General features: G+C 35.3%; 2 protein-coding genes and 1 pseudogene across 7 annotated transcripts; 2 read left to right on the forward strand and 1 right to left on the reverse strand.

Annotated features, from left to right (window-relative positions):
• The first annotated feature begins 23788 nt into the window (after window positions 1–23788).
• On the forward strand, window positions 23789–27411 carry LOC109805516 (uncharacterized; annotated as a pseudogene).
• A 2107-nt stretch (window positions 27412–29518) lies between these two features.
• Window positions 29519–33483, forward strand: LOC109805409 (P-loop containing nucleoside triphosphate hydrolases superfamily protein). The gene is made up of 2 exons (XM_020367465.3): window positions 29519–29754; window positions 29840–33483. Exon 2 carries the CDS (start codon window positions 30270–30272, stop codon window positions 33240–33242), a length of 2973 nt encoding a protein of 990 aa, XP_020223054.1. The 5' UTR covers window positions 29519–29754; window positions 29840–30269; the 3' UTR covers window positions 33243–33483.
• A 12453-nt stretch (window positions 33484–45936) lies between these two features.
• LOC109805845 (uncharacterized protein At4g26450) lies at window positions 45937–59878 on the reverse strand. Of its 6 annotated transcripts, XR_014430301.1 has the most exons (6): window positions 57671–59878; window positions 57261–57450; window positions 57029–57077; window positions 55211–55353; window positions 46333–46428; window positions 45937–46171 (listed from the first exon to the last, which is right to left on the reverse strand). XR_014430301.1 is itself a non-coding variant. In XM_083065830.1 (5 exons), exons 1-4 carry the CDS (start codon window positions 59440–59442, stop codon window positions 55211–55213), a joined length of 2154 nt encoding a protein of 717 aa, XP_082921956.1. In that variant the 5' UTR covers window positions 59443–59878; the 3' UTR covers window positions 45937–46428. The 6 variants fall into 6 exon arrangements, 4 of the variants coding, with proteins under 4 accessions (XP_082921956.1, XP_020223680.2, XP_020223679.2 ...); XR_002240354.3 differs by lacking the exon at window positions 55211–55353 and having other exon boundaries at window positions 57007–57077; window positions 57671–59877; XM_083065830.1 differs by having other exon boundaries at window positions 45937–46428.
• Between the last annotated feature and the right edge of the window lie 11819 nt (window positions 59879–71697).

The following is a 71697-nucleotide window of genomic DNA, read 5'->3' on the forward strand; positions in this document are numbered from 1 at the left end:
ATCTTCATCCAAAATCTTAATATCTCCTTCCATCATACCCTTTCCTACATACAATAAGTAGTTAGATACAAACTAGTACACACCAGACATGTTTCTGCAAACCGCAGAAAATTCAATCTATCAACATACATAAATGTTTGCAATTTATTCACTACTAAAACTAAATCAGTGGAAACAATTTCATCCAAACCATCTTTGGTGCTAAAAATATTAAAATGAAAATATCTTAATCTTATATATATATATATAAGGAGGGATTCATTTACTCTGAGAGTAAGTTTACCTAGACTTATTCTGTTCAATAACTCATGTTTTACATCAAATTTTAATGATCCAACCGTTGAATTTAAAATTCTTAATACATAGATGAAATATGAAAATTTTTATAAAAAAAATTGAAAACCATTTGATACTTCATTTCATTAATTCAAATCAATGTATAAAATAATTTTATAATTATTCATCAATTTGAATTAATAAAATGAAGTATCAAATAATTTTTAAATTTTTTAAAAATTTGCATACTTGATCTATGCATTAAGAACTTTAAATGTAATGGTTAGATCATTAAAATTTGATGTAAAACATAAATTATTGAACAGAATAAATCTTAATAAACTTATTAGTAAACGAATCTCATATATATATATATATATATATATAACTTATGGGCTAAAATGGTTACACCAGAGTTGCTGGTGCAAAACATTTGATAACTCCATGAAAATCGAATTCATTCCATACAAAGCAAATAAATAAATAAATGATAGTGAAAAATTACGATTTATGAGCAAAAGAACAAATGTTGTCCAGACTCCAGAATAATAATTTGCAGAACCTGAACCCACTTTTGAAGCTAGCTGATATAATTTGGACTTGAATAAAGGGTGACCCAGTGCATAGTTTCCAGAATTTGAATATCCGTGACTTCTAGTTCTGAGTAACAAAGTAGCAACTTGATGGTTGTGTCGAGGTTAATCCCTTATGAATGGAGTTAAAATGTGAAATTTGTATGATTAAGGCTCATATATGTTTATCTTTCCAACAAGCCAAATGGTGCATAATTTCCAACTCCCTAGCCTAAGCTATGCATCAAACACTGTTGTCAAACAATCACAGCATGAAGAATTAGACCATTATTAAAAAATGGTAATGGATGGAGAATATCAGTAAATTTTATGAAGGATAGCCCATGTTAGGTTTCCAGAGTAATTAAAATCGATGCAATCCCAATTTTTGTAGCCCAGGTTAAGTGTAAAATAATAAGTGCTGCTAGAAACATGAACTATGCATAAATAGCACCAGTTTTGACAAAAATATAGTATCTATATGCCAAGAACTAAATCTGGGACTTTCACCGTTGAAAATCTTGACACCCAAATCTCAGTCACAGAACTCAAAATAATATAACAAGAATGCTAATCAAAACTCTAACAATGAGACAACTTCACAAAATTGATGCATGAAAGCCCCAAACACTTTACACTAAACTTGCACTTCAACCCTGAAAATCTGTTTGCATGTTATCATCCCCATATTCAGCTTTAATGAATTAAACAAAGAAAGGAAAATTCATTTGGTGAATTGGAATACGATGATTACCACATCTTTGCTAGGAAAACTTATTTGGGATATTATGCATAACCCAATATGATGTGGGTTCAGGTCCTCCATAGGAAAACTTATGCCTCAACCCTACTCCTATTATAACAGCTATTTAATTAGACAAAGATTTTCACAAATATAACCGTTTCCCATTTCTCTCCCAAGATAATTGAATCATGCAGCAAAACAAAATCAACAGATCATTCAGCCGCAAGATGATTCGATTCCAATCAATATGCTACCAAGATCACAATTATCATGTTGCAGCAAACCACTACCAAAAAATTAACCTTTTGAACGAAAACCATTAACTAGAAAGATGTTGAATTTGTTCAATTCATATCCACAACAATTGGTTGTGTGAAATTCAATTTGTGTGCTGAATTAAGATAAGATGTGGTATGGGCTTTTGGGAAATAGTAGAGATAGAAATTTATGAAAGAAATTTGGGACTCAGTACCGATTCAAAATGCGCAAATTTGTTGACAGTGTAAGTAATCATTTCTTTGGCTAATGTTATATTAGCTATTTATTTATTAATGTTGTAATAATAGGAATCCTACACTTAAAGAATACTTAGTGAATATATGTTTATTAATGGTGTAATAATAGGAATCCTACACTTAAAGTATTATAAGAAGGTTACGGTTATAATATATTGAATCATTAAAAATTTATACTCTTTCCAATCCTAGTACCTATATTTATAAATTAGTTTGGTTATTTTTTAAGACATAATTTATTATGTCTTTAGCATTAATTTTTAAATATAAATAATTTCTTAAAATACTTATTTAATGTATGTTTTTAAAAATAAAAGGTACTCATTTTTATTTTTGAAATGTAAAAACTTTGGAAACATATATTAAGTATCTCATTAATTTAGGGATAAATTTATAAATAAGTTTTATGTTAGAACTGGAAGTAGTCCAACAAATTATAGAAAAGGTAAGGATAATTCAGAAAGGATGAGAATAATTCAAAGTAGGAAAAAAAGATACTATGTGAAGAGGAGGAAGGATCTTAAAGTTTAAAGAGGAAAATCATGTATTTTTTAAAGTAACTTCTTGAACTGGTGTTGGTAGAGTATTAAAGTCTCTCAAGCTTACTTCCTGTTTCATTAGTTCTTACAAAATCCTCAAGATGATTGAAGTAGTCATTGTAGACCCCTAAAATTGTCCGGGTCGGAAATAAGACTCAAAGACTCTCGAAGACCGAAGGAAAGTCAGTCGGAAGGACTCCTGGAAGACCCTAGGATGATTCTTTGTAGGTCTAGAAGTCTTAGAGTAGCTTAGAATAAGGGTGTGTGAGGATTGGAGCTCAATACGCCCTCCTAGAGGTTCAGTACGGCCGTACTGAGCCATTTGAACTACAATACGGCCATAATGAAATCAATACGGCCGTACTGAAGTTTTTGAACTTCAGTACGGCCGTACTAAATTCAGTACGGCCGTACTGTAGTTCAAAAACTCAGTACGGGCCGTATTGACTCCTTAGGCCGTACTGCGCCTCAATCCTATAAATAGGACGTCATTGGCTCGTCCTTCCACACATTTGGAGCATTTCTCCACCCTCTGGCTGAGTATTCTTGGGTTTTTGAGCTATTCTCTGCCCTAGAAATCTCTCCGAGAGCTGATCCGACTAAGTTCTTGAGTTCACGAGCCTTTAGCTTGAGACTCGAACAAGTCGAAGGGAAATCTCTTTGATTTCCATAGTTAATATTTTTTTTTAGGGAAAGGAGCGAGCGAACGTGTAGTGGGAAGGAGCGCCAAAAAGCCTCCTAACTCCTTTTTGAATATATAAAAGCCCGCTTCGAAGGTTTCTTTCCAAATCCTTTCTTTTACCGCTTTCATTTATCGCTTTTTGATTGTTGCATTGCACGTTTAAAGCTTTCATCATGTAGATAGTTTACTTATAATCGTTCTAATAAATAGGGGTAGTTTAGTAATTTTACGCTATTATTTATGAAATAATCCGTCATAGGGAACCCGAAAGGGGCGTTGTGGGGTGCTAACACCTTCTCCACACGTAATCGACTCCCTTACCCAACTCTGGTTGTAATGGCCAAAGTTGATTTGCGAAAATCAATTGCCTTATGTCTTTTTCCAATGTTTTGAGTAAAACATTGGTGGCGACTCCAAGAACCCCTTTTTGCGAAAACCACTAATCCATGGAGGGTCCCGTTTGGGATTAACACGGATTGGTGAGAATCATTTAACAAAATTGTTAGTTCGATGAGGTCTCAGTTTGAGAATAAGTCGTTCTAACAATCCATCATTTTTCAAAACTAAAAAGAGTCCAACCATCGTCGCGAATGCCAATGTCCGTTTCGGCGGGTGGCGACAGATGGCGACTCCACTGGGGAAGCCTCGAGAGTCAGTCCCATTTAGTGATGGATTATTTCTAAAATGATAGTTTAAAATTACTTCATTACCCCTCGCTTGTATGATAATATGTTTTACCTAATTGGCTTTAATAACTGTTGGGTGTTTAAATTTTCGCAATTTTTTGAAATATAAACTGCACACGAACCTTTGCACACAACAGTTCCCTCTATACCCGGGGGCATGAGTGGAAAGCCATAGGGAGTGGATGTTAGTACGGCCGGTTGTCGAATGGGTCTATAGGTGCCCATAGACCGTTGTCGGAAAGCATCACTCAAGGTGAAAACCATGAACTCAAGTTCGACAGTGCGTTGGAGCTTTCCATCGACTTACGACGAAAGGGATTGGGTCCCTATAATGGGGGCACCTTGGGGGCCTTAGACCGGTGAGAACAGTTAGAACCTCCTTGAATATGCACTTGTCTGCAGGATACCCCTACCTCGTGATTCGCTCGTGACTGTTCGTGGATGAGTGAATTGTTTGTGCATTGTTTATGTGACATTGTTTGAGCATACATTGCATTCTTTAAACATACAACATTCCCCTTTTAGAATAAGAATAAATAGGAATAAGAATCTTCCATTACATGGTGTTAACATCTACCCTCATCACATTCATGTAGGTAGTTTCCCTTTTCACCCAAAAAATACAAAAAACAAAATACCCAAAAAAAAAAAAGTTATTTATCCAAACCAAGCAATATCATGCATCATCTTAGGAGCATCCTGAAAACATGATAATGCTTAGTTGAATAAACACAATGCATGCATATTCAACGCCATCATCTCATATCATGCATTCTTATCGAAGATCATGGAGGGATCTAGGGGAGTGCAAGGGCAGTTGAAGAAAGTGGACTTCTTGCTATACCGTGCCGAGAGGTTGGACCACCTCTGTTCTTTGATGCCACATGAGGCTCGTGTTGAGTTCGAGAAATCATATGGACGAGTCCTCGATTTGATGAAGATATGTGTGGATCCGGCCTTTCTGAGAGCATTGGTTCACTTTTGGAGTCTCGATCTGCATTGCTTCGAGTTCCCCCAGTTTGACTTAGTTCCTACTCTCGAGGAGTACGAGCTCATGCTGCGATGGCCCAAATCAGCAGGAGTCTATGTTTTTCATGGTAATTATGTGGCCGTGGAGAGGGTCGCTACTCAAGTCAAACTACCATCACGATCATCTGCCTTAGTGGGGAACGGCAGTATCAAAGGTTGGAAGCTCGCTATGATTGAGGATCACCTTTCTTCCTTAGCTGGTGAGGGAGATTGGTTAGCTTTCAACAAGACTCTAGCGTTAGCCATGTTTGGGACAGTCCTATTCCCCTTTCACGCTAACACAGTGGACCATGTCGCTATGGATGCTTTCTTCGCATGGGACGTGCACATGAAGAGTCCCGTGCCTGCCATTCTTGCCGACACCTTGCTTTCTGTCAACATATCTCAGCAGAAGCAAGGGAAGATTATCCGATGTTGCACCTCCTTGTTATATGTGTGGAGCATCACACACTTCTACGCCTCTAGTCACATGGGGACTTTCCCCGATCCGTTGAGGAGCTTTTCGAAGATCCCCGTATGCCGTCGTTATGCTTCCGAATGGAAGGAAGAGATGGAACAGTGGAGCATCGAGCACTTCACATGGGTTTGTCCTTGGTTCCGTCCGAGCAACGTATTGATGAGATGCGGCAGTTACCCAAGCGTACCTTTGATGGGCCTTAGAGGTTGCATAGCTTATTCACTTAGATTGGCTATGAGGCAACTTATGAGGACTCAGATTGTTCCTACTAAAGAGGAGCTTGGAGGATTGTGTTTCTCCTTTGATTCCGAGCATCAAAGGGACATGCACGCTGTCGTTAGAACATGGGAGAGACCAATCTACGAGGGAGATCGAGAGCTTGGAAAGCCTCGGGTATCCGTCTCCACCGACTACGAGACTTGGAGGAGCGAGAGGGGAGTGCCCCAACCATCCACCTCTTGCGCAACCGCAGTCACGAGGAGGTTGCTGCAAGAACAAGTCGATGCCTTGACCAAGAAGCTGGAAATCATGGGAGCTCAAATGAGAGTTCTTGAGGAGAAAAGCGAAGAATCCAGTTTCGCCATTGACGGTCTACAAAGGCAGTGCAAGAAAAAAGACCATGAGATAGAGCGACTCAAGGACGAGTGTGCTAACCTTAATGAGAAGGCTATTCGGGCATCCAAAATGCCAAAGGTCGAACCGAGTAGTCAACTCCGAGATGTCGACGCAAAGATAGCACACCTTGAAGCCGAGTACGCAAGGCAGGCACAGTTGATCAAGGATATGCAAGATGATCTACTCTTGACTCGATCCGATGCGCAGCAATGGCGGGAAGTTGCTCAACAACAAACCGCAAGCCTTTCCGATTTTCGCAAGAAGGAAAGGGAAGGATTAGCACATATGGCTAAGCTCCGAGAGGAGAAGGATCGAGCCGAAGACGAGCTTAATGAGCTGCAAGCCATGATCAACTACTATATTCAAAAGGCGAAGGACGCTCAAAAGATTAGTGATAATATGAGCCAAGCGATCCATACGCAAGCCGAAGCAATGGCCCGTCATGTAGAGGAAGCCGAAGTTGAATGGAGAAGAAACATGAACCCGCCTGTGGGTTTCTATCGGCTTTTCTCATTTTGTAAAAATTTGCTTCGAAGCATTGTATAATGAGTTGTACACTTTCTTTGATTAATAAATCGAATTTTTGAGATCTATGAAATCTTTCAATTGCCTTTGCATTTCATAGTCATTCATTTGCATACATCTCTCCTAGTAATTCATTAATAACATTAATAAAAAGAAAGGATTAATCGATGCGTATGTTCAGAATGGATCGCACGCCGTTTGTTATTAAGTGTAAGCCAACAACCGCGCCAAGCGAACGCACATCAACTCCGTTATTGGTAATCAAGACGAGTAAAGGGGAAGGTCTGACACCGTTGAAGATCACTTCTCCAAGACCTTTTCCCTACGAATCGAATAAAGCTGTGCCATGGATATACGACATCCATTCTTCTGCCGACAGCGATATCTCTAACATCGCTGGACTTAGGGGCATGACTAGGAGTGGCAGGATCTACACTCCCGAAGATCTTCATGATAAAGCTCCCAAGAATAAAGGAAAGGAAAAAGAAAAAGAGAAAACCGAGGAAAATAAAGAATCCGAGGAGGAGACTGACGAGCTGTTAAAATATATCCGACAGAGCGAGTACTCCATCGTGGATCAACTTCATAGGACGCCAACAAAGATTACTCTGTTGTCGTTGATCCTAAGCTCCGAACCGCATCGGCAAGCTTTGTTGAAAGTCTTGAACGAGGCGTACGTGTCGCACACTATCTCCCAAGACAAGTTTGAGGGGATTGTTAGTCACATCACGACTAATGATCACCTCACTTTCACCGATGAAGAAATCCCCGCTGAGGGACCGAATCACAACAAGCCCTTGCACATCTCTGTAAAGTGCAAGGAATATCACATCGCTAAAGTCTTGGTGGATAATGGATCTTCCTTGAATGTGATGCCAAAAAGAACGTTTGATCAAGTGGCAATCAAGGGAATCCAAATGCGCCCGAGCAACATGATCGTCCGAGCTTTCGACGGTTCTAAAAGAGAAGTGGTGGGAGAAATCAATCTTCCAATCCAAATTGGACCCACCATCTTTAATGTCGAATTTCAAGTGATGGACATTACTCCCGCGTACAGCTGTCTCCTCGGCCGACCTTGGATTCATGATGCGAAAGCTGTTCCCTCTACGCTCCACCAGAAAGTCAAATTCATAGTGGGTGACAAGCTGGTGACCGTACAAGCCGAAGATGACATACTCATCAACAAGCCATCTGCCATACCTTACGTGGATGCAACAGAGGAAGCTCTAGAGACCGCCTTCCAAGCATTGGAGATTGCCAATGTCGAAACGTTTCCCCGAGAAATGAAGAAGGTAGCCTACATGCTCACCAAGAACGGATACTTGCCTGCACAAGGACTTGGCAAGGATTCCCAAGGAATTCCCGAGCTACCCATTATTAAGGATAATCCGGGGAAACAAGGGTTAGGATACAACCCTAATAAAGATCAAAGGACGAAGAGGAACCAAGATCCTTCTCGACGTTCTTTAAGCCAGATCTTTAGGAAGGTCGGTTCACAAGCGTCAAGGCCGGTCGTCGTCATCAAGTGCTCTTCTTCTTCCGATAGGGATGTATAGACCTGATGACTGTTAGAGATCACTCCTCGGGGACAGCCCGACCCCCGAGCCTCGATAGGGCACATGTTTCCGCTAGAATTATAATAAAATCGTTCTTTATTAGTTCTTATTGCTTCTTTTCTTGCTTGCAATAAATTTCTAGACCACATTATTTTTAACCCTGTTTGAATAAGCATGAATGAGGTTAAAATCGTCTTAATAACAATAAACCCGCATCATTTTTATGTGGAAGTGTGTGTGACAACTTGGAGCACCTTTCCTTGGCCTCGACAAGTGCCATCATGGATAAAAAAGAAATCCTTTAAGGACAAAATCCTAAAAACAAAAAAAGCTCGGCAGGAAACCCAAAAAGGGGGCTGCGCAAAAATAAGAGCAAAGAACCCGCTAGGAATCCCACGAAAGGGTGACCTAGGCAAAAATTAGGGTTGCAAAAATGAACAAAAACAAAGGTCCGTTGAGACGCCACAAAGGGGTGTTTTAGGCAAAAATAAGGACAATCAAAAAGCAAAAGAAATCCATGATGGTACCATGAGCTGAATTCAAAAAGAAAGGTTCAAGGGAAACTATCTAAGTTGTCGAATCACAACGTCAATAACAAGACTTTCTTAACTTCATAAGTGTTTAATCAAACAAGCCTAAACACATGAGCCTACCTTGGCCAGCCATTCTTACAAAAACCGTTTTCAAAACAATAATAATCCCCTCTAAAAGACAAACTTTTGAACAAAAATATCTTTCCTTTCTTTTCTCTTGTCCCAAACGATTTTAGAATAATCTAGTGGAAACATGGAGATATAGTGGTCAATAGGAAGGTTGATACGTCTTCTAAAGGAAGGGAAGGATCACTGGGTTGATGACACCAATCTCGATATAACACGCATCATTCCTCGGTTACAGAAATCGGCAGCGCACAGCCCGTCTAGAGGAATGGCAAAAATCCAAGCAAAGAAACACATCGGTTAATTCTTTTGAATAATAAATCAAATAGAATTAGGTGCATCATACCGCATACATGCATACAGATGATAGGTGTACTGGAAGATCACTTATTCTCTGTTTATTGAAAAAAAAAATGAACTTCAGAAAAAACAATGCGTCCGTACCATGTTCAGTACGCCCGTACTAAAATTAGGGTTATGAACAAATTTTCAACTCAATACGGGCGTACTGAAATGAATACGGCCGTATTGGCCATAACGTCCACACCAATACGGGCGTATTGAATTCAATACGGCTCGTATTGGCCCATTCTTTTGTACATCAACAGTAAGATCAGTACGGCCGTACTGAATTCAGTACGGGCCGTACTGACCTAATTTTTTCTATAAATACGTCCCTCCTCCTCTCATTCATCACAACATCTTCATTCCTCTGCATACTTTATCTGTGAGTGTGTTTGAGATCCCTCCGATTCCGAAAAAATGGCCGAGTCTTCAAGGAAGAGGCAGAGGGTCCCTGCGCAACTTGAAATGACCGCGCGGCACCAAGAGAGGTTGGATTTCCTCGAGTCATTCGTCTTCCAGCCGTCGAGGGTGCTCGACTTCAGCATCCTTCGGGCAATGGAATGGGAAGATGAGGTCAGAGGCTACATCGATGCCATAGGATGGGGGTTCCTCCTTGATCCCCACCCTAAGATCTATCCGACCGCGACAAAGGAATTTCTGGCTACCGTCGGTGTCACAGAGTCGACGAACAGCTACGGTGCAACGGTCTACTCTGTAGACTTCTGGATGAAGGGAGGATACCGCTCCCTGACACTGGATGAATTCAACGTCCAGGCTGGTTTCTTTCGGCGAGCCGATCAGTTGGAATATCGGGACGCCGTCTGTGAGTGCCCTAATAATCTGACCCCGACCGAGATGTGGAGAGAGGTCACGGGTCAGATGGATTATCACGCTGGAGTAAAGGGTACCCGGCTCCCGACTGCGCTCCGGATTTGCCACAAGCTGATCACCGGCTCCATCCACGCCAGACTGAAGAGTCCAGAGTCAGTAACGCGGCAGGATCTGCTAGCTCTTTACTGCATGGCCCCCAGGCAGAAGGCCAACCCCGGATTCTTTTTTCTCGAGCATATAAAGAATCTGGGGACAAGAGAGGGCAGCGACGCTCGGCGAGGATACATTTGGTCTCTATGTTTCTTTCACGACTCGCCGAGACTTGGGGGTGCCCTGATGGCGTAGATGCGGGGGAGTTGGCGCCCAAGCCTATCAATGTTGCCACCCTGCTCAATATGAAGATCATTGCTAAGGTAGGGAGGCAATATGTACGTGCGACCACCCACGACACCTTCAGTGAGCTTTTCGAGAACATCGAGCTCCCGGGTGAAGGGGACCCGCAGACAGAGGCCGACACCTCGCAGCAAGACAGGGCCTACTTTGATGCTCGTTTCGACGCGTTGCAGCAGAGCATCGACGCCCGATTCGACAATGCGCAGCATAGCATTGACGCCCTGAGACAGGATTTTGACAACCTGTCAGTCTGGCTGCATCGTCGCTTCCCAGACCCTCCACAGGATCCGCCGGCAGAGGAATGAAGACCGGCCATTTGCTGTGTTTTCCTGCTTTTTGTTTATTTTGATTGATCGGGCTGTGCCCCACTCTTTTTATCATCATTGTACAAATTTCATTACGTTTGATTAATGAAATTTTCCACTTTCGAGTTCAAAATTCTTTAGCACTTTAATTTCTGTACAGAAAAAGCCGAAAAAGCCGAAATCGACAAAAAAGGCAAAAAAATTCAGAAAATCCAACAATCGTACAGAATAACTGAGCCTGGAGAGGCTTGCCGAAATAATACTCCCCAGAGACATCTCAGCTTGCACTCTTGGGCCGAATTCCCAGTGAAAGCTATCAGAGCAAGATCAGTAAGATTCCCCAATGGAAGCATGATCATCCAAACAAAATATCCGAGTCAAAGGACTTAGACTTCCTCAGTGGAAGATAGCTTTCCAACTCGAGCGACGAGTGAAGCTAAGCCTGAAGAGGCTTTCTAAATAATACTCTGGGATACATAAGATCCTCAATCCCCATTCGCCTACTCAGAGGCACTCCTTCAAAAAGAGAAAATCTGAAAAGATCAATAACCATTCCCCAAGCGGAATTCGGTATTCAGCTAAACACCGAACGTCAAGATAATCTGCCTAACAGAAGAGGCCAATCAAGATCAATACGACAGAATCCCCCAGCGGATAACAGCCTACACAGAGGCAACAAAACCAGAAAATAAAAAAAGTCACCCGAATAAGGATAACCGAGATACTCCACCAACGTCGAAAGGACGTCAGCCAATCATAAGGCATCGCTCACCTCAGAAAGAGCATCTTTGTGTCTGCATCCCCAAGGAATCAGAATTTCCCCAGTGGGCACCAACTACGCAATGGAAAGTTGGGACACAAGAACCTATGAGTAACTGCATATCCCCTAGACGGATCCCTACGTTATCCAGCCCTCAGCGGCACCAAAATCAAAAACAACCGTCGAAGCAGCATCGTGGACTGTGGAGACAAAATCATCACAAATCCCTGGAGAGGGCAAACTCACGCTACCAAAGTGACCAGAAGCACGGAGGTATGCAACCCTGGGGAGGGCAAACCGCAGACCCTGGAGAGGGCAAACTCACGCTACCGAGGTCGTCAAAAACACCGAGGTATGCACGAGCCTGGAGAGGCGATGACTAATACTCAGCTACCGACGTCGTCAGAAACTCGGAGGTATGCAACTGCCAACGTCGTCAGAAACACGGAGGCATGCAGACCCTGGAGAGGGCAAACTCACGCTACCGAGGTCGTCAGAAACACCGAGGTATGCACGAGCCTGGAGAGGCGACGACTAATACTCAGCTACCGACGTCGTCAGAAACACGGAGGTATGCAGCTGCCAACGTCGTCAGAAACACGGAGGCATGTAGACCCTGGAGAGGGCAAACTCACGCTACCGAGGTCGTCAGAAACACCGAGGTATGCACGAGCCTGGAGAGGCGACGACTAATACTCAGCTACCGACGTCGTCAGAAACACGGAGGTATGCAGCTGCCAACGTCGTCAGAAACACGGAGGCATGCAGACCCTGGAGAGGGCAAACTCACGCTACCGAGGTCGTCAGAAACACCGAGGTATGCACGAGCCTGGAGAGGCGACGACTAATACTCAGCTACCGACGTCGTCAGAAACACGGAGGTATGCAGCTGCCAACGTCGTCAGAAACACGGAGGCATGTAGACCCTGGAGAGGGCAAACTCACGCTACCGAGGTCGTCAGAAACACCGAGGTATGCACGAGCCTGGAGAGGCGACGACTAATACTCAGCTACCGATGTCGTCAGAAACACGGAGGTATGCAGCTGCCAACGTCGTCAGAAACACGGAGGCATGCAGACCCTGGAGAGGGCAAACTCACGCTACCGAGGTCGTCAGAAACACCGAGGTATGCACGAGCCTGGAGAGGCGACGACTAATACTCACCCTGGAGAGGGCAAACTCAACCTGGAGAGGCTACTCAACAATTTTCCCACCTGAAGACACTACAAGTCGGAAGGATGGCTTACTCCCCGGACAATTGGGTCAACTCCTTTACTTGTCAACCGGTACACCAAAAAAAAGCCGTTCGACTAAGTAAAGGGGGGGCAGCTGTAGACCCCTAAAATTGTCCGGGTCAGAAATAAGACTCAAAGACTCTCGAAGACCGAAGGAAAGTCAGCCGGAAGGACTCCTGGAAGACCCTAGGATGATTCTTTGTAGGTCTAGAAGTCTTAGAGTAGCTTAGAATAAGGGTGTGTGAGGATTGGAGCTCAATACGCCCTCCTAGAGGTTCAGTACGGCCGTACTGAGCCATTTGAACTACAATACGGCCATAATGAAATCAATACGGCCGTACTGAAGTTTTTGAACTTCAGTACGGCCGTACTAAATTCAGTACGGCCGTACTGTAGTTCAAAAACTCAGTACGGGCCGTATTGACTCCTTAGGCCGTACTGCGCCTCAATCCTATAAATAGGACGTCATTGGCTCGTCCTTCCACACATTTGGAGCATTTCTCCACCCTCTGGCTGAGTATTCTTGGGTTTTTGAGCTATTCTCTGCCCTAGAAATCTCTCCGAGAGCTGATCCGACTAAGTTCTTGAGTTCACGAGCCTTTAGCTTGAGACTCGAACAAGTCGAAGGGAAATCTCTTTGATTTCCATAGTTAATATTTTTTTTTAGGGAAAGGAGCGAGCGAACGTGTAGTGGGAAGGAGCGCCAAAAAGCCTCCTAACTCCTTTTTGAATATATAAAAGCCCGCTTCGAAGGTTTCTTTCCAAATCCTTTCTTTTACCGCTTTCATTTATCGCTTTTTGATTGTTGCATTGCACGTTTAAAGCTTTCATCATGTAGATAGTTTACTTATAATCGTTCTAATAAATAGGGGTAGTTTAGTAATTTTACGCTATTATTTATGAAATAATCCGTCATAGGGAACCCGAAAGGGGCGTTGTGGGGTGCTAACACCTTCCCCACACATAATCGACTCCCTTACCCAACTCTGGTTGTAATGGCCAAAGTTGATTTGCGAAAATCAATTGCCTTATGTCTTTTTCCAATGTTTTGAGTAAAACATTGGTGGCGACTCCAAGAACCCCTTTTTGCGAAAACCACTAATCCATGGAGGGTCCCGTTTGGGATTAACACGGATTGGTGAGAATCATTTAACAAAATTGTTAGTTCGATGAGGTCTCAGTTTGAGAATAAGTCGTTCTAACAATCCATCATTTTTCAAAACTAAAAAGAGTCCAACCATCGTCGCGAATGCCAATGTCCGTTTCGGCGGGTGGCGACAGTCATCCAAATAGTCTTACCTCCATCTCTTTCATATTTGCATACCGTCTTGCATGTTTCCCACCTCAAAATATTTGCATGATCCTTCTCATACTTGAGTCTGAAAACATTCAATTAAGGGATAATCTTACTTATAAAACTATTTCTTTGAGAATTGATGATAATAGGGTGAAACAATTAAGAAAAAAGGACATTCTTTAGTTAAGATTGTTAAGGAGCGGGAACACAGAGGAGAGTGCTACTTAGGAGCTGGAGAGTCAAATGTGAAAGTCATAATCATTCTTGTTTACAATAGGTAAATTTATGGACGAAATTTAAAAAATGAGAGAAAGTTGTAACACCCCCATGTTTTTACCTAAATAATTAGTAAAAGGTTTTAATTAATTGAGGGAATTATCTAAGGAATAATGCAGTTAATTTATTTAATTATATATGTATTTTAAATAAGTATCTAATTAAGTGTATTGGGAGAGATATGATTCAGGTTGTAGGTTAATTGATAATATTTTACTTTTTATCTAAAAAATGATAAAGGTAGGAACAATTTTATAAATTAGAGTTGCAAGCCTATTAGAGTTACACTTTTTAATTAAAATGGGTATGCTCTACCTTTGTACTATAAAGAAACAAAGGAACTATTGAGAGATCTAGAAGTCAACCACCTAAAGGTGTGCATTTATTTACATCTGCTCATCGAGGTAATGGAGAGTAAGTAATCTCGTTTTGTTGTATATATTGTGATAAGGGGAAACCCCAAATTTTGCATGTAGTTTGTGTTTTTGTGTTCCATATGATTCTCTTATGCTCTTATGCTTATTGAACGTTGCTATCGATTGGAATTTGTAAAATTGTATGTTGGATTATCATGTGCAAGTTCAAATTTTCTACAAGAGCATCCATTTTTTACACGACACTAGGCACCATGAACGGCTATTAGGCATGGAAGTGACAAAGAGCAAGGATTGCTCTCTGTTACCTTTCCATGTCAGGTGTGAAGGGGTCAGGCCTAGCATGAGAGCTCTAGGTTCTCTTTGCTACAAATTTGTTGGACGCAAAGGGAATCACGTTAGGTGAGCTCCTTCTAAAAAGCAACGTGTCTTCTCTATTAAGAGCAGGGTACCCTATTTCAAGCATCACCGAATTCCTACACAATTATTAATAGGAATCCTACACTTAAAGAATACTTAGTGAATATATGTTTATTAATGGTGTAATAATAGGAATCCTACACTTAAAGTATTATAGGAAGGTTACGGTTATAATATATTGAATTCCTACATAATTGTATGGATGCAAATCATAAATGTTGTATACAAAGAGTTGTGTAATACTTTATTTACAATTGCATATCTATTGATCAATATAAGTATTGTATATATGTACTACTTTGTTGTATGGCTACTCAACCATATCTTACATTGATAGCAATAGTAAGATGTTTCTCACCCTCCTTTCTCTTTGTTGGTGTTTTGATGTATGTTCGTAGGTGAAGTCCATCACGAGGATGATGAGGTTGGAGATGAGGATTAGGCCTTATGTTGAGTTGTGCTCTAATAGGATGTGACATCAGGCGATAGTTAGGATTATAGTTTTGTTGGCTGATTCTTTTCATATTAGAACTTGATGTTAGATTTCGCTTTGTAATTACTTTATTAGATCTTAATTTTGTTTATTGTTTATTTCGTTCATATATAATACTTTTACCTAAGAAATTTGCATTACTTAGTAAAGTTATTTTTGAAATTATTTTCTACAATTATTATTTTATATGCTTATGCTACTCTATGGGATAGAGGATGTCAAAAAATACTTAAACAAAACATATATAGAATTTAGCAAATAACTCCATGATTAATAATAAATTATTACAACTCTAATATAAATTATATGATCCATAAACATAACCAAAACTCTAAACAAATAAACATCCTAATTTAAGAATCTTGATGTCACATCCTATCAAAGCTCAACCCACAGCACATTACATGGCTTAACTCATGCCTCATCACCAACATCATCATCATCATCATCATGACTCTACTTGCAGAAACACACATAGAGACATGACAATAACAACAACAATAACAATAACAAAGAAAAGTGAGAAATATCTCACTTTGGCTATCGATGTGAGATATATAGTCAGGCAGTAACACACATCGACCATAACATAAGTATGCATACATGTAATACGAGTATTAAAATATAAATAAAACAATATAACTTCAATTAATAGTAACATCATAGCATAAACATACACATTCACATCTCATACACTCAATGTAGTGGGCATGAACTCATCTAAACCTATATGCATGTGGTACCAAGGATCTCATAACTAATGACCTGAAGATGATTACTCATGACCAAAAGGTGAATATTCATGGCTCGAAGATGAATACTCATGTTCATAAGGCATGCTTAACAACCAAAACTTTATGTAGCACTGTGTTACATAGATTCACCTCATACTTGTCTCATTCACTTAAATATATCATCATATTAGTTTTATTGACGTTCAACATAACAACTCAACTCATCAACATAATCTTAAATAAGCAATTATAACATAGTGAGATTCTCATCATGTTCATATTGATTTCATGGTCAAATTCTTAGGCAAAACATCATTAATCTACTTTTCAACCAGATAACACAACCTTAATTAGCCTTGAAATAGTGCCCAATGGAACTTGCCTCGCACCTGACACCAAAACCACAAAGAACAGAAGCTTCTCTCACAAAGAACACAAGCTTCTCTTTAAAAGTCCCATACGCAGTGTGACTCAGCTCATGCTCAACGAATTAATGACAAGGAGCCTCTAGAGCTCTTGCACCTAGTATGAACTACCCTAAGCTTAGAGCACAAACCACAAAGAGCAACTCATACTCTCTGTCACTATCATGCCCAACGCTACACCACTTGTGCCCGATGTGATACCAGTTTGTCACAACCTACAAAAATGTGCAAAAATTGTACAAGTAGAACCAACTCCAAAACTCTCAAGCCAATCAGTGGAAACACTAATTTTAATCCTATTGCCACTTGTTTTACCATTATTTACTCAATTCATATATCAATATCACATACATTATCAAAATAACATCAAGTTTTATACTCCTTTATAAATAGGGTTTCCTACATGAACTACGAGGTCTCAAAGATTCATAATTTACACCAATTAATCCACACTTTACAATATTCACAACACACTTATCACACTCAAAGCATAGAAGAATCATATATAGCATAAATTCTCAACATACAAATTAAAACTCAAGACTTCCCCTGCATAGCAATTAAAAACAATAATATGATTGAGGATCAACTCCATTGCCCAACAAATAACTTATACCCCAAAGAGAACTCTTACTTTCCCTTATCTCAATAAACGTTTGATGTGGGACGGATATCTCCAAGGTGCACTCCTAATGCTTCTACATTCTCTTCTTGGAGTTCTTGAGAGAAAGAAATAGTGCATGGTAGGAGCACAAAAAAAAATTGAATTTTGAACCCCTCTCAATTAACTCCTAACCCAACGTTAACTCCTCTGATTGAAAGATTTAACTCTAGTTACACTTCCATTCCCTTACATTTTGTTAAAACAATTACAAATGAAACAATTTGCATTAAACCATGTAATAAAACACTTATTTTTATTTAATAAGCACTTTGATTATTTTCAAAGACTCCATTAATTAATTTAAAACTCTTTTATTAATTTTAAAAAAACTCAAGATGTTACAATTAGGTCGATCAGGGCAATCCAAGTTAACCCGTTTTAAAATTATGTAAACTTATAAAATAAAACAATGTTGAACCAAGTAGGATTGGTAAGTTTTGACTGACATTTAAAATAGGAGTTAAGTTGACTCAATTTTTTTGGGTTTTAAATTTTAGAGCCCAATCTAACCCTTTTTTTTTGGCTTGCCCATTAGACCAAATCCATTTTGCCACATCTAGAATTATTCTCATGCATAGTTATATGTTTTTATATTTTTTAATTTTTTTATATATGCTTGACAGTAAAAAAAAAACAAAAAAAAAGATAGTAACATACACTTTACTATTAGTTAAAATTTATTAATAGTTACAAAATCAATAGTGATAAACATTAATTGTGAAGTGAGACTTACAAAATAAAAAAGTTATAATTTTCAATAAATAGTTGATAATGTATTCAAAGAGTATGTTAGGATGTATTATTAACATTTCTCTTAAGGGTTTAATGGTAATGTCTCATTATTACACAATCTTTTACATTATTAATATATTTTTTTTATAACTATGGTATAAATATGAAATATTCACAATCTACCATTGAAAATATTGATTAATACCAATCGAAAACTATGAATACACACAAAGTATTAAGTGAGTATTTTCCTCTTTACAGAATTTGAATACTAAATAACTCAATTATTGATTTTTACATTATCATTTAATAAAAAATTATTATTAATATGACGTTTAAATAAATGATATATATGATTTATAAATGAATGGAAGTACAAAATTTTGCACCCATACATAATTAATATGAAAAAAAAAGTTTGTTAAATTGGATAATAAAATTTTAAAATCTATAATATAAACAATTAAAAGAATCACAAACGGAAAAAATAAACACGTGTCACTAGTAGAGTAAACCACTAGAGGAAAGGGAGTTCAAAAATTAACTATAAAAGGAAAAAAGGAAACAAATACGAAATTGAAGTCCAAAAATTCAACCATGGACAAAATCATGAAGTCCACTTCGTATAGCCATAAGCCCAACTCATTCCTTTCTTATGCCATATCTTGAAATTTCATTCTCCAGCTCATTCATTTCTTATTTGCAAAAAGTGAGCTGACACGTATTTGGAAAATGGACACATATTTGATAATTACGAAACACGTATTTGGCATCGTCAACGTGGTTTGCTTACTTTTGGTCCTAAATAAGGTAAATACCAAGCCTATCGAAGTCTTCCTATACTACACATCAACCATCTAAGCATGGAAGAAGAAAGATTATGCTTTCCCTACTTTTCTTTCATTGAACAATTTTAAAGCTTTATGACTGTCCCCAGATTTTGGTTTTGTCATCAGGATTTGAATAAACACCAGAAATGCAATTATTTGGGCTCTCGACGAGGTCGTAGCTTGCAGGTGAATGACAAAAAGCTTGAATAAGTAAGTTTAGGGTTTCATTACAAATTTTATATTTCAAAATGAATCATTTTAATATTTTGATTTTGAAATTTGAATGTTTGTTCTGCCTCATTAGGGTTTTGATAAACACAGAAATGAGAATGTTTTGTGTTGTCAAGGACGTAGTATAGTCCATGTTTATGACAATAAGCTTCATTAATTAATTGGTTTGCTATATTTCAATTCTCACATTTCAAATTTGAATTCCGTAGATTTTTTATTATAAATTTTGAATGCATGACTTTTCTACTAACCTACTTTCTGGGCTATATAAACTGTGTTGTCCTAAGGAGAGTTGTGCAAGCAACATTTTGTCATTTGAAACCATGGCCAACCAATTCAACACAGTTTCTAAGTTGTGTCTTGATAAGGAAAATTGGAAAATCAGGGTAAGGGTAATTCATGCATGGACAGTTTCTGATTTCAACAAGCAAGCTATCCCTTTCTCTATGGAGTTGGTTTTGATGGATTGTAAGGTAAATATTGCATTAGCTCACTTTGTTGTATGCAATTATTATAACTTCTTGATGCTATGATTTCAATTTTTGTATGCAGGGAGACATAATACATACTTTTATCCGGAAGACACTAATCTACAAGTTTCAGAAAGACATAAAAGAAGGATCTGTATACTCCATTCAGTGCTTTGAGTTGTCTCTAAACAAAGGTTCTTTTTAAGACCTCGAATCATGCCTACAAGATTAATTTCCAATATTGTACGAAGGTCACAATCTTGGACAATGGTGTAGTACCCTCAAATATTTTCCAATTTATTCCTATTAGTCAGATTAAGAGTGGTGATTGAGATTTTGACTATTTAGTCGATAAGTATTTTTACAATTGTGATCGATTATTTTATAAAAAATGTAATAATAGATATGTGATTTATGCAATACTTTAAATTAGTACTAACAATATCTATTTTTGCTAGATTTGATGGGTTTGATCACTAGTGTTGGTACAGAGACAACATGAAAAAAATGGTACCAAAACAAAGATGAATGTGATATGTCTAGAGGCTAATGGGTAAACTTTGTTATATCTGTAATATATAATATGTGGCATTTAATATGTGAATAAAATATCTGATACTCCTATATTCATTTGATGTTATCAATAGTGATCGTATCAAATATACTCTTTTTGGTAATTATGTTGATGAACTAAATGTTTTTCTTGCATCTAGAAAAGTACAAAATGTTGTAATTATAGTACAATTAGCAAAAGTGAAAAGCTGGAAAGGTATAAAGTTATTCTTTTGCATTTTTAATTGAACAAAATTGAATAATGTATAAACTAATGTTATTTATTGTAGACCAAATACAGTTGCAAAACTGTATAAATTGTACAAAGCTGATTTTCAGGCAAATAAAATTTAATTAAAATATATCAAACAAAAAATAATACATAACTCGAATGGTTTCAATTTTTTTAAATAAATTATTTATTCAATATAAAGTTTATGTTGCAATGAATATGAAGATTGAATATTATTTTTGCAATTTAGTCCTCTTTATAAATAAAATACCTGTCGTAATTATTAAAAATTGGGCCATTAATTAAATTGTATGCCAAAAAGTCCAATAATGATTTTCACAAACAAAATAATATTTAAATTTAGCCCAAATGTGAATTGTTTATTCTTTTTTACTTCCAGTATTTCAATAAATTAAAGTAATAATAATTGTTGAACACCTTCATATCGAGGTCATAATCGTACTTTGTTTGAAGTATATTGGGGAACGGAACCATGGCCCGTTGAATGTCCATAATGCAGAGAGAAAAAATTGATTTCCTCATCACAGTTCATAGAAAGGACAAGGTACAAGCCTTAAATTTGTATTTTTAATTTAACTTTCATTGATTTATTATATTGAAACAGCCATTTGGGATCGTCGCACAAGATTTTTGGAAGGAATATAAACATCGTCTAGGAAAATGGTGGACCTTGATGGACCAAGACGAAAATTGTCACCGTGTTCAAGTTGAAGGGGTTGGAGACATAGCCCTCATTACTGATAAGTGGCAAGAACTACGACAATTTTATGGACTTACAGAGAACCATTTCATCATTTTCTATTACGTAGGCCTAAGTGATTTTCAAATAACAGTTTAGAAAAAATCATGCAGATCTGCAGTGTCTTCAACTAAGAAAGAAATTCCACCTGATATGTTCAACTCATAGATTAGGAAAAAAAAATATTCTAATCTTCTTGAAGATTCAAAATGGGTAAGTAAGAATTTGGTGCATGAATAATCGAATCGGCGCTTTAGGTTTGATAACTATTCTGGACAGAAGTTATGTTACAAAGTCATCCTCACCCAGTACAAAGCCATAGGCAGTCAGTGGGTGTGTATTTCTCATCTAATTTTTCTTAAATAAATAAATATTAGTTATGCATTTTAGTTCCTTAAAAACACAGGTCTAACCAAAAAAAATTTCATTAATGAAATAGAGTTTGTTTTTGGAATTTTCTCATCATTTAGGAGTGCATCGGTGGAATTTTTTCATCTTTTTGGGTTGCTACTCTATGAATGTCAATGTCAAATTATGTAATGTTTATTATTTTATATTTCTCATATTGATATATTACATTTGGATCTTATGTTTAATGTAATATTTTATTTTTATTTTTCAAGTTAGTATATTTTTTTATATGGGTTGACATTATATGAGAATGACTTCATACCTGAAAAGGTTAATGGCTATTTTTAGCTTATAAAAATATATATCCAGTAGTGTTAGAAAGTTTATACCTTTTGATGATTTGAAAATAAATTTTTTCTGAGTCAATACACATGCTTAAAGATAATCTATAAAAGTTGGACACTACTACCTAAGCATGGACCCTTACAAATAGTTTACTTCATCCCTACTACCCAAAATCTTCCCAGCTACATAGATGGATGCAAAAGACTTCACAAGTGCAAGACTACAAAGGAAGATGATAATAAGGTCAAAGAAAAATAACCAAGTTGTTAACATAACAGGTACTTTCAATCTTTTACCCAAAAGAACTTGGTGACATAGTCCTTAAATTTGTCATTTTATTTGCCTTCTAGGAGTCAAATGCTCCAACAATGTAAAATAAACAGTATTGCAGAATATTGCAATGTTAAAATATATTTAGTAACTAATATGAAATGAAATAGTACTCAATATCAACCAATAATGCATACATGGATAATATATAAGGTTAATGTTTGAATGATATGTAGTTAACTTTATTTTTTAATATCATATTTATCAGTATGAAAGATTGGTCGGTCAAGGATAGTAAGCAAACAAGACTGTGTTTTAGAACTTTTTGGCCAACCAAGACTGTGTTTTATGTCATCTATATGCATATAACCTTAAATGAGTTACAAAATGCTCAAGAATGTTTTGTTGCAGATGAAAATACAAGTCTAATAGGAAGCTATCAATTTGTGGATGATGAATAAAGAAATAATACAACCAAAACATCATTATCATCCATATCTAATCGTATATACTGATTTCAAAACTTTTATTCTACGTTGTTTAGGGTTTTAAATTTACTAATCAAAATTTATTCTCATTTAACTGTGGTTTCTTGGTTTTCATAGGCAATGTCGATACCGTGAACAACTGTGAAACAAGCAATCACAAATACAAAAGATCAAAGACAACAAATGTTGATTCTGGTGTTGATGTACCATATTCTATCTCTTCTTTAAATAGTGTTATCATTCAAAATTGTAATCAAAATTCAGCTAACTTTAGTCATTCCGGTAAGCACAAAACATAAGTTGACATTGGAATGAATATTAAAATTATATATTCTTTTGTTACTTATTTTGTTTGTAAATGTGGTTATGTTTAATGCAGTTAGATCAGAGGTAATCAATTTATGCAGTGGTAATATTGTGCCAAATCTTATAGCCAACCTCTTGAAGTTCTTCAATCTATACAAAAAAGGTTATTGAATTTTGATGAAGAGTTGCATACAGAGGGTTAGTATATTATAATGAATTTAAGTCGTGTAATTTGAAAAATGTGTAACACATGATTGTTAGTAACATTTACTGTAAAAATCTGAACCATGTTTCATATACTATTTTTGTTTAACTACACATTATTCTATATTGACAGATAACTTCTCAGAACCAAACAAGAATGATTGCTTCTTATCAAAGTTATATGCAGAAGTTGAAATTCTAGGTGATTTTTTTTATTACATTAACTATGTACTTTTTTAAATTTCACTTTCCTTATTATATATATATATATATATATATATATATATATATGATTTCACTCTTTGTATCAGAATTTTTAAATTTTGGGGAACCATATATAGAGTGCTGCTATTGCAATTTGTATTGAGCGAGCAAAATTACCATAGAATGGGTAGTTTGTTACCACAAGAGTCATGTCAACCCAAATTTGCACAACTATATATATATATGATACATAAAATGAAGTTAATAACAGAATCAACCATTTTGGGTACGTATGTTGGACCTTCACTTATTTAATAGTCAATATTTGTATGCTTTCACTTTCCTGACATTAAATTTACTACAACAGCAAAAGAGATGAACAAGGGTTTGATACATCATTGGTAAGAGATCTAACCATTATGATTGATGACTACAATTATCTTGCAAAGAGATTTAGATTGGTTAGAGATTTTGTATCATAACATGGTACAACAAATTGCTACTTACAGTTGTTTAGACATCGAAGTAAAGATCCAAGGATCTATAATATACCTGATGCAAATGAGGTGGCAGTTTTGATAGTAAGAGACTTTGAGAGTATGGATGTAGGAAGAGATATTATTGTGAAAACAATAACAAGTGAGCTACAAAGGCTTCATGAAACACATACTTCATTCATCCCATTACAATATCCACTACTTTTCCCATATGGGGAAGATGGTTTTAAAGAAGACATTCCAATTAGAGATTCAACATTTGGTGGTCAAAGTAGGACAAGAGTTCGTGTCACCTTAAGAGAATGGGTTGCATTTAGAATTCAAGAAAGACAATTGAATCTGGAAACATCTTAAATGCAAGAAGACTATTTCAACAATTTGTGGTGGACGCTTATACTATGGTGGAGTCCCAAAGATTGTCATTCATAAGAAATAATCAAAAAACAATTAGATCAGATGTGCTTAATGGGTTACAAGAAGCAGTGGGTAGAGGTGAAATTGATCCTTCTTCTATTAGAAAACGTGTCATATTACCACCATCTTTTAGCGGTGGTATGAGATACATGTTTAATAGCTGTCAAGATGCAATGACAATATGTAAGAGGTTTGGATATCTTGATCTTTTCATCACTATTACATGCAATGCAAATTGGAGTGAGATTTGTGATTTTGTTATTGAAAGAGGTTTAACCGCTTCGGATAGACCTAATATTGTATGTAGAGTTTTTAAAATAAAGTTGGATGAATTGATGAATGAATTTTAAAAAAAAAAATTTGGCAAAGTTAATGCAGATATATCATGCTATTAAAATATTTGAATTCATTATTTTGTCCGTATTGTTAGTTAGATTATAAATTTGATTATTTTGTATTATAACAAGTATGTACATAGTAGAATTTCAGAAAAAAGGACTTTCACATGCCCATGTAATGTTGTGGTTAGATAGTGAAAACAAAATCACGACTGCAAAAGATATTGATAAAGTCATCTCTGTAGAGCTCCCAAATTCATCTTTGTACCCAAAATTAGCTGAGGCAGTTTCTACTTACATGATACACGGACCATGTGGAGCTGCTAATTACAAGTCACCTTGCATGAAAGAAGGTCAATGTTCCAAATATTATCCAAAAAAATTTCAAGATGTAACTACAATTGATGATGAAGGGTACCCATCTTACAAACGAAGAGATTCAGGTCTATTTATCCACAAAAATGGTGTCAAGCTTGATAATACGAGTGTGGTTCCATACAGTCTCATTCTTTTGATGAGGTACAAAGGCCATATCAATACTGAGTATTGCAACAAATCTAATTCCATAAAATATTTATTCAAGTATGTCAACAAAGGTCCTGATAAAGCTACAATTGAAATTAGCAACAACACTGGAAATGAGGATCAGTCACCTATAATTGATGAGATTAAAAGATATTATGATTGCAAATATCTCTCACCATGTGAGGCTGTTTGAAGACTCTTTGCTTTTGATATTCATGAAAGATGGCCACCTGTGCAAAGGTTAAATTTTCATCTATCAAATGAACAATTAGTGTTCTTTAGAGATGACGAGAAGATTGATGATGTTGTTGACCATAATCAACAACTAAATACCATGTTTTTGGCTTGGTTTGAGGCCAACAAAACATTCCTTGAGGGAAAAAATTGACTTATGCAGAGTATCCTACTAAATTTGTATATTTAAGTCAGCAAAAAGTGTGGAGACCAAGGAAACAAGGGTATTCCATTAGTAGACTTGGCTATATTCCTCCTGGAATAGGTGAACTATACTACATGAGGATTTTGTTAACTACGCAAAAGGGTTGTATTGATTATGAAAGTATCAGAATAGTTGATGGTAAGACTTATGAAACATTCCAAGATGCATGTTATGCTTTGAGTTTATTAATGGATGATAGGGAGTATATTGATGCAATAAATGAGGCTAGCCAATTGGCTTCGAGTATATAAATGAGAAGGTTGTTTGTTTCATTATTATTTATGAATACAATATCCAAACCAGATGTTGTTTGGACATCCACTTGGAGGTTGCTAGCTGATGATATTTAGTACCAAAAACGGAAAGAACTTAATTTCCAGGTAAATTTATAATTTATGTCTATTTTTTAAAAATTGTGAATGAATAGACAAATCTAAAATGCTAATTAATTTCATGCAGGCCTTCAACTTGATGACAGTGAGCTGCAAAATCTTTGTCTTATTAAGTTGGAAAAGTTACTTATGTCAAATGGGAGATCTTTAAAAGATTACAATTGCTTTCCAGATGTCAATATGTCATATTTATTTTCTTTTGAGAATAAGTTTATTGTTGATCAACTTGACTATGACAGAATACAGTTAGCTAAAGTACATGATTCTCTTATCAATATGTTGACAGAAGAACAACTAGCTGTGTACAATGAGATAGTACAATCTATTTTTTCTGAAACAGGAGGTTTCTTCTTTTTATATGGTTATGGTGGAACTGGAAAAAACTTTTTGTGGAAAACATTATCTGCATGTCTTAGGTCCAAAGGAATGATTGTACTCAATGTTGCATCCAACGGTATTGCTTCTTTGCTTCTCCCAGGTGATAATATGGAGCTTCAAGCAAAATTGTGGCAAAGTTGCAAAGTTCTAAAGCTTACTCAAAACATGAGACTCAATACTACAAAGACTGATGCAACAACTTTTGACATAAAAAAATTTGCTAATTGGATCCTTCAAATTGGAGATGGAGATATGCTGATGGATTAGAATGGGGAAGCTGAAATATCTATCCCTAAAGAGTTGTTGATTCAACCAGTTGAGAACCCATTAATGTCATTGGTTCAGTTTGTGTATCCAAGTATACTTCATAACATGAAGGATGTTAACTTCTTTCAAGAAAGAGCAATTTTAGCTCCAACGATAGAATATTTTGAGCAAGTAAATAATTTCATGTTGTCTCTCATACCAGGAGAAGAAAAAAAATTGAGTTCTGACACACCTTGCCCATCAGACGAAGAAACTGAAATTCAAGGTGAATGGTTTACATCTGAATTTCTAAATGATGTTAAATGTTCTGGAATTCCAAATCATAAGTTGACCTTAAAGGTTGGAGTACCTGTTATGTTGCTAAGAAACCTTGATCAATCAAATGGTTTGTGTAATGGTACACGGTTACAAGTAACGGATTTGGGTACAAATGTTATAAGTGTTACAGTTATCACCGGCACCAACATTGGGGACAACATTCTTATTCCAAGAATGAATTTAGTACCTTCAGATCCTGGATTCCCGTTCAAATTTCAACGAAGACAATTCCCTCTTTGTCTTTGCTTTGCAATGACTATCAACAAAAGTCAAGGACAATCACTATCTAAGGTTGGGTTATTTCTACCAAACCCAGTATTTACCCATGGTCAACTTTATGTTGCTATCTCAAGAGTCAAATCCATGCAAGGATTGAAAATTCTTATACTAGATGAAGATGGTCAAGTATGTAATTCTACAAAGAATGTAGTCTACAAAGAAGTGTTTGAAAATTTGTAGCATACAGTATATCAAAGGTGATTTTATTACCTCTTTTAATTTGGTCCTAAAAATAAGTTAATTTATTATTATTGACAATTTCTGCATCTTTTGGCATGAATATAGGGTGTCCTTGGATCACAAACCAACTCCAATGACATCAATTGACTTATACCAGTCATGATACAAGATTTTAATTAATAAATTTCTTATGTTGTCTATTATAATATCATTATATCTAGATTACTTTAGGGTTCATGATTTAGAGTTTATATTGAATAAAACTAAATTCATTAGATGCGTCATTTAATATTATAAAATGTTTGTTTACTAATGCACAAAAATTATCTTTAATGTAGCACATTATTTTATTATTGTGATTTTTCTCAAAAGTCATAGTACTAATATTCTATACTTACATTCATTGTTAAATTATTATACTACTTTTAACTATCTTACATAACAATTTGTTAAATAAATATATTAACATTTTGTGAAATTAATCATATTAACACAACAATATATTAGTGTAAATAACTTATTTAAATTTTATCTTGCAAAATTACAAAAACTAAATAAGCCAAGTGTAGAACTTTGTTAGAAAATATTGTTCATCTATCATATCTTTAACATTAATATGATTGCAAAAATTTTAATTAAAAAATATATTAATTTATTATAATTATTATAATATATATTTTATCAATATACTTTTTATTTATTATAAAATGTATATAAATTAAATATAAAATATTTTTTATAAGATAAAGAAATTAAATTATCATGAAATATAATTTGTTATATAAAAAATTATAATAATCTCGTGCACGGGTATTGAACCTAGTTAAAATTTACGAGAAATATTATTATTTATTTATTTTTCTAGAAGGAAATAAATAGGTGGATAGAAGTAGAAAAAAAGTATTTTGAATATTTAATTTGAATAAAAAGAAAGAAATAAAAAATTCATAAGATAATCAATTGTTAAAGTAACAATAGGTTTTTAGAAATTGAGAATCGAATTTTTTTTCTTTCATTATATACGTGTCTAGTGTTTTAGGTTGACCAGTCGTTGGTCCAATTTTCAATACTAATGGTTTAAATTTGTGTCAGATGATATATATAGATGCCCCTCTCAACTTAACATTATTATATCAAGTACAGTACGAACATAATTATTTTTTGTTACTTGAAAATAAAAATCACATTAATAGTGTTTAATCTGTCAATACATCAGGTAAGATTCTTTCTTCCTATGATGACTTTTTTGAGTGATGCTGAGATATTCTTGTCCAGTTATTATTATTATTATTATTATTATTATTATTATTATTATTATTATTATATTATATTATATTATATTATATTTGCAATAACACATTCTTTTAAACATTATTATTAAAAAAATATAAGTTTTTATGAATTTCATTTTTTATTTAATAATTTTTAATTAATAGTAAAAATAAATCAATAGTTGAAAGAAGTGAATAGCTCAAATGCTAAAATAAATTCTGTCCAGTCTACTTTTTAGATTAAAAAATTCTAATTTACTGATTACATAAATACATATAGAAGACTGAAATAATATGATAACTAAAATGTGACTAGTAGTCAATTTTCACTCCAACCATATATAACACCATTAGTTCCCTTATAAATCAAACATCTAATTATTATTTTGTGTCACATCTTCGTAACAAATAGCATCATTGAAAATAATGTATTGTTAGGAATTTGGATCCATTCTCATACTATTAGTACTTCCTAAAAAATAATTAATAACATTCATATGAGAAAAGGCACTCAAGTAAAATGATACAAATTTCTCACTCAAGTAAAAACTCTGATCACTCTTTGGTCTCTGTGCTATTGAAAACTGACTGCAAGAATCTTCATTCGCAGCAACTGAGATGTGAGAGCACAGTGAGCCAAGCACATAAGACAAAATGAAAATTGCACTATAGTGTATTATTAAACTATACTATTAGTATTGAAATACTACACCATACTTTTTCTTTTTCTTGTTTTGGTAGTGGCACCATACTTATTTTTAAGTGCTTTTTTAATTATTATATGTGTCCATTTGTTTTCGCAGAGATATCAATATTATATGTTTAATTCAAACTTTGGAGAATCAACCATCACGTTAGATACCCTGCAGAACTACATGGAGGAGAGAGAAAGGGTACCCTTGACCTAGACCAAGGGCCATTTCTTTTGAAGTTGAAGCAGACACAGAGAACCAAAGAAAGGGCCTTTACATTTTTGTTTTTTCTTTCACCTTTCAGCCAAAAATGGTAGAAAAATAGGGTAAACTTCAATGACTTCAGAGCAGAAGTGTTAGCATCATCATCATCAAATAAGGTTGGCTTAGTGATGTGAGAGTCACACTTGTGATTTCTAGCACTTACATTTTCTATGCTGACATTGGTTGTTGTTTCCCTTGAAGCTGAATCTCCAACTTTCACATTCAGGGACACAGTTTTAATGCTTCACATTCACACCACATCAGTACTCGCTCTGCAAGTACAGCACGCAGATTCAGAAGCTAAAAGCCAAGTGATGAGTCTGTGCACCACATGCAGAACTCTTGTGTCTTAGCCTTTTACCATTGGATTGCATTTATGTTTCCAGAACCAGGCAAATGCTGTAGGGTCATAGACAGATACATTATTATTCAAGTCTTCTGTTTCGTAGCAGCAAATAATAGATTTTTTAATGCCCCACATAAACAATAGAGGACCCTAGCCATTGCTAATTATTTAGAAAAAAATGCTAGAGTGTAGAGTACTGAAATATATTATGCACACCTACAGTGAGATCTAGCCTAAAGGCCACTAGCACTGCACTTGTTAGCCATCTTTGAAGAGTTCTTATTCATGGACAGTGAAAGAGAGGACAACAAGCAAGGCACAAATGCAGCACACACTGCAATCTCTAGCACTCTTAAAATTAGGATTGCAAGCAGCATCAGGCAAGGTGAGGAGAGTTTAAACAACTCAAACTTACCTTCACCAAACATAAACAATGGCATAGAAATAGAATCATCATCACCTTATGGTTCTCCTCTTGTGTCCCCACCTTCATCAGCATTTGTTTCGGCATTGCAGTCTCCATATATATCTCCAAGGGCCATAATCCCTGACCTCCCAAGTGGATCTCCTTTGGAAAACCAACCATCACTACCAACAACAACAACAACCACAAACCCTTCCACACCAGAAGATGTGCCAAGCAGTTCCTACACTCCCCCTTCTGATCAATATGAGTTCTCTGATGACACTGCTGACACAAGGCTCAAATATGTGACATGTGTTCCAGAAGCAGCTCCTCCACGCATCTCATTCTCATTTCCAGTCCCTAGAATCTCCTTTGCAAAAGGTCCTGTCTCACCTGCTTCCAATGCCAAACTCAGAAGCTGTGATGTCTACATTGGATTCCATGGCCAGAACCCCAACTTGGTGCGCTTCTGCAAGTGGCTCAAGTCTGAGCTTGAGCTTCAAGGGATTGATTGCATGCTTGCTGATAGGGCAAAGTACTCAGATACTCAGAGCCATGAGATTGCTGATAGAGTCATTTGCTCAGTGGCATTTGGAGTGGTGGTTGTTACAAGTTCCAGCTTCCTCAACCATTTTAGCATGGAGGAGGTGAGATTCTTTGCTCAAAAAAAGAACCTGATCCCTCTCTTGTTTGACACAGGACCTTCTGAGATTATGGCTCTTCTTAACTGCAACTCAATTGACAAAGAATGTAAGGAGGCAATTGATGGACTAATGAAGTGCAATGAATTCAATCTAGAGGCTAATGATGGTAACTGGCGAAGCTGCGTAGCGAGAACTGCTAGCGTTTTGAGAGCAAGACTTGGTAGGAAGAATGCTGAGCAGAAAGATAATATGCAAGTATTTGAAAGCTTACCTTTTCCAAGGAACACATACTTTGTAGGAAGAGAGAAGGAGATTATGGAGATTGAAGGTCTTTTTTTCGGACGAGGGAATTGTATGGAACAAGTCCAAGATCATTGTAGGACATCCATCAAAGGAGAAGCCAGTGGAAGTGGACAATCTGAAGGCCTTGCAGATGAGGAAAGTGAACCAGTGATAGGTAGGTGTGGGAGGTACATTAGTCTAGAAATGGGGAGGAGCAAAGAACCAACTTTAGAGGCTTGGGTTGAACCGATCATAGGAAACAATTCTGTGAAGAGGTTGAAGAATAAGAAGTCAAAGAGTGGAAACTACAAGAGCTTGTGTAGCAGTGTGATTTGCATTAATGGGGTTTCTGGGATTGGGAAGTCTGAGTTGGCGTTGGAATTTGCTCACAGATATCACCAGAGGTACAAAATGGTCTTGTGGGTTGGTGGTGAAGCCAGGTATCTTAGGCAGAACTTGTTGAACTTGTCTCTCAATTTGGGATTGGATGTTGGTGCTGATTCTGAGATGGAAAGGGGTCGGATTCGAAGCTTTGAGGAGCAAGAATTTGAAGCATTCAAGAGAGTCAAGAGGGAACTGTTTGGTGAGACTCCTTACTTGCTGATAATTGACAATCTTGAGACAGAAGTGGAATGGTGGGAAGGGAAGGATCTATATGACTTGATACCAAGAAACACGGGAGGGACACATGTGATTGTTACTACTAGGTTGTCCAAAGTAATGAGCTATGATACTATTCAGCTTCCACCTCTGCCATTATCTGAAGCAGTGCTTCTTATGATAGGAAGAAAAAGTAGAGAGTATCCAGAAGATGAGATGGACTTCCTTGAAAAGTTCAATGAGAAACTTGGAAGGTTGAGCTTTGGTTTGTGGATGATTGGTTCATTGTTGTCTGAACTTGCAATAAGCCCTTCTGCTCTCTTTGAGGCCATAAACCAAGTGCCACTCAGTGAAGATCCAAACACTTGCTATATGAGCATTGCGGAAGGGCAGTGGTGCAAGAGCAACCCTTTTCTCATGAAGACCCTCCTCTTTTGTTTTGAAACTTTGGAGAAAACTAAAGCTAAAGGGAACCTCCTGGCCATAAGAATGCTGCTTGTGAGTGGCTGGTTTTCCCCTGTTCCTATTTCAGCCACTTTATTAGCCAATGCGGCAAACAGTATCCCTATGGTTGAAAACCGTCTCAAGAAGTGGACCAAATATCTGAGCCTCACATCTAGTTGTTTATCATCGCGGACTTGGAAGAACGAAGAAGAGTCGGCTACATTTCTTGTGAAAATGGGACTGGCTAGAAGGGCTAATCAACATGATGGATGTTGGCTTCATTTCCATCCCATAACACAAGCATTTGCCAAAAGAACAGGCGGTTTGCAATATGCCAAGGCTGCAATTCAAGGTGTGAGAAAAACTGGCAGTCATGTAAACTCGGATCATTTATGGGCCTCAGCTTTCCTAGTGTTTGGGTTCAAATCTGAACCTCCACTTGTTCAATTGAAGGCAACTGACATGGTTTTGTACATCAAGAGAACAGCTCTCCCCCTAGCAATTCAAGCCTTCACCACTTTCTCAAGATGCAATTCAGCCTTGGAACTCTTAAGAGTGTGCACCAATGCATTGGAGGAAGTTGAGAAGTCCTTTGTCTCTCAAATCCAAGATTGGTCTCATGGTTCAATTTGTTGGAAAAGGAGGCTGCAAAGAGGCCAGAAAGTGGATGAATATGTGTGGCAGGATGTCACCTTGTTGAAGGCAACACTGCTGGAGACAAGAGCAAAGTTGCTTGCCAGAGGGGGGCATCTAGACAGTGCCAAGGAACTGTGCAGAACATGTATCAGTATCAGAACTGTCATGCTCGGCCATAACCATGCACAGACCTTGGCTGCTCAAGAGACATTGGCAAGGTTGGTGAGAATGAGGAGTAAGATATGAGTATGTTTGTTGTGTCTTCTCCTTTAATGTTAAACTTCATACAAAACAACACCTGCAGTGAAGGTGTGTAAATGTTACTGTAACAATAAGCATTACTACTGTATGATTGTACTACTAATGTTCTTTGTCTATCTCCTCAACAAAAAGTATTACTGTGGCATTAATGTTCTTGTTTGAGGCATTCACTGTAATGTTGGAGAAAATGATAGTATCAATGAAACATCTAGTAGTTACCTTAGTATGTGACTGTTCTTTGATTGAGTTTGTATTATTCTGCTGCAATTAAATTAAAGATAAAATTTAGATATAATTTCTTAATTAATTAGTATTATTATTTTTGTGGGAGAACGTATGTAAAAGATTTTGATGATGTCAAAGAAATTGTAGAAAACAAGAGGTCAAGTTAAAACAAGGTGATCAAGAAACAAGAATTTCAAATGATTTTAGATAAGTCTTGTCAACCTAGCTTTATATGTAAAAAGAAATCTTTAGAAATATTGCATAAGATTCTTGGTCATTTAAAATAAAGAATTTCAAGAAAATCCAAATATAATCTTTTATATTAATAAGGTTTTGAAAATAAAAGTTTTCTATATTTTAAGTTTTAATAAGGTAATTATTGTTTTTAACAGTATGGTAATCGATTACCAGAGAATGAAACTCATATGATTTAAAATTTACTTATTAAAACGTGCTCTGGTAATCGATTACCAATTCCATGTAATCGATTACCAGAAGATAAAAATTTTGAAATTTGAATTTAAATTTTACAACATTTCAAACATTTTGAAATTAAACCGTTGTAATCGATTACCAAGTCTTGTAATCGATTACCAGAGCCTATTTTTTGAAAAATTTTAGAAAGTCACAACTCTTCATGAAAAGTCATGACCTATGAAACAATCATCTATAAATACCAATAATTTTTTAGAAAAAGGTTACGAACTCAATTGTGAAAAATTATCTTTACATATCACTTGGCCAAAATCAATTGCAAATATTATCAAAAGAATTCTACTAGATCAACAAAGTGTAAAATCCACTCTTCTAAAGAGAGTTGTTCTACTTCATTCATTTCATCTATTGATCTGTAAAGGAGAAAGTGTTGTTCTCCTTGGTGGTCTGTGATTCTCAACACAAGGAAAGAGAATTCCTAAGTGTTGGAGAATTTGAGTCTTGTAAAGGTTACAAGCATAGTGAAAAATCTCAAGTGGGAGACTTGAGGACTGGATGTAGGCAAGGTTGGCCGAACCAGTATAAAATCAAGTTTGCAATTCTCTTTCCCTATACTTTTAATTTTGATTGTGAAGTTTTTGCATCATTACATTCAATTTGTTTATGATATTGAATTTATAAGAAAGAAGTTAGAAAAACTTAAAAAGCGAAGAAAAATTAGATAACTTAATTCACCCCCTCCCCCTCTTAAGTTATATGAGGTTACTTGACTAACAAGTGGTATCAGAGCAGGTTTCTTGTATAAGGCTTAAAAGCTTCAAGATTTGAAATGGCCTCATCAAATTTGTTATTTCCTGAAGGAAATTCTATTAATAGACCTCCTATATTCAATGGGGTAGGGTATTATTATTGAAAATCTAGGATGCAAATTTTTATAGAAGCCATAGACTTAAACATATGGGATGCTATTGAAAATGGTCCTTTCATTCCCACTATTGTAGTAGGTCATGAAATAAAAAATTTGCCCAAAGATCAATGGAGTGAAGATGATAGAAGAAAGGTTCAATATAACTTAAAAGCCAAAAATATAATCACTTCTGCTTTAGGAATTGATGAATATTTTATAATTTCAAATTGTAAGAGTGCTAAAGAAATGTGGGATACACTTGAAGTAACACATGAAGGCACTAATGATGTGAAAAGATCTAGGATAAACACTCTCACTCATGAATATGAATTATTTAGAATGAATCAAAATGAAAGCATACAAGACATGCAAAAGAGATTTACACATATAATTAATCATCTTGCATCTCTAGGAAAAGTGTTTCCTAATGAAGATCTTGTTAACAAAGTTTTGAGATGTTTGAGTAGGGAATGGCAATCGAAAGTGACTGCAATTGCTGAATCAAAAGATCTGACAACCATGCCTCTTGCCTCATTGTTCGGAAAACTCCAAGAACATGAAATGGAATTAATGAGACTGAATCAAAATGAGGAAAGTGATAAAAGAAAGAAAGGGATAGCACTCAAAACATCATCATCTATTCAACAAGAAGATGAGAAAGAAGAAAATATTGAGGAAGATGGTTTAGAGGATGATGAGGATTTCAGTCTCTTTATAAAGAGATTCAACAAATTCCTTAGAAACAAAGGAAACCGAAAAAGATTCAACTTCAACAATAAAAGAAAAGGAGAAGACTCTTCTTCAACCCCAAAATGCTATGAATGTAATCAACCAGGACATTTGATATTAGAATGTCCAATCTATAAAAGAAGGATGGAAAAATCTAATAAGAAAAGTTTCAAAGAAAAGAAGGGGAAGAAAGCCTATATCACTTGGGAAGAAAATGACACAGATTCTACAAGTGACTCTGAAAATGAAGTTGTAAATTTGGGACTTATGGCCAATGACTGCGAAAGCGAAGAGGAGGTAACATCTTCTAACAATGAAATCTCAATCTCATTTGATGAACTTCAAGATGCATTCAATGATTTACATAAAGAATCATTTAAACTTGCAAAATTAGTATCATCTTATAAGAAAACAATTTCAAAATTAGAAAACGAGATTTCAAAATTAAATAATGAATTAGATAATCTCAAAACTGAAATTAAGATGATTATTTCTAAAAATGAAAAACATGAAATTAAAACTAAGTTAAATACTAATAAAGCAAATCATCCATGTTTAACTTGCAATAAATTTAAGGAAGAAATTAGTAATTTAAGAAACACTCTTGCAAAATTTACAAATGGAAGAAATAATTTAGATATAATATTAGGAAAGCAAAAATGTATGTTTGATAAGACAGGATTAGGATATAATCCTCAAAAACAACAAAAGAAGAACAAAAATTTCTTTGTTCCCACACAAGTTACTAGTTTTCCTTTAATAACATGTTTTTATTGTGGGAAGAAAGGTCATAATTCTTCAAATTGCTATATTAGAAAGAATTTTAACAATCTCAAGAATATGGTGTGGATTCCAAAAGGTTCTTCTGTTAATACTAACATTAAGGACCCAAAGAAAACTTGGATACCTAAATCAATCCTTTCTTTGTCTTGAAGGATTCTAGCAACCAAACTTGGTACATTGATAGTGGGTGTTCCAAGCACATGACAGGAGATGCTTCAAAATTTATTGACTTCACTCCTAAAAGAATTGGACATGTAACCTATGGAGACAACAACAGAGGAAAAATACTTGGCATTGGAAAAATAGGTACAAATTTCTCAACCTACATAGAAAATGTTTTACTTGTAAAAGGTCTTAAACATAGTCTATTAAGTATTAGCCAACTTTGTGATAAAGGTTTTTCAGTATCCTTTGATTCACAAAAATGTCTAATTGAACAAAAAAATGATAAACAAGTTAAGATAGTGGGATTTAGAATTAACAATGTATATAAAATAAAAATAGAAAATAATCCTAAACATTCTCAATGTCTCATGAGTAAAAATGATGAATCTTGGTTATGGCATAAAAGGATTGCTCACATAAACATGGAACACTTAAATAAATTAATCTCAAAAGATTTAGTAATAGGATTACCAAAAATTAAATTTGAGAAAAATAAATTATGTGATGCTTGCCAAAAAGGAAAACAAGTAAAAGTATCTTTCAAACCAAAGAATATTGTTACAACCACAAGACCCTTAGAACTCTTGCATATGGACTTATTTGGACCTTCTAGAACTATGAGCTTTCGTGGAAGTTACTATGGTCTTGTCTTAGTAGATGATTTCTCTAGGTACACTTGGACCTTATTTCTTGCCAATAAAAGTGATACATTTGGTGTCTTTAGAAAATTTGCTAAACTAATTCAAAATAAGAAAAACCTTAAGATTGTATCCATTAAAAGTGATCATGGAAAAGAGTTTGAAAATAAAGATTTTGATTTATTTTGTGAAGAAAATGGAATTGAACATAACTTTTCTGCACCTAGAACTCCACAACAAAATGTAGTAGAAAGAAAGAATACATCATTAGAAGAATTAGCAAGAACAATGCTTAATGATACAAAACTTCCCAAATATTTTTGGGCTGAAACTGTCAACACTGCATGCTATACTATGAATAGAGCCTTGATTAGACCTATTCTTAAGAAAAATCCTTATGAGTTATTCAATGGAAGAAAACCTAATATTTCACATCTTCATATTTTTGTATGCAAATGTTTTGTACTTAATAATGGAAAAGATAACTTAGGAAAATTTGATGCTAAATCTGATGAGGGGATATTTCTTGGATACTCTCTAAATAGCAAATCATTTAGAATATACAACAAAAGAACTATGACTATTAAGGAATCAATACATGTTGTATTTGATGAAACTAACCTTGTTTGTCCAAGAAGAAATGTTATTGATGAAATTGTAGAAAGCTTTGAAGATACTCATATTAATGAGCAAACTCACAAGGATGACAAAGATAAAGAAAAAGAGGATTCAACAATCCAAGAAGGTCAAACAAACATCAATTCTCAAAGAGAGTGGAGGATTTCAAGAAATCATCCTCTTGAAAATATCATTGGAGATATAACAAAAGGGGTAATTACTAGAAACTCTCTAAAAGAAGCATGCAACAATATGTCTTTTGTTTCTGAAATAGAAGTTAAAAATATTGATGAAGCTTTAAATGATGAACATTGGATTAATGCTATGCAAGAACAATTAAATCAATTTGAGAGAAATCAAGTATGAGATTTGGTAAATAGACCCACTAATCATCCCATTATAGGAACAAAATGGATTTTTAGAAACAAACTTGATGAACATGGTTTAGTCATAAGAAATAAAGCTAGATTAGTTGCTAAAGGTTATAATCAAGAAGAAGGTATAGATTATGAAGAAACATATGCACCAGTAGCAAGACTAGAAGCCATTAGGATGTTACTTGCCTATGCATCAATAATGGACTTCAAATTATACCAAATGGATGTTAAAAGTTCTTTTCTAAATGGTTTTATTCAAGAAGAAGTTTATGTAGAACAACCCCCCGGTTTTGAGAACTCAGAAATTCCAAACCATGTCTTTAAGTTGAAAAAGGCTCTTTATGGATTAAAACAAGCTCCTAGGGCATGGTATGAAAGACTTAGTAAATTTCTTTTGGAAAAAGAATTTACAAGGGGAAAAGTTGATACTACACTCTTTATCAAAAGAAAAATTAATGACATCCTTTTAGTGCAAATATATGTTGATGATATTATTTTTGGAGCTACTAATGACTACTTGTGCAAGGAATTTTCAAATGATATGCAAAGTGAATTTGAAATGTCCATGATGGAAGAACTAAATTTTTTCCTTGGACTACAAATAAGGCAAACCAAAAATGGAATTTTTATTAATCAAAGAAAATACTGTAAAGAATTGCTCAAAAGGTTCGGAATGGAGAATGCTAAATCAATGGCAACACCAATGAGCACTACTTGCTACCTTGACAAAGATGAAGTGGGAAAATCCATAGATGTAAAGAAATATAGAGGTATGATTGGATCTCTCTTATATTTATCTGCAAGTAGACCTGATATTATGTTCAGTGTTTGTTTATGTGCTAGATACCAATCTAACCCTAAAGAATCTCATTTGAGTGCTGTTAAAAGAATTATGAGATATCTGTTAGGAACCCAAAATCTAGGTCTATGGTATCCTAAAAACATGCCTTTCAATCTAGTAGGTTACTCCGATTCTGATTTTGCTGGGTGTAAAACTGATAGAAAGAGTACTAGTGGAACATGCCATTTTATTGGATCCGCTTTAGTATCATGGCATAGTAAAAAGCAAAATAGTGTTGCTTTATCTACTGCTGAAGCAGAATATATTGCTGCTGGAAGTTGTTGTGCACAAATACTATGGATGAAACAACAACTATCTGATTATGGTTTATCATTAGATCATATTCCAATTAAGTGTGATAATACTAGTGCTATCAATCTCTCTAAAAATCCAGTTCTTCATTCTAGAACAAAGCATATTGAGATACGACATCATTTTCTTAGGGATCATGTTCAAAAAGGAGATTGTGTTCTAGAATTTGTTGAAACAAAGAATCAATTAGCTGATGTATTCACAAAGCCCTTACCAAAAGAAAACTTCTTTTCAATTAGACAAGAATTGGGGATTCTAGACTCTTCTCACATTACTTTTTGATTCTATAGCAAAAAGACACATTTTTCATTTTTGTAATCGATTACAGGGTTAAGTAATCGATTACCAGAGGGAATGATTAATTTTTTTAACAATTGTAATCGATTACAGGGTAATGTAATCGATTACCAGTGCGTGCTTTCTTGTTCTGACTCATGTAATCGATTACATAGTAGTGTAATCGATTACCAGTGCGTATTTCACTTATTTTGGTAAAGTGTAATCGATTACCATGTAATGTAATCGATTACCAGTGGCAAAATGCACTGAATCTGGAAAAGGTGTAATCGATTACCATATGCATGTAATCGATTACACGACGCATCTGCACTTATATTCGTACAGTTTCATCTTCTTCCTCACGAAAACACCCAAAGCCTCCGCGCCCTAACCCTCTACAAATTTCCATATCTTCCTCAAATCTCAACGAAATCAAGTCCCGTTTGTTCCATTCTTCATCATTTTCAATTCTCTTCAATTCTACTGATTGTATTTTTCAAAACAATCACTCAAATGGCGGAATCATCAAAACGTCATAAGGGTTCTTCACGTTCAACCACCGCCGGCCGCCAACAACAGCCTCCCTCCGACAACGCCCCTGCTCCTACGAATCCAATTCCATATACTGGACGTTCTCTCGCTCTGTTCTCCACAGACGAACAACGAGATAGGTACTACCAGTTATTTTCTGAGCGAAATATTGTTGATCCCAAGTATATCAGTATTGATTTTTTTGAGGGTGAATCATTTGAGTGTTATACGATTTTTAAAAATTCTGGATTGTTGGATTTTATGTCAATGACGAACCCTGTTTATCCAGAATTAGTTAGGGTCTTTTACAGTAATTTGGAAATCAGGAATGGGGTTCTTCACAGTGAGGTTAAAAAAATTCCAATAGTGATAAATCAGACTCTGTTCTGTGATTTATCAAAACTAAAAGATCAGGGTACACTGTTTGAGGGAACGATTCCGGATACATGGAAACCATAATATTCCCATCCCAATGCCCGAAGTATGATTTGTGTGGAAAATGCTGACATGACTGGACGATTATTGGCAGGATCAATTAAATTTGATTTTCGTATCATGCATTATATAATTGTTCGGGTACTACTTCCCCGCACGACTAACCTTGCACAGGCATCAGAGGAGGACTTAATTTTGATATGGGCTCTCATCACTGGCCGGGAGGTTAGCTGGGCTCATCTGATTAGAAGTCGTATGAATAAGGCCTTGCGAGCTAATGCTTCTCTTCCATACCCACACTTTATAACTACTATTTTGAAACATTTTAATGTTCCTCTGGAGGATGAAACTTGGGTTCCAGTTAAAAGGGTCTTTGAGATTGGGGCAAATGCAATTGCTTCTTTTGGGTACAAGAAAACACTGGAAAACACTTGGGTCAGGAAGCGGGATTTTCGAGCAGTTGACACTGATGAAAGAACTCCGTCACCACCTCCTCAAGATCCTTCATCAGCACTTCTCTCGGATGTTCTCAATGAAATTAGAGATCTCCGGTTCTATGTTGGTGAACGTTTTGATTCTCTTGACACTCGCATGACTTGTCTTGAGGAGGAAGTAAAATCTCTTAGACGCCCCCCTGAGTAGCTAGTTGATTGTGATTCTGATAGTTGTTCTCTTAGTTTATCTTATGTTTTGGACTATTTTTAATCAAATTCTGAACTTTTTGATTAGGACATATTTTGCTAATCTAGGATAAATTTGCACCTTTGACTCTGACTATTTTGCTATAGGAACATATTTGACTTTTGGTTCTGAATGGTGTTTGTTTATCTCATTCTATATTTTTTATATTGTCTCATTCCTTTTGATGTTGCCAAAGGGGGAGAGGAAAGGAAAGAATAAAAGGGTCCTGATCAAATATTGGATAATTTGAATTGAACAATTTAACCTGATCACTACAATTGTCTATTTAAAGTCAAAAAAATTTTATAATATAAAATTAACATCAAACAATGATTTATTAAGGAGGAGACTAAGGGGGAGTGATCGATATACACTGTTTTATGTTTCTTTCCATCTACAGTATGTTGTCATCATCAAAAAGGGGGAGAATGTGGAAGAACGTATGTAAAAGATTTTGATGATGCCAAAGAAATTGTAGAAAACAAGAGGTCAAGTTAAAGCAAGGTGATCAAGAAACAAGAATCTCAAATGATTTTAGATAAGTCTTGTCAACCTAGCTTTATATGTAAAAAGAAATCTTTAGAAATATTGCATAAGATTCTTGGCCATTTAAAATAAAGAATTTCAAGAAAACCCAAATATAATCTTTTATATTAATAAGGTTTTGAAAATAAAGGTTTTCTATATTTTAAGTTTTTATAAGGTAATTATTGTTTTTAACAGTATGGTAATCGATTACCAGTACATGTAATTGATTACCAGAGAATGAAACTCATATGATTTAAAATTTACTTATTAAAACGTGCTCTGGTAATCGATTACCAATTCCATGTAATTGATTACCGGAAGATAAAAATTTTGAAATTTAAATTTAAATTTTACAACGTTTCAAACATTTTGAAATTAAACCGTTGTAATCGATTACCAGAGCCTATTTTCTGAAAAATTTTAGAAAGTCACAACTCTTCATGAAAAGTCATGACCTATGAAACAATCATCTATAAATACCAATAATTTTTTAGAAAAAGGTTACGAACTCAATTGTGAAAAATTATCTTTACATATCACTTGGCCAAAATCAATTGCAAATATTATCAAAAGAGTTCTACTAGATCAACAAAGTGTAAAATCCACTCTTCTAAAGAGAGTTGTTTTACTTCATTCATTTCATCTATTGATCTGTAAAGGAGAAAGTGTCGTTCTCCTTGGTGGTCTGTGATTCTCAATACAAGGAAAGGGAATTCCTAAGTGTTGGAGAATTTGAGTCTTGTAAAGGTTACAAGCATAGTGAAAAATCTCAAGTGGGAGACTTGAGGACTGGATGTAGGCAAGGTTGGCCGAACCAGTATAAAATCAAGTTTGCAATTCTCTTTCCCTATACTTTTAATTTTGATTGTGAAGTTTTTGCATCATTACGTTCAATTTGTTTATGATATTGAATTTATAAGAAAGAAGTTAGAAAAACTTAAAAAGAGAAGAAAAATTAGATAACTTAATTCACCCCCCCCCCCCCCTCTTAAGTTATACGAGACTACTTGACTAACAATTTTTAATCAGAATTGGAATTTTTATCATGCGTATAATATTAAGATCTATATTAAATGTAAATACATCTTAATTATGTAAATACATCTTAATGAATTAAGATGATTGAAAAATATCACTAATTGAATTTAAGAAATTGTATTTAGATTTTTTCCTTAAATTAATCCATTGGAATTCCATTAATGCAATTCAGCTGAAGTTTTCTACGATACCAACTTCAGGTGGAGAAATCTACAACACAACATGAGTAATTTACATAAATACCTTTAATACCTTAAAATACAATAAACTATTAGATTCAACTGATAGGAGATTTCAAGCATCACATTGGTAATAAAAAGAAAAACTAATGAAACAATCAAAGAAACTAACTTGATAAATTATTGTGATGCAACAAATCATAAGAACTAAATTATTGGAATCCAATACTGATTGATCTATAAGTAAACAAGACAATTTATGAGAAACAAATAAGGATGATTAACTTCAATATTTAAGCTCTAAAAATACTACAATATTTAAATGACAAAAAATAATTATGAATCAAAATAAAAAGAAATAGAAAATACAAAACTGTATGAATTTTCACAAAAAGAAGCAAGTTGAGTTGATTTTTATTTCTTCCTTTTTCTTACAATGACAATCAAAGAACTAAATTATAGTCTAACTGTTTTATAAAATTTTGTTTCTAAATATCATTATTAAAAGTGATTCGGAATGGTCCGAAAACCAAACCACTGAAACATGTTGCTTTGCTCCAGGGTCGTGTAGATAACAAAAGCATCAAGAAACTTGCTTTAAATTTTAAATACATACATAATAATATATAATTTGTGTAATAATTATTTTTTAATAATTAAGTGGTGAGATGAACAAATAATTAAAAGTTTAATCAAAAGGTAGATGTGAGACTCTAAATTACAAGAAACGTAAATATCGACTCACGTACATGAACACAAATATACATATTCATTATAAATTTTAGTAATTTTACTTCAAATTTATTACATGAAAAAGAAAATCATCTTTAATACTTTTTTATAAATAATATATAGCCAATTTTTATTATTAAGGCTTTATTTAAACTATTTTTAATATGAAAAACATATTGTAATTAATAATTATTATATTGAGTATTTTTTAAGAAATTGTCGTGAAATTCTGCACGGCCAGAATGCTACAATCCAAATCAGTATTTTTATATTATAAGAATATGATAAAATTGTTACTGTTACCGACTTGAGTTGTAAAGTCCTAAAATTATACTTGAACTACTTGTTTAGGGTGTCGGAGAATTCCACTGTAACAGGAAGATCTTGATAGCATTATTTTGTCATAAAAATTATATAATTAATTATTTTATTAAAATATGAACATTATATAAAATAAAAAAATAATGAAGAGTAGATTGTGTTTTGGTATTGAATGGACATGTAACACACACAAGATGAAAATACATAAACTTACACATGTAATGGCTAAGTGAATCCTTTAAAGAGACAGCTTAGATTGTATTTAACGCAGTAAAAAAAAAAAAAAAAAAAACTTGCATTATGCATGAAAGAAAAAATAAATGAGGTGACATCCCCTGCTTCACAATTCATTATTATTTTTTAAGATCTATAACTCAATTTAAATATATTATAAGTAAACTGATTACATTTGCTCATTATATTTTATTTGTTAGAAATAGGTCGCGATTGATTATATAAAAGATATTTTATTTTAAGGTTTTTATTTTTATTTTTTAATTTTAGGATTGTATTGAACTTATGAATATCTCAACCTACATTTTATCGGCTGATTATATAAAAAGACATTTTATTTTAGGTTTTTTTTTAATTTTAGAATTTTATTGAATTTATGAATATCTCAAGCCTGTATTTCACTCTACCAAACACGAGTTAAGATATGGAATCAAAATAATAACATTTTGCAATATTACCACGTAATACATTTAACATTAAATATCTGTTGATGTGTTTTATTTAATTAGAGAGAGTTTTGTTGATGTGTTTTATTTAATTAGGGAGAGTTTTTTAAGTTGAACTATTATACCAAACCATATTTCTATTCTAAGAAGACTGATGTCAGGCAAACCCTCTATCAAACTACAATTATACCTATTGGTATTATATTTCTTTTCATCGAATCACAAAATAAAAAAAAATAAAAAAATAAAAAAATAAAAAATAAAAAAACTCTTCCATTGTATTAATGTAATAATGATGTATGATTTCTTAATTCAAAGATATTAATATGGATTAACTAAAAACCTCTGAAAACAAATTAGAACAAAGACTTTGAATGATCTATAATCGACTTATAATTAAAAAAAAAAATCTTATCAATTTATTTGAATAAGAATTAAAAAAATAAATAGAAAATATATTATTTAATGGATAAAAAGTTACAAAAGTATTAAAAAAAGTTTATCTTCACCTAGATAATTATAAAATAATTATATGAAAAGTAATTTTGAATTACAAAGGAAAATAAAAATTATATGAAAATTATTCTGATATTAAAAAGTAATCTTTTTACACCATTATTTTTTCTTTTCATAATTTTTTTACTATTTTTAAGTTTTTTTTTTGTTATGAAAAATTATTTAATTTTTGAGAAACTAAAATAAAGTACAAAAGAGGTATTCATTTTCTCATATTCATGTCAATTTGAAGGTAAATTTATTCTGGTGGTTCTGAGAAAAAACTTTTCTCCTTCCTATATTTCTTGTCTCAAATGAACAGTAAATTTTGGTATTTCTATCATATTTCTTTATTTTCTTCCTATTTCATTCAAGAGAAAGGGTAAAACAAATCAAAACCATCGAAAGTTAAACAATTTATTTCAACATTGATTCTCAAAACGCAATTTATTTCTACATTGATTCTTAAAGCAAAGTTGAATCTAAAAATACACTCAAAAAAATTGTGAATCTACAAACATTATCAGTTGCATGTTATGAATAAATATTTTTTAATGACAAGAAATTTGTAGTGACCATATAGAATTGGATTTGATAATTATGTAACAGAACACATTTTTCAATAATTTTTTACGAGAAACCTAAAAAAAATAAAATGAATTAATTTTTTCTTATAAGTAAAATCAATATGTACAGCTCAACTTATTGATAAATCATATGAGAGCTTACAAAAAGTTTTAAGTGCGTAAATTTAGGGATCAAACTAGATCCATTTCCCTTTTGAGTTAATTTATAAAAGAACTAAACTATAATGTCAATCCAAAGCCATTCTGTTCAACGATGGCCAAATAGAATGTCAATCCAAAGCCATTCTGTTCAACGATGGCCAAATACATACGCAAATTTGTTACAATGGGACATTTTACAATTCTGCATCATTTCGACACAATTCTCCTCTAATTATCCTAGTAGTGATGCAGAGGCACTAAAAAGAAATAGAAGAACATTAGACAAGATAAACTTCATCTTACATAATACATATTCTAAACAGGAGACAATTTATAAAAATGAAAAAAAAAAGCAGCATTTCATCTTAGTATAAAGCTAGTACTAACACAGAACCATGTTGACTAGTACGATACATACCACTATATAATGACTCCTGAGAGGACCGAGTGACCATAGATCAAAAGTGTTTCTGATAATCCTGTGATGGAGGTTGCTCCCATGGCCGCAAAAAGCCTATACAAAGAGCAGTCAGTTTAGTTACATAGGAAATGTGAAACCCATTACATGAATCTGCACAAAGATATTTTATATCGTTGTTCTATAAATTCTACATGGTAATAATTACATCACATAAAGGTCGCAATAATCAATCATGTTTCAATTTTGGATTCTGATCATGCTGTAAGTAACAATCCAAGGTCCAGGCACATGTTCTACAAAGCTACATTATTAACTACTCATTCGCATATACCCCACCTCCCTCACAAATTGTATGATCCAACTGTTAAACTAAGTGTAATGTCTAAACATCCTTCACAAAATAACTGTTGAAGTTATACAAGCTTCATTAATCATACATCCTTCCCTATATGAATATCAATCATATTGCTAACACTCCCCCTAAAGTTGGAGAATGGATATCAATCATTCTCAACTTACACATAAGTTCTTGAATTCTCTCTATAAGGCATCCCTTAATAAATACATCTGCCAATTGGGGTTTGGATATTGCTATAAGATCGTTGTACAGCTTCTCTTTGATGAAATTCTGTCAATTTCTATGTTTGGCTCTATCATGGTATACAGGATTGTGTGCAATACTAATAGAAGAATTATTATCACAAAACAGCTTAATAGGGTCCTCATACTTTCGTTATATTTAGGTCATCAAATATGATTTTCATAGTAATACCTCAGAGATGCCATATGCCATAGTTCGAAACCCCACTTGTGCACAAGGTCAGGCAACTACATTTTGCTTTTTACTCCTCCAAGTCAACAAATTTCCTCCCAAAACATGCAGTAACCTGAGGTGGATCTTCTACCAGCAACAGATTAGGAACAGTCTGCATTTGTATACACTTTTATGGATAGGGTGCCTTTTCTTTTGAATAAGAATCCTCTTCCTAGACTTGCCTTCAAATATTGAAGGATTTTGTCCACTGCCTATAGGTGTCTCTCTTGAGGATCATGCATGAATTGACTGAATACACTTAAAGCATAAGCAATGTCTACAATAGTGTAGGATAAATAGATAAGCTTTGCCACCAATCTGTAGTATTGGGTGGGGACTTCTTTATAGTTGGGCTTTCTTCATCACTTCTGATCTTCTCAATGGGAACCCAAATGTTTTACACCTCAATTTGTTAATCTCTTCGAGAAGGTAAAGTACATACTTTCTTTGGGAGATAAAGATACCTTGCCAAGAATAAGCAAATTCTATTTCTATCCCAAGAGAGTACTTAAATTTTCCCAACTCCATCTCACATGTTGTTAACTTATCCCTCACACTCCGCACACTTGGGCTTAGTGCGTGAATGTGGATAATATAGTGGGAGGTCCATTAATGGATCTAGGATAAGCTCTGATACCATGTGAACAATCAGAAGGGCAATTTTTAATGTGCTTGAGCGATTTTTCCACTCAGCAAATTGATTTATTTAGAATAACATTGGTTACAAAGACAATAAATGACCACAGCTATTTTCAAGAGAACAATTAAAATATCACTACTCCCCAAGATGCATTGAACTGAGCTAAACATTAACTACACTACTTGAAGGGTAATAAAAATTAAATCCTCCTATTTCCAACAATAACTATAACAAGTTGTTCACGTAGACAATGGCTTATAATATCCATAAAGAGAAAGGCATGAACTGAAACAATTTCACCCATAGGTCATAATGTGTCACCATAATCCAACTCATACATCTATGCCTACCAATTAACTACCAACCTTACTTTGAGCTAATCAACTAGCCACTTTACCAACATGTATATTTGGCAAAAGACAAAAAAACAAGCCAGCAAATGCCACTAGAATGCAAAGCAATCATTTCATCCAATCCACCATTGTTTTCTCAACCCACAATGGCATAAAGCCTTATCGGTAATATTTGAAATAGACAGGATAAAAAGGTGCCAAAAGTATAATAGGGTGACGACAGAATTGGTGAATCAAAATAATACATTCAATGCAGACAGGGAGTGGAGCAAATAACTTTTCAGAGGAAAACAAAAAGTATAGTTACTGTAGGTGGGATTGATCAAGATAAGGGAATTGAAGAAAGAGAGTCAAATGTGCTTCAAGAGGTCTGGCAGAAGGATTAGCCGATTAGGATGTAAGCAATAATGGAATAGCTGGCAGATGGAAGATCATAGCAAATTCACTTATTTATTGCAAAGTTGCTGGAATAGATAGCACATGCAAGATCTTAGAAAAAACAAGCCGTTTTCAAGGAAATTTAGCTGAAAATTTTGGAATTTTAAAATTTGAAAGCATTGCCACCCATGCAAGAAGTACACATGACCATTCCAAGAGGTAGACCCTTACAAGAATGTGCACAACTTGATGTCACAGATATACCTGGCTGTGCAACATTTTTGCAGGCTAACATAGCGATATTTCTTGGCCTTCATCAAGCCACCAAATAAAGGACAGGCACAGTAGCAACTAGCAGCAGATGAGATACCTGTGTCAAGTTTGCGAGACCAATATTCTTGAGGAAGGGGTTTTGTTTATTGATTCATCCTTCTTTTTCATGAATTTCCATGGAACTTGCTTTCAATTGGCTTCTGTTTCTTTTTTTTTTATCAAGTGTAATTAAGTCCCTCGGCCAAAGCTGATGATGGATCTTGCACTTTAACTATGATTTTCAACTTATTTTAAAATATTTTAACCTTGTTTTTTAATAGAAATTTATTCTATTTTATTGATATGTTGAGAATTGATCATTCTATGTATGAGCTTATTTAATTGATTGAATAGAAACATACCATAATTAATTAATGAAACCATGGAACAAGACGAGTAAGGGTTATATAGAAAGACTGACTAGTCTCTCAATACTTGAAGTAATGTAGACTTCAGTTGATTTTTTTAAGGACCAAGCTGGGACCAATAAGAAGTTTAGATTATAATTACATCATTATCGCATGATAGATTATAGATTTAGAAAATTAGTTTGGCTTTTGAAGACTAAGACTTTCTTTTAATTGGGGAACCCATATGAATGGTAAGCAAAACCTGAAATTTTAGATCTCATCATAACTGAATCATCTCTGTGCTATTGATGTTCTTGCTGTATTCTTTCTTCGTTCTTGCAATTTCTATTCTAAATTTCTGATAGCTATTCTTCCTTATTTGTTTGATTTGGTGGCATAAGAATCTTGCAAATGTGATATTTGTTATTTGGCTCATTTGGTAACAATATTCAGGGAACGTGAGTCTCTTCATTATTACCTGTACACAATGGGTACAGTTTCCCTCAAGTGTTCTGGCACAAGTGAACTAGGGATCAAAGCAGCAACCTAACCATTTTCCACTAGATGGGGATGGCAACATGAATTAAATGACACCATAATGTTCTTTTGTAAATAAGCTCTATAAAAAAAACTATTTTTGATTTTTAAACCCTTGCTAATAATTTCATCTATAGTTATTTCTGGTTTTCCTCTACCTTTGGCAATTAGGTCACCTTCAATCTAATCTATTATTTCTACAAGTCTTCTCATCACATGTCCAAACCACATAAACCAAGCTTTTATCATATTTTTTTCTACCATAGGTACTACCCCAAACTTCTCTCTAATGCATTCATTCCTAATCTTATCTTGTTTGATATGTTCACTCATCCAATGCAACATTCTCATCTCTACTACATGGAGTTTATTCTATTAATTGAGTAGTTGACTTTTTAGAAAAAAAACAATGAGTTAGAAGCCCACTGATGTATTACTTGTATATATAAATGAGTGGTAAGGATATAATACAGAAGTGAAGTCAGAAAGAAGAAAAGACAGCGACTCCTATCAGTGCAGCTAGATACAGCCAAAAAGAGAGATTTTAAAACCTGAACTATAGATAATAGAAAATCTAATTTAACACTCCCCCTTAATCGGAGCATATAAATTGTATGCACCAAGCTTGGAATATATGAATTATGAACTGAATCTTAGGTCCTCTCAAAGATTTAGTCAACAGATCTACAAGTTAATCATTGGAGTGGATAAATTCATTGCTAATCTTCTTGACAGCAGCTTCTCTTGAACAAAATGGCAGACGATCTCTATGTTTAGTCCTCTCACGAAACATTGACCTTCACAGATTCTCAACTCTTGGAGGAGTTGTTTAATCCACACAAGTAACTAAATCCATAGCTTGATATTCTGTTTCTGCACTGGATCAAGCCACAACATTTTGTTTCTTGCTCTTCTAAGAGATTCCCAGCAATAGATGTGCAATATCTTGTAGTAGAGCATCTAATTATAGGACAACATGCCCAATCAGCATCACACTATCTAGAAACGTTGTTTCCTTGCCCAGGAACCTATTTGATATATCTAAGAATGCATAAAACAGCATTCTAGTTATCAATATGAGGGGCTTGCATAAATTGACTGACAATCCCCACAACAAAAGAAAGATCAGGTCTTGTGATTGTAAGAAAAATAAGCTTCCCCACCAGTTTTCTATATCTCTCAAGATCTGTGAATGGTTCACTTCGAGCAGCCATTAAATTTTGATTAGGATGCATATGTCTGTCAATGGGCCTACAATCAGTCCATGTTTCTTTCAAAATATCAAAAGAATACTTCCTTTGTGAGATCACAATGCCTTCCTTTGATTGAGCCACTTCAATACCAAGGAAGTATTTCAGTTAACCAAGGTCTTTGATCTGAAAGTAACTAAATAAGTGTGTTTTTAGCTAGGAAATTATAGCAACATCATTCCATTAATCACAAAGTCATCAACATAGACAACTAAATAAACACATCTTCCGTAAGAAGGATAACAATAAAAAAATGAATAATGTTCTTCACTTTGTTTCAAACCAAAGTCCTGCATCACATGGCCAAATTTCCCAAACCAAACTCGAGGAGATTGTTTGAGACCATAAGAGATCGTTGCAATTTATAAACTAGACAAAACTCCCACCTCAGTAACAAATCGAAAGTTTGCTCCATGTAGATATCCTCTTTCAGCTCACCATGAAAAAAAACATTTTTAATGTCTAGTTAGTGGATAGGCCAATGGTGAATAACAACCATTGAATGGAAAAGGCAAATTGTAGTGATCTAGGCCACAAGCGAGAAAGTATCACCATAATCAAGACCACATATTTGAGTGTATCCCTTAGCCACCAGTATGGTTTTGAGGCAATCAATCTCATCATTAGGATCGACCTAAATATCATAGACCCATCTACATCCAATTGATATCTTTCCAAGAGGAAGAGGAACAAGCTCCCATGTGCTACTGTGTTCAAGAGCCTGCATGGTTTGCTCCATCCAGGATGATCAAGTGCTTCATGAACATCTTTGGGAATAGTAAGTGGAGATGTAAAGGTAACAAAGGTGAAATATGAATAAGACAAATGACAAAAACTCATGAAATTATAAATAGGATGAGGGTTCCAAGTAGATTTAATACCTTTTCTAAAAGCAATGGGCCAACCTTAGGATGTCAAGAAGAGGAATCGTAGTAGGGATGCCCGACGGTGAAGGACATGAACCAACACTCTTCAAATAAGGTTGGATTGGTTATGTGTATCCGATGTTGATATGTAATTAGAAGAGGTGGAGGAACTTTTGTTGGACAATTGGTAAGGAGGCTGATTTTCCTCATGGTTGGAAGTACCAAAACGGGTAGGAACTTGAAGAGAGCATAGGATAAAGAGATCGAATAGGTAAAACCTGTTGTATTGTGGGAGAATCTTATGTGGAGGATGAGAAAAAAGGAGTCTCTTTGATGAATGTAACATTAGCAGACATGTAATACATTTAGGTCTTTGAAGTGTAATATTTATATCCTTTTTGACTGTGAGAATATCCCAGGAAAACATATTTATAGCTCTGACAGAAAGCTTATCCAGACCTGGAGAAATATCATGAACAAAACATGTACACCCAAAGACCCTAGGTGAGACATGTAACGGGGGTTCATTTGGGAAAATAATCGAATGAGGAATCTTATTTTCAAGAAAGATAGAGGCATGCAGATTGCATCACCCCGATGGTGTATAAGAATATTTGCATTGATCATTAGGGTGTGTGTAGTTTCCACTAAATGTCAATTTTTTCTTTCGAAGATGCCATTTTGTTGCAATGTGTGAGAACATGTATATTGGTGTAAAACTCCTTATGAAGATAAGAACAAAGAAATTTCAGATGAGAAGCACTCTTTGGCATTATCACTTCTCAAAATTTTAATAGTTTTCCCAAACTAATTCTTGATCTCATTGAAGAAAGACATGAAAATAAGCAAAAGTTCAAATTTATCTTTCATAAGTATACCCAAGTACATCAAGAATATTCATCAATTAATGTAACGTGACTGAAACCAAAAGATGTTACATGGTTTGAAATCCAAACATATGAATGAATGATAGTAAAAACCAAGTTACATCTTCTTTCAGTTTGCTTTGGAAAGGAAGACATAACATGTTTGCCTACTTAACATGATTCACAACCTAACACCTCCAACTTCTTAAGACTTAGGACCAAAAGTTTTAACTTAGACAAATTTGGGTGGCCCAAACAATAATGAAAGAGCTTTGGATACAAAACAACAATACAAGACATAGATGGTTGTGTTTCAAATTACTAAAGAGCCTAAGACTCATGTCCTCCGCCAATCATTCATCTTGTACCATGTTCCTAAACCACAAAAGAACGTGCAATAACTATTACTGAGCAATTAAAATACTTGGTTAATTGACTTAGAGACTAAATTAAAAGGACAGCCATGTATAAATAGAACATAATTGAAATTCAACAAGGGAGAAATAGAGACTTGACCATCCTTTGGGAGTAACTCTAGACCCATTTGCAAGGGTAATAAGGTGAGGAAATTTAAGAGGAGACATGGTGGAAAATAGAAAATTATTACCAGTTATATGGTCAAAAGCAATCGAGTCAATAACCCATTTGCTTTGATTAGCCATTGATTGGGAAACACAAGCTATTGAAACACTATGCAAAGGATGACCGAGATTGACATGTAGCTTTCGGTTGTAGATACTCCAGGTAATCATCTTTGGCATCCTTCATTCAGATTTTCCAGGATTAGGCAGACTTGTTTTCTTCTCTAGAAAGCCATAAAGAGTGTAACAAATCTCATGAGTATGGCCCATCCTCTTACAATAAGAACATTGAGGACAACTTCCTCTACCTCCTCTTCCTACACAGTTTCCACAAACACATCTTCCTCAAGTAGAAACCATTATGGAAAACTCCAGTTAAGTTTTCTACCTTCACTTCGGTAGGAACTCAAAAAGTCTAGTAATAAGGTTGTCCATTGAAACAATTTCATCACCAGTCAGAATTTGGTCACAAACATGATTAAAATCTGAGTGATAAGTTCATAAAATTAGCAACCATATATAGCCTAGGAAGATTCTTCCTTATTCCCTCAGATGAATCATCGTCTAGAAACATCCTCAGCTCTTCCACTACAACTTGTGCTTTAGCGATATGAGAAACCATATCATGGCTAGTGTTTGACATAAGCTATTTTTCAGGCAGCATCATAAATAAGTTGAATGTCATTCACATAGATGCTTTTCCAAAATGAGTAGCAAGTTTTGTAGAGTTGGTTCTTCAATGTCTTCCTTTTTTGGAAAGTCATGTACGCAAATGACATTCAACATACTTGCAATCTCACAATATGCTTTTCCAAAAAAAAGCAGCAAGTACTCTTCTCTAGGTTGCGAGACTACAAATGACACTAAATGTCATTTGCAAAATATTTGGTTCAACTAATTGCCAAAACACTGCACACAACTTAAATCAAGAAAAAAAGGTAAGGAAACAGTCTCACAACCAACAAGGAGAACAATGGTGATGCAACTGGATTCTGGCAACTAGAGGGCAGCAAGTGGACTGCACATGCCTACAGAGCTCCTAGAAGGGGTGGCATGTGTAGGCACATGAGAACTTTGTTGACTTCAAACCCACTAGGGACGGGTTGCACTCAACAAGGTGCACCAAACACTAGGTTTGCCGGACAAGAGCGAACAGTGGTGGGCTGGACAGAATAGCAGAGCAGGATTACACCCACTCTAATACCAAGTTGAATATTTCAGTTTTTGGGAAAAACAATGAGTTAGAAGCCCACTAAGGTATTACTTGTATATATAATTGAGAGATAAGTATACAATACAAAAGTGAAGTCAAAAGGAAGATAAGACAGTGATAGAATCAGTGCAACTAGCTACAGCCAAAAAAGCAACTTTATAAAACTTGAACAATAGATAATAGATAGTCTAACTTAACACTACTGCTGGCCTTGGATTTTCCTAGTTAGCAGTTAGCACATCCAAGACCATTACCTCATCTTGTGTTTTCACCCAAATTGTCACAACCTCTTACATATCCTTCATTGCTAGAAAATATACAATATAATACAAACTCCTTTATTCTCTCCACAATACCTTTCTTGACATTAGGATATACGTTTTTTTTCTCCAAATCTATGAGGACCATCTGTAAATTTTTATTTCTCCAATATTGCTCCACCAAATGTCATAACAAGTATATCTCTCCATGATTCATCTCCTTGGAATAAAATCAAATTGATTTAGTAATGTAAGTCTCATCTTAATCTTTGCTCAATTGCTTTTTCCTATAACTTCAATAGTATGGTTGGTGGGCCTTGTCCCCTAATAATTTGCATTGTATATCTCCCTTATTCTTGTAAATAGGAATTCAAGTGCTACTCCATTTGTCTAGCATTTTCTTATACCTCGTAATCTTACTAAACAAATTATAAGCCAAATAATACCTATCTCACCTAAACACTTCTATCCCTCAATGAATATATTATCTGCTCCATCTGCTTTGATTTTGCCATCCTCTTCGATTCTTCTTTTAACCTCCAGCTCCCAAATTCTAAGACAAAAGGTAGAATTTTGGTCCTCATGTCTTTTGTTTGGCCTGTTTGAATGCAAAAAAATGTGTCTTCATTAAATAGCTTGTTAAAGTAACTTTCTTGTCCAATAATAAATTAATTTTAAACCAAGACTTTATCTTCATACTTAAAGCATTTGACTTTATCAAAGTATCTTGAACTTTTTTCCCTACTTTTAGCAAGTCTGTAAATAGTTCGTTCTCCATCTTTAGTGCTTAAGGATTGGTATAACCAAACAAAGTTGTAGCACTCACCTCATTCACCACCTTCATGGCATATTGCTTAGCAACTACATATTTTTCCCAACTTTCCTCACACTCGCTTTATAACATTCTCTTTTAACAGTAACTTTATCTTGTACACTTGCATTTTTTCAACAAGATTATTTAACTTTAGGTACTCGACCTCTTGATTCATCAGCAATCTCATTTGCTACTTTTCTAATCCTTCGGCCATTTGTCCCACATATTTGCAGTTCCTAGGGAAACCCAACATCCTTCCTCCAGAACTCTTCCTTGAAAGTTGCTATAATTTTTTGCCCTTCAATTGTCATCACTTGATCCTTGAAATCCTATCTTGGCTTTTCCTCTTTACTTTCTTCTCAACTCTTACATCCATGACCTAACTCTAAGTTGGGTAGTCAAGCTCTCCACAGGCATGACTTAGTTAGCAATCCGTGCAAAGTTTTATGTCTGATTTCCTTATAAAAGATAAATTAATTTGCTACCATACACATTTGTGAGTGATAAGATGCCCCTCCCCCTTCTTAAAACAAGTGATGACTAGTATAAAGTTTAATCAACAGAAGAATCAAGGATAGATTTACCCTCTGCAGTTGCTTCTCCTAGATGGGGGAAAAAGTCATATTGTCCTACTAGAAAAGGAAGCAGCATAAATTGTCGTTTTATTATGTTATGGAGCTTCAAACATAGTCAAAATGAAGGATGAAGCAAAATTTGAAGGAAAAATAGTCTAAGCCAGTAAGCCACGCAGCAACAAGTGTAGGTGGAAGCAGATAGAACCAAATCATCCATAAAAAGCAAATGGTTAATCTGAGAGCGTCAGAGCCACAGTCACGTATTAGCTGTATTGACTGGACCAAGAAAGATGTTGACCAGCTCTGAACATATTGTGACAGAAGATTGTGTCACACACCAATGTCGAGAGACAAGAGATGACATGCAGTAGGAATGCATGAAAAGGTAGGGTAGGCTGGTTGATCAAGGAGAGACAGTCTGAATGGTGAAATCAATCAAACTTCAAAGGATAAAAGGACAAAAAATGTGTGAGCTGTAGAGAACAACCAAACATGTGTGATTGGAAAAAAAAAATCCAAACTGATCACTCGAAGGAGTCCAGAAGAAGAAAAAAGTTAGGGTTTATCACCCCACTCACATCTCCTAATAAAATGTAGAAAGATAGAAGGATCTTAGAGAGAGCCCATGTACAGAGTGTCTAGCATTATATGTGTCTTGGTGTTATAATCAGGAAAAGGCAATGTACATTCTATAGTTCAGGAGAACAGCTACGGATATATTATATAGAACAAATAAATAGATAGTTAGTATATCAACCAGCTCAAAAGTCAACTAAAGTATTAGTGCTCCAATCACGCATAACTGCAGCACTAATATCAACTTACACAAATCACGGGTATATTAACAAATAAGAAAACAAACCATTAATAAAAATCTGGCATACTTAATTCTCCAAGCGACATGTATATGGAATCATCCTCAGCAAGTGTCCCCTGAAAATAAGAAAAAATAAAATTATGTGAAAATCATCAATTATGATTATTAATAAATATCTTATCAGAATAAAGAATCATTTCATTGTAGATTATAAAGGCATGCAGCAACCATCAAATCATCAAAGGTTATATTAAAAGGATGTGTCAAAATCTAAATCAATTTGGAGGTAGCATTGGTACCGCTCCACTATGAAGGCCCATTTCACTGTGCACAGTGCTCATGTCACCAGGTACTGAAGAACAGTTAGTGAAATCTGGCCCAAGCAATTCTGATATCATAAGCCCGTATCCATCTTGAGCATCATGTATGTCAGCAGCATTTTGAGCATGGTTGGAAAAACCTTCAAGACCAGTAAACATTGTCTCTGTCCTGTGATTTCAAACACTATATTAAGAAGAGACTAGCAAGATAAATGAGGGATATCAAAAACTATATGCTCCAACTGATATTTTCACCAAGTAACTGAAAGAAGGGATGAAAAAATAGACCAATTAGTCCTAACAAACACTAACTTTGAGGGATTGTATAAAAGAAGACTTAACAAGGCTAACATAAAACAACCGCAGGGGAGGAAGAAGAAAAAACATACTTCCTATCCATGTTGTCAATTGACTTCTCTTCTTGAATGGAATCATTTTCTAAATCAATTACTTCAATCTCTTTGCCATTTGTTGCATGAGTATTGAATTTGCCTGATACACTAGCATGACTCATGCTCAGATCTATGCCTATTGGCACAGCTTTCTTGGTTTCAGAAACTGCAGGGGGGTAAATAAGAACCGGATGATCAACATGATTTTCATGCATTTCAGATGCTTCAATGAGATTCAGATCACAAGTTCTAAATGAATTCGGCATCAGTGGCTTCTCCTCTGAACATTGAAGAAAAGGTCTATCTCCACCTTCTGTGAACTGAGAACCACTACTTATCAGACTCCCTCGATCAGAAGTCATGGTCACTTTGTCAATATGTGAAATTTCATCTTCTCCCGGGCTCTCTTTCACTTCAATAGGGTCACTATGCAGAAAGTACCCCTCAGTCTTAGGGACAAGGGAAGGTAACCATTCTCTGAGTCTCTTGTTGTCCTCCCTCACATCGTCATCAGCTTCCGCAACACGCTTTTCACCACGTTCCTCAGCTAAGGAACTGCAACTTCCATACTCCGGTAGTGTAGCATTAGCACTAGACTCTAGGTTGTTATCCTGCATAAAACCTCTATCCTGACCAGATTGAACTTCCTCAGCTTTACACTCAGCATCTAATTCTTTCACGTCCTCAGCAGCATGAACAGGTTCTACCTCAGCAACATCCACATCAACATGCACAATATCATAACTTTTCTCACCAAGTAAATCACCCGGGGAGGAGCCTTTAACAGACTCATTTTCAGCCAACACTTCCTCAGCTCCTTGAAGACCCCCAACATCTTGTGCACTCCCAGTCCCATCTCTATTATTACCAGCCTTCAAATTCTTGCGCGTAACTGAAGAGCGCGTCTTTGTGGGCACCTTAACAGACTTGCACAGCGAAACTAAATCAGCAACAACCCCACCAGAGCTACTATTCTCCTGATCACTCAACTGGGTAGACAAATTCCTCAATTTCTCATTATCGTTATCACCATCACCATCCTTCATCTCCTTAACCCCAACACTCGCACTCTCCAAATCATTACCAGCACCACCTTCCATATCCACATCAACCACATCTTTCCCTCCATCACTCTGCTTCACCTCCAACATTTCAGCATTCGCCCTATCCCTATCCTTATCCTTGTCACTCAAATCACCTCCATCCTCACTTCTGGGCACAAATTCACTCGAATTCGATTTCATCGAAGAATCATCAACACGACTAACTTGTTGTTGCTGGGGCTGGGGCTGGGGCTGGGGCTGGTGGTGCTGGTACTGGTACTGATCCTCCTCATCTTGGTGTCTAACACTAAATCCACCACCATCATAATCATCATCCTCACCATCCTTAACATCCGAAGCACCGCGAAACCGATCAGACCAAGACCCATTTCTTCTATACTCCCTCCCCCAATCCAACCCATTGCTCCTACTGAAACTGCCCCTCCTCCTCCCCTTCTGCCCGAACTCCTCAAACCCCAGCTTCCTCCTCCCGTCCATGCTCCCGAGCCGCGCCAACGCCGACGGCCGCTCCGCCGGCGTCTTGTGGTTCTGCCACTTGGGCGGCAGCGCGTTGGGCGGCAGCAGCCCCTGGGAAACCAAATACTCCGCCGCGAGCCGCCCCGCCTCGACGAAAACATCGCCTCGCCGGCCTCTCCCGAGCCCCGCCTCACGGTGGCGGTAGTCCGAGGCGTAAAACCCTCTCGGACTGCGTTGCCGAGCCTGCATAGTGGCTTATCGAAATGTCCCCTAACCTAATTAGATTGATGTTGCTCGAAATCTGCAATCTCTAAGCCATGGAAGAAAGCGAGGTTGGATAGAATAGGATTCGAGGGTTTTGGTGAAGTAGTTGGTTATTAGTGGTTTTGATGAACTTGTATTGAGTGATCATGCAATTGCTAAGGTATGAATTCTGCGATTTGGATTTGCTGCAGATGAATCTGCGATCCGTTTATGGAAGGAATTGAGAATTGAATGCAGTTGAGGAACGTTTCATGCCACTGCTACCAACCCTCGTTCTGTTCTATTCCCTTTTTCTTTCTTTCTTTCTTCGCGTGCGCCACAGCCCTAGTCAATTTTATTGTTCCCACCGAAAGAGTAGATTAAAATCTCCCTATACATTTGTAGACCGATCATATTTTATTGTTCAAGGAGTAATGTTTGTAATTGCAAGGGATCACCGATCAAATTTAATACTAGTGTCCACCGCTAGTATATATATATAATATAAAAAAAAATGTGTAGAAAACATATTGTTAGAGGCTATTACTTATATTTTTGGTTATTTTATAAGTATGACAGTAAAAAAAAATCGGAAAAATTGTATAATCCATCACCTAAGATTAAGGCAATGGAAGTAAAAAACTTGCGGCAAGAATATTTGTAGCTCATTTACCTTATACAAGCATTGATAGGGGAAAATGATCAAGAAATCTACATTAGTGCAATCACCTTTTTGTAATGATGAAAATATCTTTGGGTACACCATCTACAACATAATTAGGATCTCATACTTCAAGTATAGGACCAACACACCTATAATTTACAAATCTCTTGGAAAATAGTAATAAAATATTGGTAAGATATAACATCTTACTTTTTCATAATAAATTAATAAAAAAAATTAAATAATTAATTGGAGAAATATTATATTTTGAGTGATATTTCAAAATAATAATAATTATTATTTATTTGTTTAATTTCAAAGTAGTGAGAGATAATACTTGGGTTTTTGTTGATGAGCTACATAATGGTAAGGTTAGTATTTATTATAAATGTGTTAATAAGGCTAGGGTTGTCTCACTTCACAAAAATAACTTGTGTATCTTGTAATCTGAAAATGAGGAAGAACAATAATAATCGAGAAGAGCTTGGAAATATGACCCAATACTTTAGCATCCATCAAGGTAAGGAGAAAGTGAGAATCTCGCTTCACGTATAGGTTATCCATTTGGTAGCGGGATTGGCCTTCAATCTCTAAGTTGTGTATGTATGTGTGTGTGAGGGGTTAAACCCAAATCTTGTTTTTGATTGTAATGTGTATATGATGTCTCTTTAAATTTCTAAACATAATATTATGTTATAATTGTGTTATAGATCTATGATTGTCTTTGTTTATGAATCTATAAGTGTTTGTGGATTCCTAGAAGAACCCTAAGGATGTGTGTAAATAATTATTAGAGAAATAATTGCAAACTTATGAGTTTGAGTAAGTTGTGAGAATTGGATGAATGTGTTTCAAAATTATGCAGATGAGAATTTTATTCATACCGCCTCGGGCGCCACCTTGTGTAACAACTCAGACAAACCAAAATTAAGAAGGATCCATAGATTGTACATGTGCGAGATTGTGCAGTTGAAGATGATTTAAAGGAATTAATTTGTATTACTTATACTAACAAAATGCATTTTGGTGGCTCATCACTTAAGAACTTCATAGTTAAGCGTGTTTTGTTTGGAGTAATTAAAGGATGGGTGACCTTTTGGGAAGTTTCCCAAAATGTGTGAGTAAGGACAAAGCACATTGAAAAGTTTTGTATTGGTTTGTGGGAATAGTCATTGATCCTAAAGGCGGCTAACATCTTAGAAAGGGTTATTTATGAAAGATTCTGACCGGTGAAATGTTTTGACCAATGAGAGGTTATGTGAAGTGTCACCATGTGAAGTAACATGGAGTAAAGTCATTAAACTGTCAAATATGAAGGGTGTTATAAATGGTATCAGAGCATGTCCTCTCTCCCAGTACGATGTGGTTCGAGGACGAATCAGGCAGAAGCTGGTGGGCTTATAACAACCTAGACACTCTAGAACTCTCCTAATATGGTGTGGTTTAGGAATGAATCAGGCAGAAGCTGGTGGACTTGTAATAGCCCAAACACTCCAGAACGAGAAGGATCCATAGATTTTACATGTGTGAGACTATGTAGTTTAGTATGACTTAAAGGAATTAATTTGTACTACCTATACCAACAAGATGTACTTACTTTTTGATAACTCATCACTTAAGAATTCCATAGCTAAGTGTGTTTGGCTTGGAGCAATTAAAGGATGGGTGACCTTCTAGAAAGTTTCGCAAAAAGTATATGAGTGAGAATAAAGTACATCGAAAAGCCTTGTATTGGCTTGTGGGGACAGTTATTGATCCTAAAGGCAAACAACATCTCAGAAAGGGCTATCCATAAAGGGTTTTAATTGGTGAAGAGTTTTGACCAACGAGAGGTTATGTAAAGTGTCACCTTATGAAGTGTCATGGAGTGGATCTGCTAAGATGTTAAATCTTACGGGTGTTACACCTTGGGCTTGTTGGGTATGGAAGCCCAAAATGCATGCAACATTGTTGACGTCGAGCACGGGAGCTCTAGGAGCTCCTTGTTGTGATTTCACCAGGTGTAGTGGGTGTGATCCTTCTAGAGGCTCTTGGCCTTGAACGCACCAAGCATAAGGTAAGTCATGTCAAATGCTACCCTATTCTTGAGATTGAATCATATTGAGTGTTTGCATGAGGGGTATATGGTGTCACATAAGATACTTTGGTAACAATATATGTTTACTATCCAGGTCTAAATCTATTAACTAATCAAGGATTCTTTAAATTTTACATCTAGTAGATGATATCACTAATGGAAAATTTTTAGATTGGAAAAAGGCTCAATAAAGGTTCATAACATTGTCATAAAAGTTTTGAAATGAAAGGAGATAATGGAAAAGTCATTGTTGATGCTTGTAGTCAAACATCAAAATAATATCTAATTTCATTAATAATCTATTTTGTCAGACTATTATGCTTTTCTTTATTTTTTTATTTAAAATTTAACTTTAATTAACATTTTTGGCATAACCAAATATTTTGAAGTAATCAAACTATGGTTCAAGATGTTGATTCCAAACCATTAATATTTTAATTATGACAAATCTTATGAACAAATGTTGTAAGCCTTTTAAGCATTTATGTTGCTGATGAGTTTACTTAGTGTATTCATAATATCAATTAAAGTAAACTCAAGATTAATTCATAATGATTCTTAAAATATGACTTAGAATCAATATGGCATAAATATCATAATGAGACTTCAGAAGTAAGAACTCAAAAATGGCTCAAAAGGAAAGACTATGAAGATTATCTGTATAATATTCTAAGTTTTGGGAATTCATTTGAGGAGATATTGGTGGCTACAAAAAGCCCGAAGAAGTGTCTACATTCTTCGTGAAGAAGCCAAGAGCTCATATGGAAAAGATCATGTGCAAAACTGCAAAAGAAGTTCTAGATATTGTCGATTTTGACAAAAGAACATAATTATTGTATTTTATACATGAATTATAGATATAATGTTGAGACAAACTTTGTGGCTATGAACATCTAGAACAATTATCTACAACCTCTTTAAAGAATTCTTGCATTGAAAAAGCCTACGTCATGAACAAATCTGGCAATCAAGATGAAAATGTTGTCTTGAGTTGCATCTCAAACATAGTATAGTATATTGAGCATATTTGGAGCTATAGAGATGCATTTTAGCCAAACTTGGTGGCTATGGAAAGATAGAAGAATTGTATACAACTTTGATGAAGCAATCATGGGTGTCGCAACCCGAAAATTTCTGATCTTGCGACCTATGGTTTAGACATTCTTTTGAAAATTTCATCAATTAAGGAATGCCCAGACACCAGACTAATCCTTAATTAATGATTTTGAAAATAGGTTCATGGAGTCGCCACCAATGTTTTACTCAAAACATTGGAAAAAGAAAAGGTTTTTCGAAGTCCAATAATGGCCTTGATAACCAGAATTGGGTTCGGGGGTCGGTTACGTGTAGGGAAGGTATTAAGCACCCCTACAATGCCCTAAATCGGTACCCTATGATGAAGATAACGTAATAAGAATTAATAGTTTAAATATTTAATTCCCTTTATTAATGATTATTTACATGAAAATTAAATTACACGATGAACCCTAAGATATCTACATGATTGCATTTATTATAATATATGAAATAAAAGAAGAGAAAGATAGAACAAGAGATTGATGAGTAATACCTCGTAACAAGCTTTATTAGATCTTCAACTATGGAGATTTTAGGTGTTTTGCGGCATCCTTTCACACTACAATATACCTCACAAAACTCAAGAAATATAATAGGAGAGAGAGAGAAAAAAATTTCAAGCTCTAAGGAGTCTTGGACGAAATTTTTGAGGCCTTGAGAACTGTGCCCAAGCTATCTATTTATAGGCATCAGAAGGGTGCTAGAACGGCTCGTTCTGGATCTGAACGTTATGTGTTAAATTCTTACCCTGGAACGGCCTGTTCTGAAACCAGAACGGCTCGTTCTAGGGTTAAGATTAACACAAAAATGCATTGCTAGAACGGCCCGTTCCAAACTAGGTTTTTTAGGCTATTTAGCGGTTTGGAACGACCCGTTCTGGTTTAGAAACGACCTGTTTTAGCCTAAGATTTTTATGCCTTTTACCTGGTTTGGAACGACCCATTCTGGTTTTGTAACAGCCTGTTCCAGACTAGGTTTTTAGGCCTTTCTTGTGGCTTGGAACGGCCCGTTCCGATTTTGGAACAGCTCGTTCCGGGCCACTAAAACCAATTTATTTGGGCTTTAGGCCTTCTGATGTCCTGTCTTGTTGTTTGCATGCTTTGGGATCTCCTTCCCTTCATAACAAAGGTTCATTTCCTTGTTTGTATGCCCCCGGACGAAATTGGGTGTCTACAGTTGTCCCTTTTTACTTGTCCTTTGGAATAGTAATAATTTAGAACATAATTATTGTATTTTATACATGAATTGTAGATATAATGTTGAGATAAACTTTGTGGCTATGAACATCTAGAACAATTATCTACAACCTCTTTAAAGAATTCTTGCATTGAAAAAGCCTACGTCATGAACAAATCTGGCAATCAAGATGAAAATGTTGTCTTGAGTTGCATCTCAAACATAGTATAGTATATTGAGCATATTTGGAGCTATAGACATGCATTTTAGCCAAACTTGGTGGCTATGGAAAGATAGAAGAATTGTATACAACTTTGATGAAGCAATCATGGGAAAATAAGACATATATCATGGAGAAATTATCTTTACAAGATGGAAAAGTTGATATATCCACAATAGCATGATGTTGCTATAATGTTTTGGGAATAACTTGTGATGTACATGTCGCAACAACATGAAACCAATTACTAATGATCAATGATATATTTATCTACAAGTTTCATGAATACATCCTTGTGACAACTTAAAATAAGATTCAATATTAGTCAAGGATTGTTATTAACCTAAGGGACAATGTTTATGCTACGCTAAAAGATGAACATCTTGTGTTGATGATTCAAGGGAGTTCAAGTTGGAAATCTTCTCTCAAGAAAGATGCCTTAAAGACCTTGTATAGAAGTTTCTCTAATGGAACCTTTACATGAAAAAGCTTCAATTCAAACTCAGCTTCTTAGAAGACTAATATTAAAGACCCTACTTAGAAGGTTGCACAAAAGAAAACTTAGAATCATACTCAGAAAATTGGAAAGCTTTAGTTCAAGTTTAACTTCTTAGAAGACTAGCACTGAAGAGCCTGCTTAGAAGGTTTCTTAAAAGAATGCTTAAAAGGAAGCTTCAAAAGCATATTGCTTCTAAAATATATGTTGACAAACCTATAGTGAAAGTACAAGCTGATGTTAGCACTACTTAAAATTTAAGCTAGCTCCAATAGACATATTTTAAAAGGCTATAAAAGGAAGACATTAGGTTCATTTTCAAGTGAGCAAAATTAAAGAGAAATATGAGTTATCAAAGTTGTAAACTTTGCTCCATACTTTGATATATTCAAAGATGTCCATTTCAACATTCATTTCAGTTTTGTAATAGAAAAAATGAAGTGTGAAACTTCCTTAGTTGAAACTCTGATGGAGGAGGCCCATGGGCTAAGGGCCCAACTACTAGAGCAATGGCAAGAAGGATGCATGAAGAGTGGGCCCAAGCCCAAGAAAGGCCCATCACTTTATTTTGTTGGGCTTTAGCTCAAGCCCATTAGATTAGGGTTAGTATAGGGTTGGGCCTTGGTGCCTTGTATTTTCTTTTGGGCCTTGTATTTTCGGCCTTTTGTAGTGTAGGAATTACATGTAGAGGTCATTTGAAATTTAGGGTTAATTAAGGTTGCATGTGTATTTTCATTAGCATGTAATTAGAAGCACATTTGGTGTGCATTTCGGCCATGTGCAACACATGCACATGGTGTGATCCGAAATGCAACTCAAATGGCCTCCTAATTACATGCCAAATGAGAGCACATGGAGGGGGTGGCCGGTTGGCACCAAAATTTGAATTTTAGAATTCAAATTTTGGCGCCTAGAGTTAAGTTAACCATACCATGGTTTTACTTAACTCTAGGTGAACCCAACTTAAACCCTTAACCTAATTTCACCTATAAATCTTCCTATGGCCGAGTCTTGTAGCACTTTTGGAATTAATTGAATGAGATTTCTTCACTTGAAACCTCTCCCTCCGAAAGTCATTTTGGTTTCCTACTCTACCCTCCTTGAGTGCTTCTCTTTGTAGAGCTAGGACACCCTTTTCTTCCGAGGAACTTAGCTAGAAGCAAGCTTCGGCCACCTTGAGTCTCTTTGGAGCTCCAATCCTTGACGCCTCTTCCAAGGATCCGTGGAGACTTAAAGTTCTTCCTATGTGCATCCAAGTGGAAGCACATCAAGTGGTATCAAGAGCATCCGGTTTTGTCTTTAAGAGATAAGTGTTGATTCTTATCTTTTGTGGTGTGATCCGTGGAAATTTGTTTTCAATTTTTGTTCATCTTATCTTTGAGTTCTTGTCACATGAGAGTTGCTTCATTCCTAGATCTATTTTTGCCTTAAAATTTGATGGATCTAGTTTCATGTTGCTTTGAATGATTCATATATGCGCCTATGTAATATGCTTTCATGAATCATGCTAACTTCTTGTGTTTAATTAGGAATTTTCTGCCTATGTTCTTTTTATTTTCTTTGAGTCATATTTGAAATTTTTTTCGGTCAATTGAATGCTTGAGTCTTTTATTTTGAAATCCATGTCTAGTAGGTTTGTGTAGTTCTTATATGTTCATCTTTCTTAGCTATGCTTGTTGATCCGTTTGAATTTTGATTTGCATCTTGAAACAACTTTTTTTTGGATTTGGCCGAGATCCATAGCTTTGGTATATGCTCATAATTTTTGTTTCATTTTTGAGTTCATAAGCTACTACTAGATCATTAGTAGTTTTCTTAGAATTTTAGGTTTCCAAATTTTTGAAAATGTCTTGAAATTTTCTTTCTAATCCGTGAGGTTTGATTTTGTATAATTTGGAGTGTGCTGAAATTTGTGTTTGGAAATTCAAATTTGAATTTGAGTTTGGAGCCTAAAAACCGTGCATGTGCCATTCAAACTAGCAAGCATCAAAAGCATGTCACATTTCACTTGAATTTGAACTTGATTTCACTTGTATTTGGCAACTATTCTAAACCGGTTTTTAGTGCTACTATTAAGTGTGACCGAGAATCATATGATACATCTTTTGTGAGCAGCAAAAGGCAACTCCTAATTGATTAAAAAAAAAATTTAGAAGAAAGATCAAAAGAAATTCCAAACATAAGTGATTAAAAAAAAAAGTGCTAAACCAAAATTTGAAAAGTAAAAGCCAATTAAGGAGTTTGAATTCTTATTTGTTTCTTCTCGGTTTGTAATTGTGTTTGATTCATAATAATTTCAGCTACTACATCTTTGAGTGTTTTTGGTTTTGAGCATCCATTCTAGAACTATTCATAGGTCAACTCCTTCTTGTTCTAGTCAACTCATTATTTGTGTCATATAATCTTGTCATCCTTTAATCTACTCTTGTCTTTCTTTTCCTTCAATACTCTTTGTTGTTCCTATTGATGTGTTAATCAAAGAGTGGCCTTAGTTTGACCTAACCTATCTTCCTAGAAGCTAGTTCTACAAGGGTCATCAAAAGAAGCCTAAGGAAAGGAGGAGGAAGGAAGCTAGAGAGCTCTCGGTTTTGACTACTCAAATATACACACCATACACATTTTGTTGGCTAGAAATTGGTGGCTGGACTGGATTCACACCGTGAAGATTGGAGGAGTTTCACTTTGAATTGTATTTGAATTTAAAAAAAATATATATAAGCATTAGTGACGGATTTTAGTGACCGACTTTACCTTACTAATTTGAATTTTTGTTGCAAAATTTGGTCACTAATCCATCACTAATTCTTTGTGGCTGTTTTTAATCCTTCATTCCAGCCACTTGTTATTTGTTGTTTATACTTTGTATTTGGCCATTTCAAGGAGTGTCTTGGGAGTGTCTTTGGTACACAACCATCTCTCCTTAAGTTTACAATTTTCGTTAGTACTTGGTGGGAGTGGTCCTTGATTGATCTTTGGTATCTCTCAAGCTCTCACCTTAGGACACGATTAGGTAGTTTAATTTTTTGCTTAATACTTGTTTTACTTGCTTTCATACGTCTAGTTTATCATAGTTCACAAAAACATCAAAAACAATTTTCATTGAAAAGAATTTGGTAGAGATTAACTACAAAGGGGATTAGTAATTTTTACTTGAAGAGGCTTGGTTTTTAAGTGGCTCCTAGTAGCTCACCTCCCTCCAAAGTTCAATTTGTATACATAATCCTCTAAGTACTTAGTCTTAACCTTGCATAAAAACAATTGATTTTCAAAGATCATTCTTCAAAAAGCAACTTTCTCCTATAATGGAAGAGTTTTCTACTCCTCAAAGTGATAGTAATTCAAGTGATTACAATGACTTGTCAAAAGTAACACATGAATTAAGATCACTTAAGATTTGGAAGAAGCAAGAAGCCAAGCAAAAACTTAAAGAAAAACTTGAAAGAGAGGCTCAACTTGCTATCTTAGAGGAAGAGATTCGTTTATTAAAGGAGAAAGAAGAAAAATTACACCACAAGCACCGAAGTAGACATAGCTCCCAACATAGTTTAACTCTAGGAGAGTCAATGAATGATGATAGCCTTGCTTTAGGAGATCATTATCAACCACCTCCTAGAAGGGTGCATAGGACCCCCAAACCAAGGGAATCTAGGGTAGATCTCCCTTATTTTCATGGAAAGGATGATGTTGAGGGGTACCTAGATTGGGAAATGAAGGTAGAACAAATTTTCACTTGCCATCAAGTGAGTGAAGAAAGAAAAGTCCCCTTAGCCACCCTAAGCTTTCAAGGTCATGCCATGTATTGGTGGACTTCTCTTGTGAGAGATAGGCGTCTCCATAATGACCCTCCAATTCAATATTGGAATGAATTAAGGAGTGCCTTGAGGAGGAGGCATATACCCTCTTACTATACTAGGGAGCTTATCAATAAGCTCCAAAGACTCCATCAAAAAAATATGACTGTGGAAGAATATAGGCAAACGATGGAGTTATACTTAATGAGGGCTGGAATTAGGGAAGAGGAAAACATTACCATTGCTAGGTTTTTAAGTGGTTTGACTTTTGAAATAAGAGATAAAGTAGAGCTTCTCCCTTATAGGGATTTGAATGATTTGGTTCAACTTTGCATCAAGGTTGAACAACAAAATTTGAGAAAAGGTTTTAAAAGCTCATACTCATCATCTTATTCTAAAGTTGACTACAAGAGGGAGGGCAAGAACAATGATTTTGAGAAAAACACTTTTCCCTCTAAAGGCCTGGACAAGGGTAAAGAAAAGGAAAAAGAGAAAAAAACAAACACTTCACACACTAGCACTAAGACTAGTGACATTAAGTGCTTTAAGTGTCTTGGGAGAGGCCACATTGCTTCTCAATGCCCTACTAAGAAAGTTATGATTTTAAGGGGCCAAGACATTTATAGTAGCCAAGATGAAGCTCATATTTCTTCATCTTCAAGTGAAGATGAAGAAGAAGCAAGTGAAGGAGAATCATGTGAAGTCACTTATCCTTATAATGGGGAACTTCTTATGATGAGAAGGGTCCTCAATAACCAACCTAGTGATACACAATCCCAAAGAGAGAACATTTTTCATACAAGATGTAACGTTGCAAACAAAGCTTGTTCTCTCATAGTGGATAGTGGGTCTTGGTGCAATTGTTGTAGCACTAGGATGGTTGAAAAGTTGGGTTTGACTACCATACCCCACCCAAAACCTTATCAACTTCATTGGCTTAATGATGATGGGGATATGGTGGTCAACCAACAAGTGGAAGTAGAGTTTTCTATAGGGAGCTATCAAGATAAAGTTAAATGTGATGTAGTTCCTATGGAGGCTTGTCATATTTTATTGGGTAGGCCATGGCAATTTGATAAACAAACTCATCATGATGGCCTAACTAATAAAATAACTTTCACTCATAAGGGTAAAAAGTTTGTGCTTCATCCTTTGTCACCTTCACAAGTGATAAAATATCAAGTACAAATGAAGGCCAAACGTGAGCAAGAAAAAGGAAAACAAAAAAAGGTTGAAAAAAAAAAACTTCTAAAAATTGATGAAAAAGAGGATTCTAGAGAGATTCATGTTCCCTCTCTAGAGATAGTTCAAGAAGAGAGTTTTCAATCAAAACCTTTGCACAAAACTTCTCTCTTTATTGAACCATCTTCTCATATCCTCATGTGTAGAGGAACATTAACTTGCACTACCACATCTTCTTTGGAAACTTCTCTACCTCTTGAGGTGAAAAATCTTTTAAATGAATTTGATGATATATTTCCCAAGGAAGGTCCAATGGGACTCCCACCTTTTAGGGGAATAGAGCATCAAGTAGATCTTGTGCCTGGGGCTAGTCTTCCAAATAGACCAGCTTATAGGACTAATCCACAAGAGACCAAAGAGATAGAGAAGCAAGTACAAGAGTTGTTGGAGAAGGGTTGGATTCAAAAGAGTCTAAGCCCTTGTGCTGTACCAGTCATCTTGGTGCCAAAAAAAGATGAAAAATAGAGGATGTGTTGTGACTGTCGAGCCATCAACAACATCACCATAAAATATAGGCACCCAATTCCTAGGCTTGATGACATGCTTGATGAATTGCATGGGTCATCCATATTTTCCAAGGTAGATCTTAAGAGTGGATATCACCAAATTAGAATCAAGGAAGGTGATGAGTGGAAAACCGCTTTTAAGACTAAGTTTGGACTATATGAATGGTTGGTAATGCCTTTTGGGCTTACTAATGCACCTAGCACATTCATGAGGTTGATGAATCATGCCCTTAGGGATTGCATTGGTAGGTTTGTAGTTGTTTATTTTGATGATATTCTAATTTATAGCCAAAGTCTAAGTGATCATGTGGATCACCTAAGACAAGTTTTTCTTGTTCTTAGAGACAATCACTTGTTTGCCAATGTAGACAAGTGCACTTTTTGTGTAGATAATGTTATCTTTCTAGGTTTTGTGGTGAGTAAAAATGGGGTTCATGTGGACCCCGAGAAAATCAAAGCCATCCAAGAATGGCCTATTCCTACTAATGTAAGTGAAGTTAGGAGCTTCCATGGATTGGCAAGTTTTTATAGGAGATTTGTTCCTAACTTCTCTACATTAGCTTCACCTCTCAATGAGTTGGTGAAGAAGAATGTGGTCTTTGAATGGAAGGAAAAACATAACTTAGCTTTTCAAGATTTAAAGCATAAACTTACTCAAGCACCTGTTCTAGCTCTGCCTGATTTTTCAAAAACCTTTGAGCTAGAGTGTGATGCTTCAGGACTTGGCATAGGAGCTGTGTTGTTACAAGGTGGCCACCCCATTGCTTATTTCAGTGAAAAACTTCATGGGGCTGCCTTGAACTACCCTACCTATGACAAAGAGTTATATGCTTTAGTTCGTGCCCTTCAAACTTGGGAACATTATCTTGTGACCAAGGAATTTGTCATCCATAGTGATCATGAATCACTTAAATATTTGAAGGGACAACATAAATTAAATAAAAGGCATGCAAAATGGGTTGAGTACCTTGAGCAATTTCCTTATGTCATCAAATATAAGAAGGGCTCTACC

Source organism: Cajanus cajan, chromosome 10 (assembly GCF_000230855.2).
Source record: "Cajanus cajan strain Asha chromosome 10, NIPB_CcT2T_4, whole genome shotgun sequence".
Taxonomy (NCBI): domain Eukaryota; kingdom Viridiplantae; phylum Streptophyta; class Magnoliopsida; order Fabales; family Fabaceae; genus Cajanus; species Cajanus cajan.

What these genes read in the sequence shown, in the direction of transcription:
- LOC109805409 (XM_020367465.3), top strand. Translation starts at nt 30,270, where the DNA reads ATGGACAGTGAAAGAGAGGACAACAAGCAAGGCACAAATGCAGCACAC.
- LOC109805845 (XM_083065830.1), bottom strand. Translation starts at nt 59,442, where the DNA reads ATGCAGGCTCGGCAACGCAGTCCGAGAGGGTTTTACGCCTCGGACTAC. An exon ending in ATTGACAACATGGATAGGAA is followed by an intron (nt 57,451 to 57,670) that starts GTATGTTTTTTC and finishes TTGAAATCACAG; the next exon opens with GACAGAGACAATGTTTACTG. An exon ending in TGGGCCTTCATAGTGGAGCG is followed by an intron (nt 57,078 to 57,260) that starts GTACCAATGCTA and finishes TCTTATTTTCAG; the next exon opens with GGGACACTTGCTGAGGATGA.